The sequence below is a fragment of the Oncorhynchus tshawytscha genome, linkage group LG03, assembly GCF_018296145.1.
Source record: "Oncorhynchus tshawytscha isolate Ot180627B linkage group LG03, Otsh_v2.0, whole genome shotgun sequence".
Taxonomy (NCBI): Eukaryota; Metazoa; Chordata; class Actinopteri; order Salmoniformes; family Salmonidae; genus Oncorhynchus; species Oncorhynchus tshawytscha.
In genome coordinates, this window is record NC_056431.1 from 2,198,167 (window position 1) to 2,270,255 (window position 72,089).

At 46.9% G+C, this 72,089-nt stretch overlaps 2 protein-coding genes and 1 long non-coding RNA gene across 4 annotated transcripts; all 3 read left to right on the forward strand.

Moving 5' to 3' along the window:
• Nucleotides 1–4,252: 4,252 nt before the first annotated feature.
• Nucleotides 4,253–19,474, forward strand: LOC112238647 (ephrin-A1-like). Its single transcript, XM_042307300.1, has 5 exons — nt 4,253–4,542; nt 17,930–18,225; nt 18,385–18,450; nt 18,647–18,772; nt 18,872–19,474. The coding sequence occupies exons 1-5, from the start codon at nt 4,445–4,447 to the stop codon at nt 18,991–18,993; spliced, it is 708 nt and encodes a 235-aa protein (XP_042163234.1). The 5' UTR covers nt 4,253–4,444; the 3' UTR covers nt 18,994–19,474.
• Nucleotides 19,475–30,978: 11,504 nt separating this feature from the next.
• LOC112237692 (sugar transporter SWEET1-like) lies at nt 30,979–37,662 on the forward strand. 2 transcript variants are annotated; one of them, XM_042307303.1, is made up of 6 exons: nt 30,980–31,204; nt 31,619–31,696; nt 31,814–31,937; nt 34,185–34,346; nt 35,330–35,449; nt 37,331–37,662. In XM_042307303.1, the coding sequence occupies exons 1-6, from the start codon at nt 31,137–31,139 to the stop codon at nt 37,436–37,438; spliced, it is 660 nt and encodes a 219-aa protein (XP_042163237.1). In that variant the 5' UTR covers nt 30,980–31,136; the 3' UTR covers nt 37,439–37,662. The 2 variants fall into 2 exon arrangements, with proteins under 2 accessions (XP_042163239.1, XP_042163237.1); XM_042307305.1 differs by lacking the exon at nt 34,185–34,346 and having other exon boundaries at nt 30,979–31,204.
• A 1,712-nt stretch (nt 37,663–39,374) lies between these two features.
• Nucleotides 39,375–40,277, forward strand: LOC112237690. The gene is made up of 2 exons (XR_006080115.1): nt 39,375–39,743; nt 39,796–40,277. It is a non-coding gene; the product is annotated as an uncharacterized LOC112237690 (long non-coding RNA).
• The last annotated feature ends 31,812 nt before the right edge of the window (nt 40,278–72,089 follow it).

Here is a 72,089-nt window from a genome sequence, read left to right on the forward strand (position 1 = left end):
GTGAATACATGGTCTGTTGTACGGTAATTTGGTAAAAAGCCCATTTTCTTTCTCTCTCTCTCCCTTAATTCAAAGGGGCTTCATTGGGAAACATAACAATACAAAGTGAACAGTAACACAAGTTCCAAAATAATAGAGACATTTCAAGTGTCATATTCTGTCTATAAACAGTGTTGTAATGATGTGCAAATAGTTAAAGTACAAATGGAAAATAAATAAACAAAAATACGGGGTGTGTTTACGATGGTGTTTGTTCTTCACTGGTTGCCCTTTTCTCGTGGCAACAGGTCACAAATCTTGCTGCTGTAATTGCACACTGTGCTATTTCACCCAATGGATATGGGAGTTTATCAAAATTGGATTTGTTTTCTAATTCTTTGTGGGTCTGTGTAATCTGAGGGAAATATGTGTATATACACAGGGTAACAGTACTGAGTCAATGATAACTTGGCTATATACACAGGGTAACAGTACTGAGTAAATGATAACTTGGCTATATACACAGGGTAACAGTACTGAGTCAATGATAACTTGGCTATATACACAGGGTAACAGTACTGAGTCAATGATAACTTGGCTATATACACAGGGTAACAGTACTGAGTCAATGATAACTTGGCTATATACACAGGGTAACAGTACTGAGTCAATGATAACTTGGCAATATACACAGGGTAACAGTACTGAGTCAATGATAACTTGGCAATATACACAGGGTAACAGTACTGAGTCAATGATAACTTGGCAATATACACAGGGTAACAGTACTGAGTCAATGATAACTTGGCTTTAAAGATGGCAGGGAACACAACCCCTGTATTGTACTGGGCCATATGCACTACCCTGTTTTAGCACCTTGCAGTTGAATGCCAAGCAGTTGCCATACCAAGCGGTGATGCAGCCAGTCAAAATGCTCTCAATGGTGCAGCTGTGAAACCTTTTGAGGAACTGAGGGCCCATTACAAATCTTTTCAGCCTCCTGAGGGGGAAGAGGCCTTGTCGTGCCTTCTTCATGACTGTGTTGGTGTGTGTAGACCATGTTAATACCTTATTGATGTGTAGGATCCTGAAGCTCTCGACCCGCTCCACTACAGCCCTGTGGATGGCGGCGTGTTCTGCCCTCCGTTTCCTGTAGTCCATGATCAGCTCCTTTGTCTTGCTATAACGTTGAGGGAGAGGTTGTTGTCCTGGCACCATACTGCCAGGTCACTGACTTCCTCCCTACAGGCTGTCTCATCGTCGTCTGTGATCATGCCAACCACCTTCATGTCGTCAGCAATCTTAATGATGGTGTAGGAGTCGTGCCTGGCCACGCAGTCATGGGTAACAGGGAGTACAGGAGGGGACTAAGCACGCCCCCCTGAGGGTCATCGTGGCAGATGTGTTGTTGCCTACCCTCAACACATGGGTGCATCCCGTCAGAAAGTCCAGGGTCCAGTTGAAGAGGAAGTTGTTCAGTCCCAGGGTCCTGAGCTTAGTGATGAGCTTGGATGGCTCTACTGTGTTGAACGCTGCCCTATAGTCAATGAACAGCATTCTCACATAGGTGTTCCTCTTGCCCAGGTAGTAAAGGGCAGTTCAGAGTGCAATAGAGATGGCATCATCTGTGGATCTGTTGGGGTGGAATGTGAATTGGAGAAGGCTCCAGTGTGTCTGGAATGATGTTGTTGATGTGAGCCTTAAACAGCTTTTAAAAGCATTTTGGGGCAACAGATGTGAGTGCCACGGGCGGTAGTCATTTAGACAGGTTACCTTGGCATGCTTGGGCACAGGGACTATGGTGTTCTCCTTGAAACATGTAGGTATTACAGACTGGGTCAGGGAAAGGTTGAAAATGTCCGTGAAGACACCAGCTGGTCAGTGCATGCTCTGAGTTTGCATCCTAGTGATCCATCTGGCCCCATGGCCATGTGAATGTTAACCTGTTTATAGTCCTTACTCAAGTCCTGCCACATCCAACGAGCGCCAGAGCTGGCGTAGTAGGATTCCATCTTAGTCCTGTATTGACGTTTTGACGGCTCATCTGAGGTCGTAGTGAGATTTCTTATAAGCTCCCGGGTTAGTGTCCCGCTCCTTGAAAGCAGCAGTTCTAGATCTCAACTGTTCTGCCTTATTATTATACGACCATGCTGGTCATTTATGAACATTTGAACATCTTGGCCATGTTCTGTTATAATCTCCACCCGGCACAGCCAGAAGAGGACTGGCCACCACACATAGCCTGGTTCCTCTCTAGGTTTCTTCCTAGGTTTTGGCCTTTCTAGGGAGTTTTTCCTAGCCACCGTGCTTCTACACCTACATTGCTTGCTGTTTGGGGTTTTAGGCTGGGTTTCTGTAAAGCACTTTGAGATATCAGCTGATGTACGAAGGGCTATATAAATCAATAAATAAATTTGATTTGAGTTCTAGTCTTTAGCTCAGTGAGGATGTTACCTGTAATCCATGGCTTCTGGTTGGGATATGTACGTTGGGTCATTGTGGGCACGACGTCATTGATGCAATTATTAATGAAGCTGGTGACTGATGTGGTAAACACCACCATTTTATCAGATGAATTCCGGAACATAGTTCAGTCTGTGCTGGCGAAACAGTCCTGTAACTTAGTGTTCGCTTCATCAGACCACTTACGTATTGAACTGGTATTTCCTATTTCAGTTTTTGCTTGTAAGCGGGAATCAGGAGGATAGAGTTCTGGTCCGATATGCCAAACGGAGGGCGAGATAGAGTTTTGAATGTGTTTCTGTCTGTGGAGTAAAGGTGATCTAGAGTTTTGTACAGTGGGGCAAAAAAGTATTTAGTCAGCCACCAATTGTGCAAGTTCTCCCACTTAAAAAGATGAGAGAGGCCTGTAATTTTCATCATAGGTACATTTCAACTATGACAGACAAAATTAGAAAAATCCAGAAAATCACATTGTAGGATTTTTAATGAATTTATTTGCAAATGATGGAGGGTACAGGTGTTTATTTGTCTCCTCAGGGAGCCCACTTGTTTGCCTCTTTTGCAGCGTCTCTTCCTCTTTCGAGTCCAGGGATTAGGGCCTTGTCTGAGCAGTATGTCAACAGCTGCCAACTTGTTGAAGTAGACATCTGAATCAAAATGGAAGTTAGGGATCACTGTTCTGATGTCCAGAAGCTCTTTTTAGTCATAGGAAACTATGTTGAGAACACACACACACACACACACACACACACACACACACACACACACACACACACACACACACACACACACACACACACACACAATGGAGTTCTGAGCCTGCTCACCGGGCCTTGTCCTGGTCCCTGTCCCCTGTTGGTCAGCCCCTGAACCCATGGAGGCCTGGACTAGCAGAGAACACAGTGTGTTTGGCACATTTACTGATATTCTTGCTTGATTTCTGCAACATGCTCATTTTTCTTGTTTTTTAGTGGCACAAAAGAAGTGAATACTAAATGTGGGATAAACAAGGTGGGCTATACTGTATTATAATGCATTCTTTTGAGCAGCTTTGTGTTGCTAATTTACAGTCACTGTGTGCCTGCAGACTATATGGCTACAGGGGACCCAGAAGATTAGCTACACAGATAACATCTTAATGATTCAATAGGATAACATCTTACTGACAGACACAGTCACAGATCAGCTCTCCTACAACCTTTAGGTAGACTTTTACATTACATTAGATTCACTTATTTTCTCAAGTATACCATAGTATTGTTATTTCTCATTTTCATGTCATTGAATATGTGAGTCTATAATTAATCAGGGGGGGGTGGGAATCAGCAAGTTTTGCATTAATGACTAAAATTCTAAGAAAACACTTTTGGTCACAACAAAAGAAACACAAAAACTATTTTGAGTGCGTCATGAATTCATTTCAGTGTCACAAAAATAGCGATAGGCCTATATATTTCTGTCCATGGCTTTGATAATATCATATAGATTGGTTAAAGTGTTCATGGCGTCTCTAGTTGAATAGTCAGAGCAGCGGGGCGTTTTCCCCGCTGCTATAGCGTTTTCCCCGCTGCTATAGCGTTTTCCCCGCTGCTATAGCGTTTTCCCCGCTGCTATAGCGTTTTCCCCGCTGCTATAGCGTTTTCCCCGCTGCTATAGCGTTTTCCCCGCTGCTATAGCGTTTTCACCGCTGCTATAGCGTTTTCCCCGCTGCTATAGCGTTTTCCCCGCTGCTATAGCGTTTTCCCCGCTGCTATTGGCTATACAACCCGGAGAGGCGTGGCTCCGTTAGACAAAACAGTCAACGCGCCTCCGTCTTAACTATACAAACCACCATTAAACTCCATAGAAGGAGGTCTCAACCCTACAGAAAAGCAGGACCTATAGACCAGCACCCTTATCATACATTTCTTTTGACAGTGTGCACATCCTGCACAGACTTATTCTGCAGTAACTGACAGTATTTGTTGGTGTTTCGTTTTGTTCTGGTCCTAAATCCGCAGCTATGGATTTGGTGTGGCTGGTGTGTCTGGCTGTGAGCTTCGGAACGTGGTTCGCCTCCGCAGAGAGACATAGCGTCTTCTGGAATAGCACAAACCCAAAGTAGGTGTTCTTAATCTCTTTCTCACTCTCTGTGTGTGTGTTTTTACGCGCGCGCGTCTTGTGAGTATTTTGGTGTAGCACACATTAAAAGTGTGTGTGGTTTCTGTTTACGCGCACCTAGTGCTCAACTCACTTTGAGAATGATTACCTGACACTACACCAGGCCAACTTAAATACACTTTCTGTCATGGGATAAATACTGTGTGTCTCATCCACTCAATGGATAGCCTACGCGCTGAATTTCCTCGGTTCTTTATCAGACATCCCGCCCCACTGGACACACACGGCCTGGTTGAATCAACGTCGATTGCACGTCATTTCAATGAAATGATGTTGAACCAATGTGGAATAGAAGTTGACATCTGGATTTTGGTATTGCTTTTATCTCTTCCACTTGTATAAATGTAGGTGTAGGCTGTGTGCCTTGTTGTATTAGCTGTCTGCTTGCCCTTTTTAACTAGGCTATGGGAGGCCAATCGCGCAGCAGGGCATAAACAGAGAACAAGTGGAAGATGGACAGACAGAATCAACCATATATGTGATCTCGATACATAGACAGACTTCCTCACACAGCATAAAAATAAAGCCTGACATGAACCAACTCGACCTGAGTGTCTGAATACAGACTGTATGTCTGTGTTTCACTCTAGTGGTGCTGTTGACAGTCTGACACTTCAGCTCTCCAAAGGGGGTGTGAGGTGAGATGTCCCATGCTGATTGATTTGGGGTCAGAAATTGTAATGCTACCCTGCCACTCAGTGGGATCAATGGAGCTTGACAGCGTATGCGAGGCCATGTGATTTATTGAGCTTTTAGCACAGAGCTGAAGGTGGTGAGAAAGAAGGCTGGATTATTTTATAGAGAAAATGGACAAAGACTGAGGGGTCACGGTTTCAGCCGACTGGGTCGACGTTATTGTACCTTCTTATCGGTCTTTTTGTGTTACCTTAATTCGATTTGCACTTTGTCTCTGTAGCCTAAATCTCCTTAGGACAATGATGATGACAGAACACTAAATTAGATTTCCTATGAAATGGGAAAGACATTGGTTTTGTAATTGAATTAATGACGTGAGCACAGGAAAATATTGTTGACGAGTCATACCATGTCATGCGTCGTGACGTAATGGGTTTTGTCGGTGTGAGTCAGTCGTGTACTTTACCTGTTCTGTACGCAGGTCTGACTTCACCTGGGTTTTGTCGGTGTGACCACTGAGACGGTGCCTCGAGCACAAGGAACACGACTTCTGTTGATCAGGTGATATGAGGAAGAGAAGGACATCTGAACTAAACTCTTAGTCCATAATGACAAAGGAAAGCGGTTATAGAGGACAAATCACAGCTTCAGAGTTGTGGGTCAAGTGAGAATTTCTATAAATGCAGAGAAATACAGAAATAGTGTGTGTGTGTGTGTGTGTGTGTGTGTGTGTGTGTGTGTGTGTGTGTGTGTGTGTGTGTGTTTGTGTTTAACTATACTTGTGAGGAACAGAATAGTAAACAAACAAAACATTTGACCAACTGGGGACATTTTGTTGATCCCCACAAGATCAAATGTTATTTCTAGGATTAGGATCTAGGGTTAGGAGCTAGGTTTAGGTTAAGGTTAGGAGCTAGGGTTAGGATCTAGGGTTAGGAGCTAGGATTAGGATCTAGGGTTAGGAGCTAGGTTTAGGTTAAGGTTAGGAGCTAGGGTTAGGATCTAGGGTTAGGAGCTAGGATTAGGATCTAGGGTTAGGAGCTAGGTTTAGGTTAAGGTTAGGAGCTAGGATTAGGATCTAGGGTTAGGAGCTAGGTTTAGGTTAAGGTTAGGAGCTAGGATTAGGATCTAGGGTTAGGAGCTAGGTTTAGGTTAAGAGCTAGGATTAGGATCTAGGGTTAGGAGCTAGGTTTAGGTTAAGGTTAGGATAGGGTATGGGTTGGGGGTTAACCTTGTCCCCACAAGTTTAGCTGCGCAAGACTGTTCTTTAATCCCGCTCTGGACTACACTCCCACTCTAACTTGTGTTGCATAACATCATCATCAACAATCATCATGTACACTAATCCTTTTCGTAGCAGACTAAAGATAGACTGACACATAACCAGACAGAGAAATATGTTCACACATCACACATGTACTGTAGACACAAACAAGCATGTTCAGACACACACACTCTCACATACACATTGACACAGTCTCACATTAACCAAAACAAACTACATGGAAACTCGCTGCGCCAGTTTAATGTGGGAGCAGTGATGCACTCAGTGTCCACTAAAGACCGATAGACTCACACTGATAACTGTTACTCATGATACAAGCTCTACTCACACATTCTCTACTGCATATGTTTCACACACACACACTTTTTTCCCCCAGAAGTCTTTATCTAAAGTCTCTGAAAACCTCCAATTGGAACTCAGTGAATGTGGTTTTCAGAAGGAGAATAATCAGTGTTAAAATTGAAGACCTAATCCTAGTCTGGCCCGTACCCACCTGCTACTGTTACCACATGTTTACTGTATAATCCCTCGTCCTTCTCTTTAATCCCTCCTTCTCAGAGTTTCCCTCTTTCTCTTTCAACTTTCTCTCTGGGCAGTTTTCAGTCTTCTTTCAGCCTGAAAGCCCAATCTGGTCCCTCAACCACCTGATTCACTCCCATGTGATCAATCTGTCAGTCAGACTGACAGCCAGTGAATCACTGAGTCTAATTGATTCCTGGCTGATTGATCTAAGGCGATCAGGTGTACACTGATGTTTACTGACTGACTGACTTCAGATGTTAAAACACAGATTGCTCAGTGTGTGTGTACAGTTGTCAGTCTCCGACTTGACTGGTGTAAAAACTGGTTTTTCGCAGTCTGTTCCAACCGTGTGTGAGTGAGAGAGACTGGGCTTGTTTCGACCTGATCCAACAGCTTAATCATTAGTTCTGGCGCAATACCTTGTTACTGGAGGTGTTTTTTTGTTTTTGACTGAGGGTGAGTGTGTAGTGTTGCCTGAACTCCAATGTCAGAGAAAGGGAGGGGCCCTGCATGTAGGCGATATTACGGAGCACTGGTAAATCAGTGACACACACACACACACTCTCTCTCTCTTGGGGCAGGAGGGAGGAGTTGGGTGTTAATATTAGTAGCAGCCAGCATTCCACACTTCCCCTGTTACTATACTCAACTCTGTCAGCTGTGTTCGACCCCCCCCCTTTCCTTCCTTCTCTCCCTCCCTCTGTACCTGTCTGTTCCTCTCTCCATCGCCACTCCCTCTTCTCCACACCAGCTGTGTCTTCTCCAGCTTGTTATTGCCTGACCACCTCTATCTCACTCTCTCTGTTTCCATGAGTTCATCTCTACCACATATTCAAGTATTCATGTTCTCCTCTCCTATATAGCTATACATTTCCAATCCTCTGTCTTTTGTCTTTCTCTCTCGTGTTGTTGAGGTGTTGGGCTTGTCTGAACAGATATGTCCTAGAGGAAGAGGTTTAGGGTTGTGGTGGCTGGTGGCTGGTGGGGGAAGAGGGTGGTGTGGTTGTAAAGTTAAATGTGTGATTTTCTTCTCTGTTGTAAAGCTCTTCTTTCCTCTGGCTATATTCCCCCTCTCTCTTCTGAAAGCCTCCCCTCTCTCTCTTCTGAAAGCCTCCCCTCTCTCTCTTCTGAAAGCCTCCCTCTCTCTCTTCTGAAAGCCTCCTCTCTCTCTCTGAAACCCTCCCCTCTCTTTCTGAAAGCCTCCTCTCTCTCTTCTGAAAGCCTTCTGAAACCTCCCCTCTCTCTCTTCTGAAACCCTTCTGAAACCTCCCCTCTCTCTCTTCTGAAACCCTCCCCTCTCTCTATTCTGAAACCCTCCCCTCTCTCTCTTCTGATTCTGAAACCCTCCCCTCTCTTCTGAAAGCCTTCTGAAACCCTCCCCTCTCTCTATTCTGAAACCTCCCCTCTCTCTTCTGAAAGCCTCCCTCTCTCTCTTTCTGAAACCCTTCTGAAAGCCTCCCCTCTCTCTCTATTCTGAAAGCCTCCCTCTCTCTTCTGAAAGCCTCCCCTCTCTCTCTTCTGAAAGCCTCCCCTCTGAAACCCTCCTCTCTTCTGAAAGCCTCCCTCTCTCTATTCTGAAACCTCCCCTCTCCTCTCTCTGAAACCCTCCCCTCTCTCTTCTGAAACCCTCCCCTCTCTCTCTTCTGAAACCCTTCTGAAACCCTCCCCTCTCTCTATTCTGAAACCCTCCCCTCTCTCTCTTCTGAAACCCTCCTCTCTTCTGAAAGCCTCCCTCTCTGAAACCCTCCCCTCTCTCTATTCTGAAACCTCCCTCTCTCTTCTGAAACCCTCCCCTCTCTATTCTGAAACCCTCCCCTCTCTCTTCTCTCTCTCTTCTGAAAGCCTCCCCTCTCTCTTCTGAAACCCTCCCCTCTCTCTATTCTGAAACCCTCCTCTCTTCTGAAACCCTCCCCTCTCTCTATTCTGAAACCCTCCCCTCTCTCTATTCTGAAACCCTCCCCTCTCTCTATTCTGAAACCCTCCCCTCTCTCTATTCTGAAACCCTCCCCTCTCTCTATTCTGAAACCCTCCCCTCTCTCTATTCTAAACCCTCCCCTCTCTCTATTCTGAAACCCTCCCTCTCTCTATTCTGAAACCCTCCCTCTCTCTCTTCTGAAACCCTCCCCTCTCTCTCTTCTGAAACCCTCCCTCTCTCTCTTCTGAAACCCTCCCCTCTCTCTCTTCTGAAACCCTCCCCTCTCTCTCTTCTGAAACCCTCCCCTCTCTCTCTTCTGAAACCCTCCCCTCTCTCTCTTTGAAACCCTCCCCTCTCTCTCTTCTGAAACCCTCCCCTCTCTCTCTTCTGAAACCCCCCTCTCCTGAAACCCTCCCTCTCTCTTTCTGAAACCCTCCCCTCTCTCTCTCTTCTGAAACCCCCTCTCTCTTCTGAAACCCTCTCTCTCTCTTCTGAAACCCTCCCCTCTCTCTCTCTGAAACCCTCTCTCTGAAACCCTCCCCTCTCTCTCTCTTCTGAAACCCTCCCCTCTCTCTCTCTTCTGAAACCCTCCCCACTCTCTCTCTTCTGAAACCCTCCCCTCTCTCTCTCTTCTGAAACCCTCCCCTCTCTCTCTCTTCTGAAACCCTCCCCTCTCTCTCTCTTCTGAAACCCTCCCCTCTCTCTCTCTTCTGAAACCCTCCCCTCTCTCTCTCTTCTCACCCCTCTCTCTCTCTCTTCTGAAACCCTCCCCCTCTCTCTCTCTTCTGAAACCCTCCCCTCTCTCTCTCTTCTGAAACCCTCCCCTCTCTCTCTCTTCTGAAACCCTCCCTCTCTCTCTTCTGAAACCCTCCCTCTCTCTCTCTTCTGAAACCCTCCCTCTCTCTCTCTTCTGAAACCCTCCCCTCTCTCTCTCTTCTGAAACCCTCCCCTCTCTCTCTCTTCTGAAACCCTCACCCCTCTCTCTCTCTTCTGAAACCCTCACCCCTCTCTCTTCTGAAACCCTCACCCCTCTCTCTCTCTTCTGAAACCCTCACCCCTCTCTCTCTCTCTGAAACCCTCACCCCTCTCTCTCTTCTGAAACCCTCCCCTCTCTCTCTTCTGAAACCCTCACCCCTCTCTCTCTCTTCTGAAACCCTCACCCCTCTCTCTCTCTCTGAAACCCTCACCCCTCTCTCTCTCTCTTCTGAAACCCTCACCCCTCTCTCTCTCTGAAACCCTCACCCCTCTCACCCCTCTCTCTTTTTCTGAAACCCTCACCCCTCTCTCTCTCTTTTCTGAAACCCTCACCCCTCTCTCTCTCTCTTCTGAAACCCTCACCCCTCTCTCTCTCTTTCTGAAACCCTCACCCCTCTCTCTCTCTTCTGAAACCCTCACCCCTCTCTCTCTCTCTTCTGAAACCCTCCCTCTCTCTCTCTTCTGAAACCCTCCCCTCTCTCTCTCTCTTCTGAAACCCTCACCTCTCTCTCTATGCTGAAACCCTCACCACTCTCTCTATTCTGAAACCCTCACCACTCTCTCTTCTGAAATCAACCTTTCAATTCAAGGGGCTTTATTGGCATGGGAAACATATGTTAACATTGCCAAAGCGAGTCTCTCTCTCTCTCTATCACCTCATCTGTCGCTCTGGGTCTCTAATCCTACAGCAGAATGAGGGGGAAATACACGCACACACAGATTACAGACAATCTGAGCTGTAATCTGACTAGCTGACCCATAGACACTAAAATCGTCATCGTCATTCTGCTGCTTTTTATATTTAGAATAGATTATATCCCTGTTATCTCTCTGGCGTTGTGTGTGTATGTGTGTGTGTGTGTATGTGTGTGTGTGTGTGTGTGTGTGTGTTAGTAAATCTGAAGCTCCTTAAATATGTAGAGGAACATATCCTATATAGAACAATCAGTTAAAGGAGCCAATAGGGTATCTCCAGTTAGTGAGCTACACAGCATATAGTTCTGTCCATTCAATCACATCTAGGCATATAGCCTGTTTCCTGCTGACATAACAGCTGTCTTACCTAACACTCTCACACACACATTATCATGGATGTAACATAAAACAACGTTTTGCCTTGTTTAAAGTAAAAAATCTACTTTAATTAGCACCCCCTGGGCCCCCTTCCATCTCAGCTCTTCCTCTTGTCTCCTTATCTATGGTACAGGGTCCAGACTTCCTCTCTTTCTCACAGACCCTGCTCTGTTTTCCTGAGTAGTTTTCCACACAGATCACAGCAGCTTGCTGTGTCTCCCCACTGTTACGTTGTGTCTCAATTCTACAGTACTGAGGACTGCTTTATCCTCACGTTATCACATTGTGTGTGTGTAGGGTCATATTTGTGTGTCCAGTATAATCTCATGTAGCGTTTCAGAGATGGCTCTCTGTTGCCCCCTAAGGGCCACTTCCAGTCTCCGCTCAGCTCAGGACTGACTGACTTCCTCCTCTGTTTGAAGCAGCCAGGATATTTCCAACAATAATTTTTGCAATTCATGACATTCACTTTGAATGAATGAAAATAGTTTTGACCCCAACCGTGTTATTCTGTATAATCCAGATTGAACCAGGGTTAGTGGGAATATAATCGCCCTGGTTGAGAGACCTGTGAGTCTAGTTCTCCTCATTGACCCAAACCAAGCTGCATATCTAGCAACCTGCCAACATGTAGCCTCTCTATTCATCTGAAAGAGAGAGTTGGGAACAGAAAGCAGAGGATGGGTAAAAGAGGAAGGGATTTGTGTTGAGAAATTAGGCTGTCATGAAGAGCTCTGATATTATGTTACCTTTTTAAGAGCAAGGGAAGAATAGAGGAGGGATGAACGGAGGGGGATGGGTTAGTTTAGAGCGCATAAAGGGGAGACAGACGGAGAGATGGGACATGGATGGATGAATGGCTGGCTGGAGGGAAGGGAGAAAAGGTTGTGTTGACATTTTTAAGGCTCAAACCCTGCAATTCCTTATAAAGAATCACACATACGATGAATAGGTGGTGGTAGTATTAATTGGAGTCTGGATGTGATAATGGGGGTTGGGACAGAATGATTAGACTCCTGTTATTCTGACCTGTTGGAGTGTGACAGACAGAAGAATGACCTCTTTGGAGAAAATGTGGGAGATTAGAGAGAGAGAGATTAGTGTTCTTGAGGTTCTACTAGGGGAGTTGGTGTATTATACTGTATTAGTAGATACAACTAAAACCCAGATTACAACTGACAGGCTTATATCCTCTTGAGTTGAGGTGTGAATGTGGGATACAACAGTGAATTAATAGGGCCTTTTATACACCTGTGTGTGCAGATTTTATAGTTGTATGGTGTGAGAGCATTCTATTCCACAGACTCTCACAAACCCCAGAAGCCCTGTCATGACATTCCTTGTGTGTGTGTTGCTGACTACTTGTGGAGAATATGGTGGGTGTTGTTTTAACAGTGCTGACACTCCTTCAGGCCCTGTGTGTGTGTGTCTAGACTCTCCCTTGCTGAGTCAGTGGGAGTGTGTATGAGGATTCTGACTCTGAACTCTAACCCCTGTGACCTGCCTGACCGTTTGTAACATTCCCCAAAGAATGCGAGCAGGAGGAGATTGGAGAGCATTTTTGTTGTGGGGTTTTATATGGAAAACACAGGAGGGATGGAGGGATGGTAGGGAGAGAAGAGAGATGGGCCTTTAAGTAGAGAAGAGAAGAGAGATGGGCCTTTAAGTAGAGAAGAGAAGAGAGGGGATAGATGTGATAACAGCAAGCGATGAGGAGAAGACTTCAAAGCTGTTGAGAACTTAATGAGGTGTTAAACAACTCACCCAAATCACCCTACTGTCATAACCACCTACCACACACACACACTCAAAGCAAACACACACACATCTGTGACGCAGTAGCTGCAGTGGCAGCTCTGAGAACTGTTCAGTTCAGAGGAGGGGTGAAGGGAGACTACCTTCCACCCTGGCAGTTTACACACACCTCAGTGAGAGACACACACACACACACCTCAGTGAGAGACACACACACACACACACACACACACACACACCTCAGTGAGAGACACACACACACACACCTCAGTGAGAGACACACACACACACCTACCTCAGTGAGAGACACACACACACACACCTACCTCAGTGAGACACACACACACACACACCTACCTCAGTGAGACAGTGAGACACACACACACACACACACACACACACCTACCTCAGTGAGACACACACACACACACACACCTACCTCAGTGAGACAGACACACACACACACACACCACCTACCTCAGTGAGACACACACACACACACACACACTACCTCAGTGAGACACACACACACACACACACACACCCTAGCTCAGTGAGACACACACACACACACACACCTACCTCAGTGAGACACACACACACACACACACACCTACAGTGAGACACACACACACACACACACACCTACCTCAGTGAGACACACACACACACACACACCTACCTCAGTGAGACACACACACACACACACACACACCTACCTCAGTGAGACACACACACACACACACACCTACCTCAGTGAGACACACACACACACACACCTACCTCAGTGAGACACACACACACACACACACACACACACCTACCTCAGTGAGACACACACACACACACACACACCTACCTCAGTGAGACACACACACACACACACACCTACCTCAGTGAGACACACACACACACACACACCTACCTCAGTGAGACACACACACACACACACACACCTACCTCAGTGAGACACACACACACACACACACCTACCTCAGTGAGACACACACACACACACACACCTACCTCAGTGAGACACACACACACACACACACCTACCTCAGTGAGACCACAGTGTGAGACACACACACACACACACACACACACACACACACCTACCTCCTCAGTGAGACACACACACACACACACACCTACCAGTACCACACACACACACACACACACCTCAGTGAGACACACACACACACACACACACACCTACTACCACACACACCTACCTCATTGAGACAGTGACAGACACACACACACACACACCTACCTCAGTGAGACTACACACACACAACACACACCCTGCCTCACGTGAGACACACATTACACACAACACACCCCCTGCCTCATTGAGACAGACAGACAGACACCCCCCTGCTCTCCTCACGGTCTGCACATAAACACAACTCACCCCCTGCCTGGGGTGTGAGGTGGCCATTAACACAACTGACCCCCTGCCTTCCCTCACGAGAAGCATCACATTAACACAACTCTCACCCCCTGCCTCTCCCTCACGCGTAGCTATCACATTAACACAACTCTCACCCCCTGCCTCTCCCTCACGCGTAGCTATCACATTAACACAACTCTCACCCCCTGCCTCTCCTGTGAACTGTCAGACAGAGTAGACAGGACCCCCTGCCTCTCCCTCAGGAGCTAGGGAAACACACTATACCCCCTGCCTCTTCACGGAGGGAGGAAGGGGTGCTATCACATTAACACAACTGCCTTCCAGCTGAACTTAACACAACTCTCCCAGACCCCTAGGCTGAGATTGCACACACACACCCCCTGCCTCTCCCTCACAGCACACACACACACACACACACACACACACCCCCTGCCTCTCCCTCACACACACACACACACACACACACACACACCCCCCTCCCATTGATAAGTATGGCCATCAACATTACTGTAAATCTAGCTTCATCGTGATTATTGTACAGAGTCAATTAACACAACTGGGCAACATGGACCACTGTTCGCAAAATGCTGAGAGCCATAGTACACTACAACACACACACTCACCTCCCATTGATCACAACATTACTGTATCAGCCTCTACTAGTGAGCAGAGGACACTGAGCACAGCCTTGGGGCCTAGAGGGGGACACTGAGAAGCCTTGGGGCTAGAGGGGGTGAAGGTTGGGGGGCAGACTGGAGTCTAGTCAGCTCCAGGGTTTATGTCTTTGGGGGGAGGAGTAATTACACCCTATTCAGAACCCCTCCTCCCTTTGTGGGCAACAGCTTGGCCCCAGACCCCAGATAGCTTTTAATTAACTAGGCTTCAGAAGAGCGACAAAGGGAGATCTGAAAGTGTGATTGTTTGTAGTGACAGAGATTAGCAACAGAATATGTGTTTTGACAGCTTTAGACAGGAACATGTTTTTAAGGAGAAGCTGTGATTAGTGTGGAAATCAGGTGGATTCCATTCAGTTAGGAAAGTCTCTTTACTCTACTGTAGCAGTGCAGTTCTCTCGTGCCGTTCGTCTCAACCCTGTCATTACCAGTCTGAGTCAAAGAAATAAGAAAGGAACACAGATTTGTTTGTCAATGAAGCGCTTGAACCGCAGACCGGTGTGTGTGCATGCGAAGGCTAAGCCAAAGATATCATCCTGTTATGAAGTGGTGTGAGAAAGAGGCTAATCTAGCTATTAGCCCTGGCTAATGATCCTAGGTACGGGCTCTGCTAACAATACATGTTGTGACAGGCAGGTTACTGTCTCTCACACACACACACACACACACACACACACACACGGTGGCAGGGGGATTAAAGGGGGTTAGAGACCCACATGGAGCCAGTGTGTCTGTCACTTAAGAAGGACAACAACAACAGTAGAGAAAGGAGGGATGGAAGGAGGGATGAAAGGAGGGAGGCAGGATACTAGATACCTCCTGCTCCAGGCTTTGATGTTTGGACACACACTAACACAACATAAACATGTATGAACTGGGTTCTTTATACTGTCTCTCTCACACACAAAGCTAGTGTATACATTACTATGAGCCCTTCCTCCCTAATTAAAGTGATGCAGATGCTCTCTCTCTCGTGGCACAGAACAGAGCCACACACCCAGAGTATGTGGCAGGGTGTTTGTGCTGTGGCCTGTGTGGATGTCTGTTCAGACTCTGATGTGCATATTCTACTGATTACATCCTCAGGGATAACAAGCTCTTACCCACAAACTCAACCTCTCTTCCAGAAAAGTGTGTGTGTGTGTGTGTGTGTGTGCGCACCCTGCCAGCACCACTGACTCCACTCGGCAACACAACTCATAGTCCCTGTGTGAGCTGAATCCTAATAGGCCTGGAGGACAGCTGGAAATCACTGTTTTAATTTGAATCCCAGATACAGCACTTTGTTTCTTTCATCTCTCTAACTTTCCTTCCTACCAGAAAAATACGTTCCACTGCTCTACCCAATGTTCTAGGGTTTATTTCATGAGGTGTGTGTGTTAGACATTTGTGTCCTTTCATGTGTATACCTCAGTAGATTGGAGGGGTTGACTGGAGGGAGGGAGGGCGAAACCACCACCACCACAACAGTTAAAATCTAGAACTGAGATGGAGGGAAAGCTTAGAGTCATCAAGTTAAGGGAGGGTGAAAAGGAACAGAAAGAGAGAGACTGTCTCCACCTCCCTCAATATTTATTTTTCATGGAGGGAGGGAGGAAGAAAGAAGTAGGAAGAGACAGAATCAGGGGTGAAGAATCACTAGAGGAGTAAAAACAGTCACCCACTGACACTCCAACAGGTGCAGAGGGAAAGAAAGATGATAACTAACCCACTCAAATGACTTGTGTAGGAAGGGAGAGAGAGATTAAATGACTTGTGCAGACAGCGCATATATATGACAGACAGACAGAGACAGACAGACAGAGAGACCCAAGGAGAAACTGCCACTCAGACTCTTCTCCATGGACACAGCTGGCCAGTGAAACTCTACTCTTAAAACAACATGAGTGGAACGCTCCAGAAAACAGATGAGAGGGAGAGAGTTAAAGAGGGATCGGCAGATAGAGTGTAGTGGTGTGTTCTTGTCTAAATAAAGACATTAAACAAGTTCAGCCAGTGACTCCTGATTGGCTACTCACTAATTCTCATTGTCTGGGTGACAGGTCTACACTAGGACTCACGCAAGCACACGCATGCTGCAGGTGCAAATACACACACACACACACACACACACTGTCTGTTTGGGCTGAGTCTTATGAACAGCTTTTTGTGTTTATGATTGTCCGTGAGTGTTTATTATGAGTGTGTGTTTATGATTGTCCGTGAGTGTTTATTATGAGTGTGTGTTTATGATTGTCCGTGAGTGTTTATTATGAGTGTGTGTTTATGATTGTCCGTGAGTGTTTATTATGAGTGTGTGTTTATGATTGTCCGTGAGTGTTTATTATGAGTGTGTGTTTATGATTGTCCGTGAGTGTTTATTATGAGTGTGTGTTTATGATTGTCCGTGAGTGTTTATTATGAGTGTGTGTTTATGATTGTCCGTGAGTGTTTATTATGAGTGTGTGTTTATGATTGTCCGTGAGTTTATTATGTTGTCCGTGAGTGTTTATTATTGTGTGTTTATGATTGTCCGTGAGTGTTTATTATGTGTGTGTTTATGATTGTCCGTGTGTTTATTATGAGTGTGTGTTTATGATTGTCCGTGAGTGTTTATTATGAGTGTGTGTTTATGATTGTCCGTGAGTGTTTATTATGAGTGTGTGTTTATGATTGTCCGTGAGTGTTTATTATGAGTGTGTGTTTATGATTGTCCGTGAGTGTTTATTATGAGTGTGTGTTTATGATTGTCCGTGAGTGTTTATTATGAGTGTGTGTTTATGATTGTCCGTGAGTGTTTATTATGAGTGTGTGTTTGAGTAAGTCAGTTCTTCCATGCGTGTTTGTTCATGCGAGAGGAACAGCCCACCCAAACATAGGCTCAACTCTGTCACCTGGATGGGAATGGGCTCAACTCTGTCATCTGGATGGGAATGGGCTCAACTCTGTCATCTGGATGGGAATGGGCCGTGATGATATTTCATAATGTTGCGTTTGTTCCTTCGGTCAGTCAGAGACGACTACTAGATGTAAGGTCATCTAAAGATAATAGCCAGCCATGTTACTAACCACCTTTCTCTTCTCTCGCTCCCTAGTTTCCTATGGGATGAGTTCACAGTGGAGGTGAAAATCAACGACTACCTGGACATCATCTGTCCTCACTACACGCGCGGGGAGCTGCCGTCCCAGGAGGCCGAGCGGTACGTGCTGTACATGGTGGAGAAGGAGGACTATGAGGTGTGTAAGCCCCACTCCTTCGACCAGCTGCGTTGGGAATGTTCCCGGCCCTTCGCTGCCCACGCCCCCGAGAGGTTCTCCGAGAAGTTCCAGCGCTTCACCCCCTTCACCCTGGGCAAGGAGTTCAGACATGGAGAGAGCTACTACTATATCTGTAAGTATATCAATACTGTAGTAGTACTACACATGAACTAATACCACTACTATTGATGTGCAGTACTTCTGAATGAATACTACCACTTAACTGTACAAAAGACTACTCTAACACAATGCTTGGGTATTTGTACTAAACCTCCCTCTTCTCCCTCTTCAGCCAAGCCACTGCATCACCACGGCCAGGAGTGTCTGAGACTGAAGGTGGATGTGGTTGGACCTCATGGTGAGCTCCATTCCCCTGTCTCCGTCAACATGCTAGCATTAGCCTCTGTTAGCTTTAGCCTTTAGAGGGTTTTCCTACGGTAGCATTAGCTTCCGTTAGCATCAATGGCTAAGCTTAGTGTTCCCCATATTCAGTGGTGTTCCCGTTGGGTGTTCATACAATCAAGTTCTTACCAATGACTTCTTGTCTTCTACAGGTTCTGGGAAGGCCAAGGCTGACAAAGGCAAGGATGGAGCGATGGAGGAAGCGATGGATGGAGGAAAGGGAAAGATGGGAGGAGGAGGAGGAGGAGTGCACAACCCCTCCAACAGGCTTCCAGCCGGTACGTCTCCCATCTGTCCATCCAGTGAGACAGTCAGATGTACAGTAGAATTGTTCCACTTGTTTCTGATAATAACATGTTCTCTCTCTCTCTCTACAGATGACCCTACTGTGTTGGAGCCTAAGGTTCAGAAGAGTGTGGGTAGTTCAGGTGTTCAGCTGGTCTCCCTGTCGGTCTTCTTCACCCTGTTCCCCGTCCTACTATCCCTGTTACTATATTGACTGAGTTAAAGACCTAGCTACAACAGAGACACTGTCAACCCAATGCTGGACATTGGCACAGAGAAGATTTTTTTATAGATATTTTTATATTTGCAACTGGACTGAGCTGCTCTGTGTGTGATTGGAACGTGGATCGTTCCAGAGACCATGATCTTCAAGAGTATTTTCTGAAGGATGTGTTTCTACATGTTTTTGTAAATGAAATAGGATGGATGCTATTCCCCCTTCTCCTTTTCACTCCATTTGATCTGTATGGACACTTGGAAACCCCACTGACTCTGGAACAGATCTAACTGGAAACGTGATGTACTAATCATCATTATTAGAAAACTGACAAAAGCAGAACTGTTTTCATGATTACCCTGAATTGAAGTTTAACAGTGATATACACTGAGTGTAAAAACACATGATCAGCACCTTCTTAATATTGAGTTGCACCCCCTTTTGCCCTCAGAAAAGCCTCAATTTGTCAGGTCCTGGACTCTACAAGGTGTCGAAAGCATTCCACAGGGATGCTGGCCCATGTTGACTCCAATGCTTCCTACAGTTGTCAGGTTGGCCGGATGTCCTTTGGGTGGTGAAAGATTATTGATATACACAGGAAACTGTTGAGGGTGAAAAACACAGGAGTGTTCGTTCTTGACACTCAAACCGGTGTGCCTTGTACCTATTACCATACCACATTCAAAGGCACTTCAATCTTTTGTCTTGCCCATTCACCCTCTGGATGGCACACATAAACAATCCATGTCTCAATTGTCTCAAGGCTTAAAAATCCTTATTTAACCTGTCTCCTCCCCTTCATCTACACTGATTGAAGTGGATTTAGCAAGTGACATCATAGCTTTCACCTGGTCAGTCTAACATGGAAAGAGCAGGTTCTCCTAATGTTTTGTCCACTCAGTGTATAATGTGGGTACATATTCTTGGTTCAATCTGAAATAGTTTAGCCAAAGCCTACAGTAGTCCTCTGAAACGGCCTCATGTTTCCTCCTCTACATGTAGAGACTATAGATGTATATGTATTAACTGACCTTCCTCTAAGAACGGTTCATGTCTTGTTTAGTGTAGTAGATACTCAGGTCAATGGGGATGTTTCTTCTTGACATGTCACTAAAATCAAACTAAAGTGTATTTGTCACGTCCACAGGATACAGCAGGTGTGAACAGTACAGTAAAATGCTTAATTGCAAGCCCTTTCTCAACAATGCAGTATTCAATTATAATTCACTGTACAAAACCCAATGATGTGATAATCTGTGCTTTAGAGTATGCATCTATCACACACTAGAACAAAACACACATTCTATGTTGTAGATATACACATATCTACATAACCAGATCCTCTGTCATTGAGATGGTACAACAGCTTCTTGTGAACAAATGGGGATTGTTTTAGTCATTGCTGGTTTGCTTTTGTATGTCTTTATGGTTTAGTGTTGAACAGATGTGTGTGTGTGTGTGTGTATAGGAACGAGATGGAGGGAATGGGAGTTGAGGGGAAGGAGGAGAGCAAAGCGCTAATGACAGGATTCTGAGTGGGTGTTGTGATTGCATGACGGCTGGGAGCTGTGCTTCCTTCCTTTACTGATGGTCATTCATCGCATACTCTGATATACTGTAAACAACGTCACACAAACAACATAACCGGTACACTGGACATTATGGTGTGTGCACAGCACAGTAGGTTGGTGGCACCCTAATTGGGGAGAACTGACTCGTGGTAATGACTGGAGTGGAATGGTGGAATGGTATCTCATACATAAACACCTTTGTAGGGGAGAACTGACTCGTGGTAATGACTGGAGTGGAATGGTGGAATGGTATCTCATACATAAACACCTTTGTAGGGGAGAACTGACTCGTGGTAATGAATGTGGAATGGTGGAATGGTGGAATAGTATCTCATACATAAACACCTTTGTAGGGGAGAACTGACTCGTGGTAATGACTGGAGTGGAATGGTGGAATAGTATCTCATACATAAACACCTTTTGTAGGGGAGAACTGACTCGTGGTAATGACTGGAGTGGAATGGTGGAATAGTATCTCATACATAAACACCTTTGTAGGGGAGAACTGACTCGTGGTAATGACTGGAGTGGAATGGTGGAATGGTATCTCATACATAAACACACGGTTTCCAGGCGTTTGATGCCATTCCATTTCTCCGTTCCAGACATTATTATGAGCCGTCCTCCCCTAAGCAGCCTCCTGTGGTTTACAGGTGTTACACAAAATGCAAAGGAAATCCCTACATACAGACACTGTATTGTAATTTTGTTTTTGTAAATGTTTGTATGGAAAATTTGTACATTGAAAAATATGGAAATAACAGCATTTGTTTAAAATGTGAAAACTTTAATGTAATTAAAAAACTGTGATATGATAAATCTGACTTGAGTGCTTTCAATTCTCACATTTTATAGCCAAAGGTAAAGACCTTGATGGTCACACTTTCAAAGTTGTTACTTTTGACACAATTCACAGCTGGAGTTTAAAACTTTCACTGCAACATTCTGACATGTGTTTTGATGGTTGACAAAGGTGACTCTCCAAGCCCCTCCCTCTGCCCTCTGAAGAAATCTCACCCTTTCGCCAACTCCCCTCATGTCTTTCCTGTGCTCTTCTCGCTTTTGCCATTTCTGTCTTTCACCCTGGGCTGGTTTTCTCTGGCTATAACATCACAGTCCTCTGGCCAAATGTCAGTGTGGAGAGGGATGAGAGAGCTACTATTTGGCCCTAAACAGAGAGTACACAGTGGCAGAATACCTGACCCAGACTTAAGGAAAGCCTTGTGTGGAGGGACATATATATATGTACAGTGAGGGATAAAATTATTTGATCCCCTGCTGATTTTGTACATTTGCCCACTGACAAAGAAATTATCTGTCTATAATTTTAATGGTAGGTTTATTAGAACAGTGAGAGACAGAATAACAACAACATCCGGAAAAACGGATGTCAAAAATGTTATAAATTGATTTGCATTTTAATGAGGGAAATAAGTATTTGACCCCTGTGCAAAACATGACTTAGTACTTGGTGGCAAAACCCTTGTTGGCAATCACAGAGGTCAGACGTTTCTTGTAGTTGGCCACCAGGTTTGAACACATCTCAGGAGGGATTTTGTCCCACTCCTCTTTGCAGATCTTCTCCAACTCCTTAAGGTTTCGAGGCTGACGTTTGGCAACTCGAACCTTCAGCTCCCTCCACAGACTTTCTATGGGATTAAAGTCTGGAGACTGGCTGGGCAACTTCGGGACCTTAATGTGCTTCTTCTTGAGCCACTCCTTTGTTGCCTTGGCCGTGTGTTTTGGGTCATTGTCATGCTGGAATACCCATCCACGACCCATTTTCAATGCCCTGGCTGAGGGAAGGAGATTCTCACGCAAGATTTGACGGTACATGGCCCCGTCCATTGTCCCTTTGATGTGAAGTTGTCCTGTCCCCTTAGCAGAAAAACACCCCCAAAGCATAATGTTTCAACCTCCATGGTTGACGGTGGGGATGGTGTTCTTGGGGTCATAGGCAGCATTCCTCCTCCTCCAAACACGGCGAGTTGAGTTGATGCCAAAGAGCTCCATTTTGGTCTCATCTGACCACAACACTTTCCCCCAGTTGTCCTCTGAATCATTCAGATGTTCATTGGCAAACTTCAGATGGGCATGTATATGTGCTTTCTTGAGCAGGTGGACCTTACGGGCGCTGCAGGACATCAGTCCTTCACGGCGTAGTGTGTTACCAATTGTTTTCTTGGTGACTATGGTCCCAGCTGCCTTGAGATCATTGACAAGATCCTCCCGTGTAGTTCTGGGCTGATTCCTCACCGTTCTCATGATCATTGCAACTCCGCAAGGTGAGATCTTGCATGGAGCCCCAGGCCGAGGGAGATTGACAGTTCTTTTGTGTTTCTTCCATTTGCAAATAATCGCAACAACTATTGTCACCTCACCAAGCTGCTTGGCGATGGTCTTGTAGCCCATTCCAGCCTTGTGTAGGTCTACAATCTTGTCCCTGACATCCTTGGAGAGCTCTTTGGTCTTGGCCATGGTGGAGAGTTTGGAATCTGATTGATTGATTGCTTCTGTGGACAGGTGTGTTTTATACAGGTAACAAACTGAGATTAGGAGCACTTCCTTTAAGAGTGTGCTCCTAATCTCTGCTCGTTACCTATATAAAAGACACTTGGGAGCCAGAAATCTTTCTGATTGAGAGGGGGTCAAATACTTATTTCCCTCATTAAAATACAAATCAATTTATAACATTTTTGACATGCGTTTTTCTGGAATGTTTTGTTGTTATTCTGTCTCTCACTGTTCATATAAACCTACTATTAAAATTATAGACTGATCATTTCTTTGTCAGTGGGCAAATGTACAAAATCAGCAGGGGATCAAATAGTTTTTTCCCCTTACTGTATATACTCAGGGAGTGATGGAATCCAGGTGAGTCTGATGATGCTCAGGAGCGCGTCACAATGGTGACAGGTGTGTGCCATAACGAGCAGCCTGGTGACCTAGAGGCCGGAGAGGGCGCACACGTGACACTTTAACTACGTACAGACTCAGTGAGAATAGCCTTGCTATTGAGGAAAGCTGCCGTAGTCAGACCTGGCTCTTGAGAAGACAGGCTATGTGCACACTGCCCACAAAATGAGGTGGAAACTGAGATGCACTTCCTAGCCCAATGTATGAGCATATTAGAGACACATATTTCCCTCCGATTACACAGATCCACAAAGAATTCGAAAACAAATCCAATTTTGATAAACTCCCATATCTACTGGGTGTAATTCCACAGTCTGCAATCACAGCAGCAAGATTTGTGACCTGTTGCCACGAGAAAAGGGCAACCAGTGAAGAACAAACACCATTGTAAATACAACCCATATTTATGTTTATTTATTTTCCCTTTTGTACTTTAACCATTTGCACATCATTACAACATTGTATATATACATAATATGACATTTGTAATGTCTTTATTCTTTTGGAACTTCTGTGAGTGTAATGTTAACTGTTCATTTTTATTGTTTATTTCACTTTTGTGTATTATCTACTTCACTTGCTTTGGCAATGTTGTTAACATATGTTTCCCATGCCAAAAAAAACCCTGAATTGAAAATAATAATAATATTTTGAGAGAGAGGGGGGGAGGAGAGAGGGGTGACAGGAGACCATGAGCAAACTGACACCTGGGTATGAAAGTGCTACTCTCGCTCTCTCCCTCATACTCTCCCTTGTCCTTTTGTTTGCTATCTTGTCCCTCCCTCCCTCCCTTTCTCAATCCAATTCAAAAGGCTTTATTGGCATGGGAAACATGTTGACATTGCCAAAGCAAGTGAAATAGATAAACAAAATTAAAAGAAAGAAGTAAAAGAAATAGACATTTTGTCAATTAGGGTATGCAGAGTGAATACGTGGTCTGTCGTACGGTAATTTGGTAAAAAGCCAATTTGCTCCGTACATTGTTTTCACTGAATACATTTATGAGTCTGCTGTTAAGGATAATGCAAGAGGATTTTCCCAAGGTTGCTGTTGATGCATATCCAACGGTAGTTATTGGGGTCATTTGTCTCCACTTTGTGGTTTGCAGTGATCAGTCCTTGGATCCAAATGTTGGGGAAGATACCAGAGCTGTGGAGGATGTTAAAGAGTTTAAGTATAGCCGATTGGAATTTGTTGTCTGTATATTTTATCATTTTATTTAGGATTATAACGCCACATGCCTTTCTGGGTTGGAGTGTTTGTATTTTGTCCTGTAGTTAATTCAATGTAATTGGAGAATCCAGTGGGTTCTGGTAGTCTTTAATAGCTGATTCTAAGATTTGAATTTGTGCATGTTTATGTTTTTGATGTTTGTTCTTAGTTATAGAGTCAAAAAGATTGGAGAAGTGGTTTCTCCATACATCTCCGTTTTGGATAGATTACTCTTCGTGTTGTTGTTTGTTTAGTGTGTTCCAGTTTCCCCAGATGTGGTTAGATTCTATGGATTATTCAATTACATTAAGCTGTTTTCCTACATGCTGTTCCTTCTTTTTCCGTAGTGTATTTCTGTATTGATTTAGTGATTTACAATAGCGAAGGCGTAGTCTCATGTTTCTGGGTCTCTGTGTATTTGGTTGGTTAGGTTTCTCATTTTCTTTCTTTGTTTTTTGCATATATATCAATTTTCAGAAATGTTGGTAAATTTGCTTTTATTGCTTAAAGAAATTATGAAAGAGTTTGTGTTTTTCACTATCTGGTCATGGCCTGGGGTTGTTCAATGTCAACAGTGAAGAGGCGACTCCGGGATGCTGGCCTTCTAGGCAGAGTTCCTCTGTCCAGTGTCTGTGTTCTTTTGCCCATCTTAATATTTTCTTTAAATTGGCCAGTCTGAGATATGGCATTTTCTTCTTCTTTTCCTTTTTTTCTCTGCCAAAAAGGCCAGCATCCCAGAGTCGCCTCTTCACTGTTGTATTTATAATTAAATACAGTAATATGAGATCTGTATTTAAAACATTTACATTTTAATTTGAGTCATTTAGCAGATGCTCTTATCCAGAGCGACTTACAGTAAGTGCATTTATCTTAAGATAGCTAGGTGAGACAACCACATATACAGTATACAGATATACAGGATAGATATACAGGATATCTGTACCACAATATACAGGATGCTAACATTCCATTCCAGCTAAACAATGCATATATAGCATTTTCAAACACATCTAAAATCTATTAATTAAAAATCTGAGAACAGTTATATTTTACACAGAGATGAAGGTACCCATAAGCAATCATATGTGATGAAAAGACACTGGTGGAAGAGTTGGTGGATATAGCATTTTGGAAATAAACTATTCCTTTGTTAAAGAAGACTGTAATGGGGTAATTTATGATACAGAAACAGTCCTTGACTTTTTCCACATTTTGCTGGGTTACAAAGTGGGATTAAAGTGGATTTAATTGTAATTTTTGGTCAACAATCTACACAGCATACTCTGTAATGTCAAAGTGGAAGAAAAATTCTAACATTTATTACAATGTTGAAAAATAAAACACTAATACCTTGATTACATAAGTATTCAACCCCCTGAGACAATACATGTTAGAAACACAATTGGCAGCGATTACAGCTGTGAGTCTTTCTGGGTAAGTCTCTAAGAGCTTCGCACACCTGGATTGTGCAATATTTACCCATTATTATTAAAAAATTATTCAAGCTATGTCAAGTTGGTTGTTGATCTTGCCATAGATTTTCAAGCCAATTTATGTCAAAACTGTAACTAGGCCACTCAGGAAAATTCAATGTTGTCTTAGCAACTCCAGTGTATATTTGTCCTAGTGTTTTAATTTATTGTCCTGCTGAAAGGTGAATTTGTCTCCCAGTTTCTGTTGCAAGGAAGACTGAACCAGGTTTTCCTCTAGGATTTTGTCTGTGCTTAGCCGAATTATGTTTATTTTTTATTTTTTTAAAATCCCTAGTCCTTACCAATGACAAGCATGCCCATAACATGATGCAGCCACCACCATGCTTGAAAATATGAAGAGTGGTACTCAGTGATGTGATGTGTTGGATTTTCCCCAAACATAATGCGTTGTATTCAGGACAAAAAGTTAATTTATTTGCAAAAATGTTTTACAGTATTACTTTAGAGCCTTGTTGAAAAAAGGATGCATGTTTTGGAATATTGTTTATTCTGTGCAAGCTTCCTTATTTTCACTCTGTCAATTAGGTTAGTTTTGCGGAGTAACTACAATGTTGTTTATCCATCCTCAGTTTTCTCCTATCACAGCCATTAAACTTTGTAACTGTTTTAAAATCACCATTGGCCTCATGGTGAAATTCCTGAGCAGTTTCCTTCCTCTCTGGCAAATGAGTTAGGAAGGACGCCTATATCTTTGTAGTGACTGGGTGTATTGATACACCATTCAAAACCTAATTAATAACTTCACCATGCTCAAAGGGATATTCAGCGTCTTCTTACCAATCGGTGCCCTTATTTGCGAGGCATTGAAAAAACTCCCTGGTCTTTGTGGTTGAATCTGTGCATGAAATTCACTACTCGATTGAGGGACCTTACAGATAATTGATTGTGTGGAGTACAGAGATAGGTTAGTCATAAAAAATAGATATTAACCACTATTATTGAACACAGAATCAGTCAATGCAACTGATTATGTGATTTGTTAAGCACATTTTTACTCCTGAATTTATTTAGGCTTGCCATAAAAAAGGGGTTGAATATTTATTGACTAAAGACATTTTTACTTCTGAACTTATTTCGGCTTTCCATAACAAAGGGGTTGAATACTTATTGACTCAAGACATTTCAGCTTTTCATTTTGTATTAATTTTCACATTTTTCTACAAACAAAATACATTTTTGGCATGGGGTATTGTGTGTAGATCAGTGACACAAAATCTCATAACAACATGTAGAAAAAGTCAAGTGGTGTGAATACTTTCTGAAGGTACTGTAACTAAAGTTCATATTCAGTTTAGACACAATGTTTAGCATATTTGGAGTTTCTTTATAACACTTCATTTCCATTGTTCTGCTTGTGAAACTCAAGGTGTGAGTTGATGGTCACTAGTGTGGGTTGATGGTCACTAGTGCGAGTTGATGGTCACTAGTGTGGGTTGATGGTCACTAGTGTGGGTTGATGGTCACTAGTGTGGGTTGATGGTCAGTAGTGTGGGTTGATGGTCACTAGTGTGAGTTGATGGTCACTAGTGTGAGTTGATGGTCACTAGTGTGGGTTGACGGTCACTAGTGTGAGTTGACGGTCACTAGTGTGAGTTGACGGTCACTAGTGCGGGTTGATGGTCACTAGTGTGGGTTGATGGTCACTAGTGCGAGTTGATGGTCACTAGTGCGGGTTGGTGGTCACTAGTGTGGGTTGATGGTCACTAGTGCGAGTTGATGGTCTCTAGTGCGGGTTGGTGGTCACTAGTGTGGGTTGATGGTCACTAGTGTGGGTTGATGGTCACTTGTGTGGGTTGATGGTCACTAGTGTGGGCTGATGGTCACTAGTGCGGGTTGATGGTTACTAGTGTGAGTTGATGGTCACTAGTGCGGGTTGATGGTTACTAGTGCGGGTTGATGGTCACTAGTGTGGGTTGGTGGTCACTAGTGTGGGTTGATGGTTACTAGTGTGAGTTGATGGTCACTAGTGTGGGTTGATGGTCACTAGTGTGGGCTGATGGTCACTAGTGCAGGTTGATGGTCACTAGTGTGAGTTGATGGTTACTAGTGCGGGTTGATGGTCACTAGTGTGAGTTGATGGTCACTAGTGCGGGTTGATGGTTACTAGTGCGGGTTGATGGTCACTAGTGTGAGTTGATGGTTACTAGTGCGGGTTGATAGTCACTAGTGCGGGTTGATGGTCACTAGTGCGGGTTGATGGTCACTAGTGCGGGTTGATGGTCACTAGTGTGAGTTGACGGTCACTAGTGTGGGTTGGTGGTCACTAGTGTGGGTTGACGGTCACTAGTGTGGGTTGACGGTCACTAGTGTGGGTTGATGGTTACTAGTGTGAGTTGATGGTCACTAGTGTGGGTTGATGGTCACTAGTGTGGGCTGATGGTCACTAGTGCGGGTTGATGGTCACTAGTGTGAGTTGATGGTTACTAGTGCGGGTTGATGGTCACTAGTGTGAGTTGATGGTTACTAGTGCGGGTTGATAGTCACTAGTGCGGGTTGATGGTCACTAGTGCGGGTTGATGGTCACTAGTGTGAGTTGACGGTCACTAGTGTGGGTTGGTGGTCACTAGTGTGGGTTGACGGTCACTAGTGTGGGTTGGTGGTCACTAGTGTGAGTTGATGGTCACTAGTGTGGGTTGACGGTCACTAGTGTGGGCTGATGGTCACTAGTGCGGGTTGATGGTCACTAGTGCGGGTTGACTGTCATTAGTGTGGGTTGATTAAATCCAATTTTATTGGTCACATACACATATTTAGCAGATGTTTTTGCAGGTGTAGCGAACTGCTAGTGCGGGTTGATGGTCATCAGACTTGATAATGAATGTTATGGATTATTCCCGTATCTGTTGACAGTGATTGACGCAAGGATGGGGGTCCAAGTACAAGGACTGAGGACACACTGATTATTCACTGTTGTATTGTATTGATATCATTCTGAACACTGTGTGATTCTGTAGCAGCTGACAAAGTCATTGTCTTTTGTTTTGACTTCCTACAAGCCTCTTGGCTGCTGTTTACAGAACATTTGGTGCTGTTTGATTAAGATATTATTATATTTTTTTTATTACCGTTATTTTACTAGGCAAGTCAGTTAAGAACAAATTCTTATTTTCAATGACGGCCTAGGAACAGTGGGTTAACTGCCTGTTCAGGGGCAGAACGACAGATTTGTACCTTGTCAGCTCGGGGATCCAAGATGCCAGTTAGACCTTTTCTCTGCTTCATGCTGGGTGGTGTCTCCCTGTTGCAACTTGTAATAAACTGAGTTGATGTTTGATTGACTTCATCTACAACTTCTCTCCTTTTGGTTCACCTGGAAATGTTTATTATACAGGCAAAACATGAATTAGGAGCCGTTCCACTTCACACTGTAGTGACTGAGATGAGTTCCCCCTCGCAATGTACAAAACCCTATTGCTCATTGTTATCCTATATAGCATAAAGGTGGATATTGTGAAGAGGGTGTATGTGGTATAAAGTTACACTGTTTAGAACATTCCAGGCTATATTTGGGTATTTATATTGGATCCCAGTGATGATACAGCAGAGGAGGTCATTCATTCCAACCCAGCAGGCCTCCAAGGTGAAAACTTCACACTGTGCCCAGACTACACTACTACACATCCCAGTATTCTGACTGTCATCTTGTTGTCTGTCCCATAGATGAATATGCCATTAGGATATTATTTGCTAAGGATGGGAGTTATATACAGCTATTATGGAGCACAGATATAGTATCCGACCTGACCAGGTAAAAATCTGTGGTTCTGCCCCTGAACAAGGCAGTTAACCCAGTGTTCCTAGGCCATCATTGTAAATAAGAATTTGTTCTTAACTGAATTGCCTAGTTAAATAAAGGTTAAATAAAAAATAAATAGACAGGCAACTGCTGTTGTAAAATGACTTTATCAAATACATTTGATTAATTGATTGTTTGAGCCATATATTTCTAAATAATCCGATGGCAAGTAATCAAACAAAGGTGGGGGGTACCTGCTAGCAGTAGGAGTAGTAGGTTTTTGCAGCAGTAGCCTACCTACCCCAAAACAGACTGTGGTTTTACACTATTTGATCAGAGTATCATGATCTCCCCCTCCTGCACATTTGACATAGACTATATTCTGCTGCGTTCATCTAAATGAGTGCTGCACATTTGACATAGACTATATTCTGCTGTGTTCATCTAAATGAGTGCTGCACATTTGACATAGACTATATTCTGCTGCGTTCATCTAAATGAGTGCTGCACATTTGACATAGACTATATTCTGCTGCGTTCATCTAAATGAGTGCATTTAGTGACCTTATAATATGTCCCTGGACACTGATGTAGCGGTGCACTCGGCAACATCTAAATCCCATTATTGGTGATCACAGATGCAACTTCATGTCTCTAGGGAGAGGAGGAGGATAGCGTTGCCCGTGGACACTGATCTAAGGTCAGTGTATCATTATTCCCCTTAATTGTTAAGGTTAATGTTTTGGGAGAAAAGACCGATCCAAGATCTGTACCTAAAGTCCTTGCTGGATTACGAGCGAAATCATCCATCCATCATATCATTGGTGGAAACCTATCCATCCTCTCATCCATATCTGCCAATCAGAGTGCAGAATTATTTCAGAATACTGTGGTTTATTCATTAGGGAAACCGTTTACCGTTAAAGAACCAAACTAAAGCAAACGAGAGTTTCTATTGGACACGTGAAGTTAGGAGTCTCTCGTTACGTTCTGTTTGCTTCCGTATACGAAACGTTTTGCAACAGAATTGGCGAAATGAATACGCCCTTGATTACAAACACGGAAATACAGTGTCGTTAGAACGTTGAGTCGCTGATGCAGATGTCAACTATTTGCACTATAGCTGATTTGATATTCATAGCGAAATTACTCACAATTTAGACACATACCTAGCTATCTAGGTAGTGCGCCACACATTCCCTTTTCCTATCTATGGAGTTTTTGCAGTTTCTATCATGGGCGTGCATCGTATTTACAGTCGGGATGTTCTCGACTGGACTGTAAGTTTGACAGTTTTCTGCTCTTCAGATAAACAATCTGGCTAACGTTAGCTAAATACCTGTTCTTTAGTGCCAACATCGCAAACTTTGGCAGAGACCAAATTCAGCTCTAATTTGCTTGTTTGTATTGCATTAAACTTTGGAAACATAGCTAGCTAGGTGTTGGTTAGCTAGCTAGCTAGTCCACCCTTATCTCACAGATATGAGTTAATCAAATATTTGCTTAGTTATTCGTTCAATGCCTGAGGCTTGTGTAAATAGAATTCTCAGGACAGGTGATAATAAAACAATGTTTTAGTTCAGTTGCATCCTTTTTCTTGTGCTAGATTTGCAAGCAGGTCTTATAAAAGTGTGTGTGTGTGTGTGTGTGTGTGTGTGTGTGTGTGTGTGTGTGTGTGTGTGTGTGTGTGTCAGGACGGACCTGAAGAAGATGAGAGCTTCCAAAAGTGCAGATAACGTCCAGTTCCTCCCCTTCCTCACCACATGCCTCAAGTAAGCTGTGTGTGTGGTGCTTAGGCAACGTGCCAGTGACCACTGATTAAACCCGGGTTGTCTGCACAAGTCATACTGTGTTAGCCCACTGAGCTAAAGTCTTGTCTGTCTCTATAGTAACCTGGGCTGGCTGTATTATGGGATACTGAAGACGGATGGGACTCTGGTCCTGGTTAACACCATAGGAGCCTGTCTACAGTCCCTCTACATCTTCTCCTACTGCCACTACACCAATGACAAGGTGAGTTGACCACAGTGTTTTATAGTCTCTCCTACTGCCACTACACCAATGACAAGGTTAGTTGACCACAGTGTTTTATAGTCTCACCTACTGCCACTACACCAACGACAAGGTGAGTTGACCACAGTGTTTTATAGTCTCCTACTGCCACTACACCAATGACAAGGTGAGTTGACCACAGTGTTTTATAGTCTCTCCTACTGCCACTACACCAATGACAAGGTGAGTTGACCACAGTGTTTTATAGTCTCTCCTACTGCCACTACACCGATGACAAGGTGAGCTGACCACAGTGTTTTATGGTCACTTATCACATAGATACGGCCAGACCTGAATCCCCCAGAAGTGCATTCATTTGTCTTAGAGATGGTCTGGTGTTCATTTCTGTAGATATTATAATCATGATTTTTCTGTAGAAATTCAAGGTTTGTTTGCTTTAGTTCCTTGTTTGTATTTTTCCGTTAGGGTTTGAAGTACACTTTTAGTATATCTGCCCACTGGTTCCCTGCTTGAAGTAGAGGTCGACCGAGTATGATTTTTCAACGCCGATACCGATTATTGGAAGACCAAAAAAAGCTGATACCGATTTATTATTATTATTATTATTATTTTTTGTTTTGTTTGTTTGTTTTATATATATATATATTTTTTTAAATATTTTTTTATGTATTCGTAATAATGACAATTACAACAATACTGAATTAAGTGTTGGAGAAGAAAGTAAAAGTGCAATATGTGCCATGTAAGAAAGCTAACCATTAAGTTCCTTGCTCAGAACATATGAAAGCTGGTGGTTCCTTTTAACATGAGTCTTCAATATTCCTAGGTAAGAAGGTTTAGGTTGTAGTTGTTATAGGACTTAGGACTATTTCTCTCTATACCATTTGTATTTCATTAACCTTTGACTATTGGATGTTCTTATAGACACTTTAGTATTACCAGTGTAACAGTATAGCTTCCGCCCCTCTCCTCGCTCCTACCTGGGCTCGAACCAGGAACACAACGACAACAGCCACCCTCGAAGCAGCGTTACCCATGCAGAGCAAGGGGAACAACTACTCCAAGTCTCAGAGCGAGTGACGTTTGAAATGCTATTAGCGCGCACCCCACTAACTAGCTAGCCATTTCACATCGGTTACCCCAGCCTAATCTCAGGAGATGATAGGCTTGAAGTCATAAACAGTAGAGCTGCTGGCAAAACGCATGAAAGTGCTTACGAGCCTGCTGGTGCCTACCATCGCTCAATCAGACTGCTCTATCAAATCATAGACTTAGTTATAACATGATAACACACAGAAATACGAGCCTTCGGTCATTAATATGGTCGAATCTGGAAACTATCATCTCAAAAACAAGACGTTTATTCTTTCAGTGAAATACGGAACTGTTACGTGTTTTATCTAACGGGTGGCATCCACAAGTCTAAATATTGTTACATTGCACAACCTTTAATGGTATGTCATAATTACATAAAATTCTGGCAAATTAGTTTGCAATGAGCCAGGCTTCCCAAACTGTTGCATATACCCTGACTCTGCGTGCAATGAACGCAAGGGAAGTGACACAATTTCACCTGGTTAATATTGCCTGCTAACCTGGATTTCTTTTAGCTAAATATGCAGGTTTAAAAATATATACTTCTGTGTATTGATTTTAAGAAAGGCATTGATGTTCATGGTTAGGTACACATTGGAGCAACGATACGCACCACATCGATTATATGCAAAGCAGGACACGCTAGATAAACATCAACCATGAGTAGTTAACTAGTGATTATGATTGATTGATTGTTTTTTATAAGATAAGTTTAATGCTAGCTAGCAACTTACCTTGGCTTACTGCATTCGCGTAACAGGCAGCCTCAGGTGGAGTGCAATGTAATCAGGTGGTTAGAGCGTTGGACTAGTAAACTGTAAGGTTGCAAGATTGAATCCCCCGAGCTGACAAGGTACAAATCTGTCGTTCTGCCCCTGAACGAGGCAGTTAACCCACTGTTCCTAGGCCGTCATTGAAAATAAGAATGTGTTCTTTACTGACTTTCCTAGTTAAATAAGATTAAATAAAGGTGTAAAAAAAAATAATCAAAAAATACCAATTTCTGATTGTTATGGAAACTTGAAATCTGCCCTAATTAATCGGCCATTCAGATTATTCGGGCCACCTCTAGCTTGAAGTCTAGTTTTAGGGTGTGTGCCAAAATGGTTAAAACTAGTATGGGGTCAGTAAACTTGTGTGTGTTCGTTCCAGAGGCGAGTGACCTCTCAGACATTACTAGCAGGAGGAGTGGTCTGTGGAGGCTGGCTGTACTTCAGTGTTGTCCTGCCTCAGGGAGAGTCTCAGCTGGCCCAGCTAGGTCTCACCTGCAGCCTGTTCACTATCAGCATGTACCTGAGTCCACTCGCTGACCTGGTAAATATGCAAACCCTTTCTTACACAGTGTTTATACAATATGCACCCTATGTCCACGCATTGGACACATTCTTCCACGCACTGGTGAAGAAACTTTACACAACTTTAATACAGAGTTCAGATAACATACACTCACTAGCCTGGCAAACAGACCTATTTTTCCAATGTTCTGGTACCTACCACCCTGATACCCACACTTCTCTGATTCCTCACATACTATAATAAATATGTAAGGTAGACCAACAACAGGACAATTAGATTCCATCTTCAGAACATGACCACCTCTCTCATCACGCTCTCTCCCCTTGCCCTTTGCCTCCTCTCGTTGCCTCTGTGTTCCTGTTTATTCCTCCGCCCGGGCTGCACGATATGGGCAAAAAGTCAAATTGTGATTATCTTTTGGGAGGTGCAAATATTGCGATATATACTGAACAAAAATCTAAACTCAACATGCAACAACTGAGTTACAGTTCATATGAGGAAATCAGCCAATTGAGACACATTCATTAGGCCCTAATCTATGGATTTCACATGACTGGGCAGGGGCGCAGCCACGGGTAGGCCTGGGAGGGAATAGGAAGTGTGCTGCTTGAGTGACAGGGGGTGGGGCTTGGTGTGTGGGAAGCAGCTGCAAGAAGAGAGAGGAAGAGAGACAAACTGAGTAAACTATAAAAACGGATGTTACACGTGGCGTTTCAAATTATTGCATGCGATATGGATCTCTTCCTATATGGATATTGCACATGTCAATATTGCGATTTTGATGTGAATTCAATTAATTGTGCAGCCCTGCCCTCCACCTTCCTGTTTGTCTCATTCTCCCTCTGTCTGTCTCATATGATCCTGTGTCCATTTCCTGCCATTCATCTGTGTCTTCCTGTTCTGGGTTTGTGTCTTATCCCATCTGCTGTCTTTTTGGATACATTGGAATTGTGTCAATTCATCACCCCCTCCTCTCTCTCCCCCTCTCTTCTCTCTGTCAGATGGAGATGGTGCGTACTGGTAGTGTGGAGCGTTTGTCCTACTCTTTGACTGTAGCTACCTTCCTCACCTCAACATCCTGGACGCTCTATGGACTACAGCTGCAAGACTACTATATCATGGTGTGTGTGTTTACAGTGCATTTGGAAAGTATTCAGACCCCTTGACTTTTTCCACGTTACAGCCTTATTTTGAAATGTATTATTTTTTTCCCTCTACATACAATACCTCATTGACAAAGCAAAAACAAGTTTTATAGACATTTTTGCAACTGTATTAATTTATTAAAAATAACACAACTAAAATATCACATTTACATAAGTATTCAGACCCTTTACTCAGTACTTTGTTGAAGCACCATTGGCAGCGATTACAGCCTCAAGTCTTCTTGGGTATGACACTACAAGCTTGGCATCTCTCTATTTGAGGAGTTTCTCTCATTCTTCTCTGCAGATCAGCTCTGTCAGTTTGGATGGGGAGCGTCGCTGCACAGCTATTTCCAGGTCTCTCCAGAGATGTTTGATTGGATTCAAGTCTGGGCTCAGGCTGGTCCACTCAAGGACATTCAGTGACTTGTCCCGAAGCCACTTCTGCGTTGTCTTGGCATGGTTGTTGTCCTGTTAGAAGGTGAACCATCGCCTCAGTCTGAGTGCTCTGGTGCAGGTTTTCATCAAGGATCTCTCTGTACTTTGCTCCATTCATCTTTCCCTCGAACCTGACTAGTCTCCCAGTCCCTGCCGCTGAAAAACATCCCCACAAATGATGCTGCCACCACCATGCTTCACTGTAGGGATGGTGCCAGGTTTCCAACAGACGTGATGCTTGGCATTCAGGCCAAAGAGTTCCAACTTGGTTTCATCAGAGTAGAGAGTCTTGTTTCTCATGGTCTGAGTCTTTAGGTGCATTTTGGCAAACTCCAAGCAGGCTTTCATGTGCCTTTTTACTGAGGAGTGGCTTCCATCTGGCCACGATACCATAAAATCCTGATTTGGTGGAGTGCTGCAGAGATGGTTATCTTTCTGGAAGATTCTCCCATCTCCACAGAGGAACTCTGGAGCTTTGTCAGAGTTTTCTTGGTCACCTCCCTGACCAAGGCCCTTCTCCCCCGATTGCTCATTTTGGCCGGGTGGCCAACTCTTGGAAGAGTCTTGTTGGTTCCAAACTTCTTCCATTTAAGAATGATGGAGGTCACTGTGTTCTTGGAGACCTTCAATGCTGCATAAATGTTTTGGTACCCTTCCCCAGATTTGTGCCTTGACACAGTCCTGTCTCGGACCTCTACGGATAATTCCTTCGACCTCACGGCTTGGGTTTTGCTCTGACAACTGTGGGACCTTATATAGACAGGTGTGTGCCTTTCCAAATCATGTCCAATCAATTGAATTTACCACAGGTGGACTCCAATCAAGTTGTAGAAACATCTCAAGGATGATCAATGGAAACAGGATGCACCTGCACTCAATTTCTTTCTGTCTCATAGCAAAGGGTCTGAATACTTATGTAAATAAGGTATTTAAAAAATATCTATATCTTTTTTTTATCTAGTTCTTGCTTTGTTGTTATTGGATATTGTGTGTAGATTGAAGAGAAAAAAAAGCATTTAATACATTTTAGAATGAGGCTGTAAAGTAACAAAATGTGGAAAAAGTCCAGGGGTCTGAATAGACTGTATGTGAGACATGGTAGGGGCTAGATGGAAGGGGACTGTTAAATGATTGTAAATTACCTTTAGGGAAAGGGGATACCTAGTCAGTTGTACAACTTAAATGTGTCTTCCGCATTGAAGCCAACCCCTCTGAGGCAGAGCGGTGCGGAGAACTGCCTTAATCGACATCCAGGTCTTTGGCGCCCGGGGAACAGTGGGTTAACTGCCTGCCTTAGGAACAGAACGACAGATTTTTACCTTGTCAGCTCGGGGATTCGATCCAGCAACCTTTCCGTTACTGGCCCAACGCTCCTACCCACCAGGCTTTACCTTCTTTGTGTTTGTTTGTGTGTTCCAGGTTCCAAACACGCCAGGCATTGTGACCAGTCTCATCCGGTTCTTCCTGTTCTGGAGATTTGCATCTGTCAATCAAGGCGTGCCATCCTATAAGCTCATCGAAATCTAAGTGGCTGGAGACTCACACCAATGGTTACAAGGGAGAGAGATAACAGGCTTCTAGACCCTATCATGGTCAGGCTGTCAATCACTGATATTGTTACTCATATTGTAAATGATTCATGATCACTCCTACCCACCAAGGGTTTAAGAAGACTTTCTCCTCTCAAGGCAGAAGCTGTCCCTAATCACAGATCTAGGATCAGAGTACCCTAGCAATGGGGGATGAAAAATGATGAATAAATATCTGACCCTGTATCAGTGGTTAGGGGCATCTTCCTCATCTTTCTCCCTCCACCACTTCCTTTTTGTGCCTTCTGTACTAGTCTGGGACATCATTACTGAGAACTCAACCATGGGCGGGACAGTCCTGCCCTGTCAATCACAGCAGTCTGTTACCCAGTGGAAGGTTTTTTGCTCAGCATCAATGCGCTGCTATTGGTTGAATCGCTCTAACTAACGGCAGGATGATCCCGCCTCTAGTGGGGTTTGAGACCCCCTCACCTTTATAGTTGACTTGTCTGTCCTCATCACTATGGTACCCTGTGAACTAGGGGTGAACAACTCTGTTCCTGGTAGCCACAGTATCTGCTGGGTTGTTATCCTTCTCTTTTAACTAGACTGATGTACAGTGCATTTGGAAAGTTTTCAGACTCCTCAAGTTTTTCCACATTTTGTTACGTTACAGCCTTATTCTAAAATGTATTAAATTGTTTATTTTCCTCATCAATCTACACACAATATCCCATAATGACAAAGCAAAGAGAGGTTTAATTGTTTTTATTTTGTACATTTATAAAATGGAAATATCAGATTTACATAAGTATTCAGACCCTTTACTCAGTACTTTGTTGAAGCACCTTTAGTAGCGATTACAGCCTCGAGTCTTCTTGGGTATGACACTACGAGCTTGGCACACCTGTATTTGGGGAGTTTCTCCCATTCTTCTCTGCAGATCTTCTCACAACTATTTTCAGGTCTCCGGAGATGTTAGATCGGGTTCAAGTCCAGAGACTTGTCCTGAAGCCACTCCTGCCTTGTCTTGGCTGTGTGCTTAGGGTCATTATCCTGTTGGAAGGTGAACCTTTGCCTCAGACTGAGGTCCTGAGCGCTCTGGTGCAGGTTTTCATCAAGGATTTCTCTGTACTTGCTCTGTTCATCTCTCCCTCAATCCTGACTAGTCTCCCAGTCCCTGCCGCTGTAAAACATCTCCACAGCCTGATGCTGCCACCACCATGCTTCACCGTAGGGATGGTGCCAGGTTTCATCCAGATATGATGCTTGGCATTCAGGCCAAAGAGGTCAATCTTGGTTACATCAGACCAGAGAATCTTGTTTCTCATGGTCTGAGAGTCATTTAGGTGCCTTTTGGAAAATGCCAAGCAGGCTGTCATGAGCCTTCTACTGAGGAGTGGCTTCTGTCTAGCCACTCTAACATAAAGGCCTGATTGGTGGAGTTCTGCAAACAAGGTTGTTCTTCTGGAAGGTTCTCCCATCTCCCTGACCAAGGCCTTTCTCCCCTGATTGCTCAGTTTGGCCTGTCGGCCAGACCTAGGAAGAGTCTTGGTGGTTCCAAACTTCTTCCCTTTAAGAATGATCGAGGCCACTGTGTTCTTGGACCTTCAATACTGCAGAAATGTTTTTGTACCTTTCCCCAGATCTGTTCCTCGATACAATCCTCTCTCTGAGCTCTATGGACAATTCCTTCGACCTCATGTCTTGGTTTTTGCTCTGACATGCACTGTCAACTGTGGGACCTTATATAGACAGGTGTGTACCTTTCCAAATCATGTCCAATCAATTGAATTTACCGCAGATGGACTCCAAGTTGTAGAAACATCTCAAGGATGGAAACCGGATCAATGGAAACAGGATGCACCTGAGCTCAATTTCGAGTCTCATCGCAAAGGGTCTGAATACTTATGGAAATAAAGGTATTTCTGTTTTTTTTAATAGATTTGTAAATAAAGGTATTTCTGTTTTTTTTAATAGATTTGTAAATAAAGGTATTTCTGTTTTTTTAATAGATTTGCAGAAATGTATCTAAACCTGTTTTCACTCTGTCATCATGGGCTATTGTTTAAGCGTTGTGAGGATTATTATTTTATTTTTAAAATCCATTTTAGAATGAGGCTGAATAATACTTTCTGAAAGCACTGAATACCTGGATAACCAGACGTCTAAGGTCACCTGGATAACCAGACGTCTAAGGTCACCTGGATAACCAGACGTCTAAGGTCACCTGGATAACCAGACGTCTAAGGTCACCTGGATAACCAGACGTCTAAGGTCACCTGGATAACCAGACGTCTAAGGTCACCTGGATAACCAGACGTCTAAGGTCACCTGGATAACCAGACGTCTAAGGTCTCGACTCGCTAGTTAATCAGTTATATGAATGGATCAGTTAAGTACCACGGAGAGATGAAGTGGCAGGACTGTGTAGTACTAGTTGTAGCTGGGGTGTAGAGCCCTCAGTTGTCCATCCCTACTAGGGTTGCAAAACTCCAGGAACTTGTTTTTCCAGACATCCTGGTTGGAGGATTCACAGAATCTGAAGGGATGAAGAAGGACATCTGGACCCCTCAACCAGGATGTCTGGAAAACCAGGGAATTTATTGAAAGTTCCTGGAGTTTTGCAACCCTTTCCCTTCTCTAAGTAGACATGGCATGTACTCTACATCATCGGTATTTGGTCTCTAAATCCATGAACTGAGGGAATACTAAGAATTCCATTCTTATTGTGTTTCATACACAGTTTTTATTTGTTGTATTTGGGTCGTATGTCTTCATGTGCACAATGTGGTTTTTTGTTTTTATTGGTCCAAACTAAATATACTGTAAGTCTATTGTCTGTGCTATTTTTGTTGTTGATGCATTGGATTGTGTATAGGGTATTCTACATATGCTATTTTAATGGGATATTATCACTCTGGAAATAAGGGAGTTGGGGCTTTGCTGCTTCTTCAGACTGAGTGAATACATGTTTTATACTGTTTTTCCTTGTGTGGATAAAGAGTATCCACATAGGCCTACTGCTAACATGAATAGGTACAATTTGATTGGCTGAATATGCAGATATATTGAACGAGGTGAGAGCACTGCACTTGACCATGTGGAACACCAGAGGTGTATTCATTAGTCAGTTGCAAAACGTTTAGCAACAGAAACCGTTTACTCTAAAAGTATGTTTCTATTGGACAAATTCAGGTACGTCCCTCCCCGTTTGGTTCTGTTTGCTTCCTAGAGTAAACAGTTTCCGTTGCAGAACTGTTTTGCAACGGAATCCGACTAATGAATACACTCCTGCTCTTGTAGTTATGTGGGGTTTGTTTGTGTTTTAAGGTTAGTGAGGTTACCCTTAGGTTTGTTTGTGTGGAAAGCAGTGTGTGAGACATTGGGTGATACTGGGAATGAGTTTGTGTGAGTGAGACAAGGCAGTGTGTTTGTTCTGCAATGAGAATGTGTTGATGTGTGTGAGCATGAGTAAGTGTCTTTTAGCCAACACTGCCTGATTGGGCAGCTGTGGGGAAAGGCTGTGTTTCGGGTTTCTCAGCGTGCGTGTATATGTGTGCCAGCTTCTCTTCCTATAATCAAAAGATCCAGCCTCCCTACTGAGAACACAGACACAACATAGCTATACACAGGGAGAGAGAGAGACCTAGCTATGCCACAGGGAGAAAGACATAGCCATGCCACAGGGAGAGAGACCTAGCTATGCAACAGGGAGAGAGACCTAGCTATGCCACAGGGAGAGAGACCTAGCTATGCAACAGGGAGAGAGACATAGCCATGCCACAGGGAGAGAGACCTAGCTATACACAGGAAGAGAGACATAGCTATACACAGGAAGAGAGAGAGACCTAGCTATGCCACAGGGAGGGGGAGAGACATAGCTATGCCACAGGGAGGGGAGAGACATAGCTATGCCACAGGGAGGGGAGAGACATAGCTATGCCACAGGGAGGGGAGAGCCATAGCTATGCCACAGGGAGGGGAGAGACATAGCTATGCCACAGGGAGGGGAGAGACATAGCTATGCCACAGGGAGGGGGAGAGACATAGCTATGCCACAGGGCGGGGGAGAGACCTAGCTATGCCACAGGGAGGGGGAGAGACCTAGCTATGCCACAGGGAGGGGGAAAGACTTAGCTATGCCACAGGGAGAGGGAAAGACTTAGCTATGCCACAGGGAGAGGGAGAGACCTAGCTATTCCACAGGGAGAGAGACATAGCCATGCCACAGGGAGAGAGAGAGACCTAGCTATACACAGGGAGAGAGACATAGCTATACACAGGGAGAGAGACATAGCTATGCCACAGGGAGAGAGAGAGACCTAGCTATACACAGGGAGAGAGAGAGACATACCCATGCCACAGGGAGAGAGAGAGACATAGCTATTCCACAGGGAGAGAGACATAGCTATACACAGGGAGAGAGAGAGACCTAGCTATGCCACAGGGAGAGAGAGAGACCTAGCTATTCCACAGGGAGAGAGAGAGAGACCTAGCTATTCCACAGGGAGAGCGAGACCTAGCTATTCCACAGGGAGAGAGACATAGCTATACACAGGGAGAGAGAGAGACCTAGCTATACACAGGGAGAGAGAAAGACCTAGCTATGCCACAGGGACGGGGAGAGACATAGCTATGCCACAGGGAGGGGAGAGACATAGCCATGTCACAGGGAGGGGGAGAGACATAGCCATGCCACAGGGAGAGGGAGAGACATAGCCATGCCATAGGGAGAGGGAGAGACCTAGCTATGCCACAGGGAGAGAGACCTAGCTATACCATAGGGAGAAAAATATAGCCATGCCACAGGGAGAGAGACCTAGCTATGCCACAGGGAGGGGGAGAGACATAGCTATGCCACAGGGAGGGGGAGAGCCCTAGCTATGCCACAGGGAAAGAGAGAGACATACCTATGCCACAGGGAGAGAGACCTAGCTATGCCACAGGGAGAGAGACCTAGCTATGCCACAGGGAGAGAGACATAGCCATGCCACAGGGAGAGAGACCTAGCTATGCCACAGGGAGAGAGACATAGCTATGCCACAGGGAGAGAGAGAGACCTAGCTATTCTACAGGGAGAAAGACATAGCCATGCCACAGGGAGAGAGATCTAGCTATGCCACAGGGAGAGAGAGAGACATAGCTATACACAGGGAGAGAGAGAGACCTAGCTATGCCACAGGGAGGGGGAGAGACATAGCTATGCCACAGGGAGGGGAGAGACATAGCTATGCCACAGGGAGGGGAGAGACATAGCTATGCCACAGGGAGGGGGAGAGCCATAGCTATGCCACAGGGAGGGGAGAGACATAGCTATGCCACAGGGAGGGGGAGAGACATAGCTATGCCACAGGGAGGGGAGAGACATAGCTATGCCACAGGGCGGGGAGAGACCTAGCTATGCCACAGGGAGGGGGAGAGACCTAGCTATGCCACAGGGAGGGGGAAAGACTTAGCTATGCCACAGGGAGAGGGAAAGACTTAGCTATGCCACAGGGAGAGGGAGAGACCTAGCTATTCCACAGGGAGAGAGACATAGCCATGCCACAGGGAGAGAGAGAGACCTAGCTATACACAGGGAGAGAGACATAGCTATACACAGGGAGAGAGACATAGCTATGCCACAGGGAGAGAGAGAGACCTAGCTATACACAGGGAGAGAGACATAGCTATACACAGCGAGAGAGAGAGACATACCCATGCCACAGGGAGAGAGAGAGACATAGCTATTCCACAGGGAGAGAGACATAGCTATACACAGGGAGAGAGAGAGAGACCTAGCTATGCCACAGGGAGAGAGAGAGACCTAGCTATTCCACAGGGAGAGAGAGAGAGACCTAGCTATTCCACAGGGAGAGCGAGACCTAGCTATTCCACAGGGAGAGAGACATAGCTATACACAGGGAGAGAGAGAGACCTAGCTATACACAGGGAGAGAGAAAGACCTAGCTATGCCACAGGGACGGGAGAGACATAGCCATGTCACAGGGAGGGGGAGAGACATAGCCATGCCACAGGGAGAGGGAGAGACATAGCCATGCCACAGGGAGAGGGAGAGACCTAGCTATGCCACAGGGAGAGGGAGAGACCTAGCTATGCCACAGGGAGAGAGACCTAGCTATACCATAGGGAGAAAAATATAGCCATGCCACAGGGAGAGAGACCTAGCTATGCCACAGGGAGGGGGAGAGACATAGCTATGCCACAGGGAGGGGGAGAGACATAGCTATGCCACAGGGAGGGGGAGAGACCTAGCTATGCCACAGGGAAAGAGAGAGACATACCTATGCCACAGGGAGAGAGACCTAGCTATGCCACAGGGAGAGAGACCTAGCTATGCCACAGGGAGAGAGACATAGCCATGCCACAGGGAGAGAGACCTAGCTATGCCACAGGGAGAGAGACATAGCTATGCCACAGGGAGAGAGAGAGACCTAGCTATTCTACAGGGAGAAAGACATAGCCATGCCACAGGGAGAGAGATCTAGCTATGCCACAGGGAGAGAGAGAGACCTAGCTATTCCACAGGGAGAGAGACATAGCTATACACAGGGAGAGAGAGAGACCTAGCTATACCATCGGGAGTGATAGAGACCTAGCTATTCCACAGGGAGAGAGAGAGACCTAGCCATTCCACAGGGAGAGAGAGAGACATGGCTAGCTATTCCACAGGGAGAGAGACATGGCTAGTTATTCCACAGGGAGAGAGACATAGCTATACACAGGGAGAGAGAGAGAGACCTAGCTATGCCACAGGGAGAGAGACATAGCTATGCCACAGGGAGAGAGAGACCTAGCAATTCCACAGGGAGAGAGACATAGCCATGCCACAGGGAGAGAGACCTAGCTATGCCACAGGGAGAGAGAGAGACCTAGCTATTCCACAGGGAGAGAGAGAGACCTAGCTATTCCACAGGGAGAGAGACATAGCTATACACAGGGAGAGAGAGAGACCTAGCTATGCCACAGGGAGACAGACATAGCCATGCCACAGGGAGAGAGATCTAGCTATGCCACAGGGAGAGAGAGAGACCTAGCTATTCCACAGGGAGAGAGAGAGACCTAGCTATTCCACAGGGAGAGAGAGAGAGACCTAGCTATTCCACAGGGAGAGTGAGAGACCTAGCTATGCCACAGGGAGAGAGAGACCTAGCTATTCCACAGGGAGAGAGACATAGCTATACACAGGGAGAGAGAGACATAGCTATACACCGGGAGAGAGAGAGACCTAGCTATACACAGGGAGAGAGAGAGACCTAGCTATGCCACACGGACGGGGAGAGACATAGCTATGCCACAGGGAGGGGGAGAGACTTAGCCATGTCACAGGGAGGGGGAGAGACATAGCCATGCCACAGGGAGAGGGAGAGACATAGCCATGCCACAGGGAGAGGGAGAGACCTAGCTATGCCACAGGGAGAGGGAGAGACCTAGCTATGCCAAAGGGAGAGAGAGAGAGATCTATCTATGCCACAGGGAGAGAGAGAGACCTAGCTATGCCACAGGGAGAGAGACATAGCTATACACAGGGAGAGAGAGAGACAGCTATACACAGGGAGAGAGAGAGACCTAGCTATTCCACAGGGAGAGAGACATAGCTATACACAGGGAGAGAGAGAGACCTAGCTATACCATCGGGAGTGATAGAGACCTAGCTATTCCACAGGGAGAGAGAGAGACCTAGCCATTCCACAGGGAGAGAGAGAGACATGGCTAGCTATTCCACAGGGAGAGAGACATGGCTAGTTATTCCACAGGGAGAGAGACATAGCTATACACAGGGAGAGAGAGAGAGACCTAGCTATGCCACAGGGAGAGAGACATAGCTATGCCACAGGGAGAGAGAGACCTAGCAATTCCACAGGGAGAGAGACATAGCCATGCCACAGGGAGAGAGACCTAGCTATGCCACAGGGGAGAGAGAGACCTAGCTATTCCACAGGGAGAGAGAGAGACCTAGCTATGCCACAGGGAGAGAGACCTAGCTATACCATAGGGAGAAAAATATAGCCATGCCACAGGGAGAGAGACCTAGCTATGCCACAGGGAGGGGAGAGACATAGCTATGCCACAGGGAGGGGGAGAGACCTAGCTATGCCACAGGGAAAGAGAGAGACATACCTATGCCACAGGGAGAGAGACCTAGCTATGCCACAGGGAGAGAGACCTAGCTATGCCACAGGGAGAGAGACATAGCCATGCCACAGGGAGAGAGACCTAGCTATGCCACAGGGAGAGAGACATAGCTATGCCACAGGGAGAGAGAGAGACCTAGCTATTCTACAGGGAGAAAGACATAGCCATGCCACAGGGAGAGAGATCTAGCTATGCCACAGGGAGAGAGAGAGACATAGCTATACACAGGGAGAGAGAGAGACCTAGCTATGCCACAGGGAGGGGAGAGACATAGCTATGCCACAGGGAGGGGGAGAGACATAGCTATGCCACAGGGAGGGGGAGAGACATAGCTATGCCACAGGGAGGGGGAGAGCCATAGCTATGCCACAGGGAGGGGGAGAGACATAGCTATGCCACAGGGAGGGGGAGAGACATAGCTATGCCACAGGGAGGGGGAGAGACATAGCTATGCCACAGGGCGGGGGAGAGACCTAGCTATGCCACAGGGAGGGGAGAGACCTAGCTATGCCACAGGGAGGGGGAAAGACTTAGCTATGCCACAGGGAGAGGGAAAGACTTAGCTATGCCACAGGGAGAGGGAGAGACCTAGCTATTCCACAGGGAGAGAGACATAGCCATGCCACAGGGAGAGAGAGAAACCTAGCTATACACAGGGAGAGAGACATAGCTATACACAGGGAGAGAGACATAGCTATGCCACAGGGAGAGAGAGACCTAGCTATACACAGGGAGAGAGACATAGCTATACACAGGGAGAGAGAGAGACATACCCATGCCACAGGGAGAGAGAGAGACATAGCTATTCCACAGGGAGAGAGACATAGCTATACACAGGGAGAGAGAGAGAGACCTAGCTATGCCACAGGGAGAGAGAGAGACCTAGCTATTCCACAGGGAGAGAGAGAGAGACCTAGCTATTCCACAGGGAGAGCGAGACCTAGCTATTCCACAGGGAGAGAGACATAGCTATACACAGGGAGAGAGAGAGACCTAGCTATACACAGGGAGAGAGAAAGACCTAGCTATGCCACAGGGACGGGGAGAGACATAGCCATGTCACAGGGAGGGGAGAGACATAGCCATGCCACAGGGAGAGGGAGAGACATAGCCATGCCACAGGGAGAGGGAGAGACCTAGCTATGCCACAGGGAGAGGGAGAGACCTAGCTATGCCACAGGGAGAGAGACCTAGCTATACCATAGGGAGAAAAATATAGCCATGCCACAGGGAGAGAGACCTAGCTATGCCACAGGGAGGGGGAGAGACATAGCTATGCCACAGGGAGGGGGAGAGACATAGCTATGCCACAGGGAGGGGGAGAGACCTAGCTATGCCACAGGGAAAGAGAGAGAGACATACCTATGCCACAGGGAGAGAGACCTAGCTATGCCACAGGGAGAGAGACCTAGCTATGCCACAGGGAGAGAGACATAGCCATGCCACAGGGAGAGAGACCTAGCTATGCCACAGGGAGAGAGACATAGCTATGCCACAGGGAGAGAGAGAGACCTAGCTATTCTACAGGGAGAAAGACATAGCCATGCCACAGGGAGAGAGATCTAGCTATGCCACAGGGAGAGAGAGAGACCTAGCTATTCCACAGGGAGAGAGACATAGCTATACACAGGGAGAGAGAGAGACCTAGCTATACCATCGGGAGTGATAGAGACCTAGCTATTCCACAGGGAGAGAGAGAGACCTAGCCATTCCACAGGGAGAGAGAGAGACATGGCTAGCTATTCCACAGGGAGAGAGACATGGCTAGTTATTCCACAGGGAGAGAGACATAGCTATACACAGGGAGAGAGAGAGACCTAGCTATGCCACAGGGAGAGAGACATAGCTATGCCACAGGGAGAGAGAGACCTAGCAATTCCACAGGGAGAGAGACATAGCCATGCCACAGGGAGAGAGACCTAGCTATGCCACAGGGGGAGAGAGAGACCTAGCTATTCCACAGGGAGAGAGAGACCTAGCTATTCCACAGGGAGAGAGACATAGCTATACACAGGGAGAGAGAGAGAGACCTAGCTATGCCACAGGGAGACAGACATATCCATGCCACAGGGAGAGAGATCTAGCTATGCCACAGGGAGAGAGAGAGACCTAGCTATTCCACAGGGAGAGAGAGAGACCTAGCTATTCCACAGGGAGAGAGAGAGAGACCTAGCTATTCCACAGGGAGAGTGAGAGACCTAGCTATGCCACAGGGAGAGAGAGACCTAGCTATTCCACAGGGAGAGAGACATAGCTATACACAGGGAGAGAGAGAGACATAGCTATACACCGGGAGAGAGAGACCCTAGCTATACACAGGGAGAGAGAGAGACCTAGCTATGCCACACGGACGGGGAGAGACATAGCTATGCCACAGGGAGGGGAGAGACTTAGCCATGACACAGGGAGGGGAGAGACATAGCCATGCCACAGGGAGAGGGAGAGACATAGCCATGCCACAGGGAGAGGGAGAGACCTAGCTATGCCACAGGGAGAGGGAGAGACCTAGCTATGCCAAAGGGAGAGAGAGAGAGAGAGATCTATCTATGCCACAGGGAGAGAGAGAGACCTAGCTATGCCACAGGGAGAGAGACATAGCTATACACAGGGAGAGAGAGAGACAGCTATACACAGGGAGAGAGAGAGACCTAGCTATTCCACAGGGAGAGAGACATAGCTATACACAGGGAGAGAGAGAGACCTAGCTATACCATCGGGAGTGATAGAGACCTAGCTATTCCACAGGGAGAGAGAGAGACCTAGCCATTCCACAGGGAGAGAGAGACATGGCTAGCTATTCCACAGGGAGAGAGACATGGCTAGTTATTCCACAGGGAGAGAGACATAGCTATACACAGGGAGAGAGAGAGACCTAGCTATGCCACAGGGAGAGAGACATAGCTATGCCACAGGGAGAGAGACCTAGCAATTCCACAGGGAGAGAGACATAGCCATGCCACAGGGAGAGAGACCTAGCTATGCCACAGGGGGAGAGAGAGACCTAGCTATTCCACAGGGAGAGAGAGAGACCTAGCTATTCCACAGGGAGAGAGACATAGCTATACACAGGGAGAGAGAGAGAGACCTAGCTATGCCACAGGGAGACAGACATATCCATGCCACAGGGAGAGAGATCTAGCTATGCCACAGGGAGAGAGAGAGACCTAGCTATTCCACAGGGAGAGAGAGAGACCTAGCTATTCCACAGGGAGAGAGAGAGAGACCTAGCTATTCCACAGGGAGAGTGAGAGACCTAGCTATGCCACAGGGAGAGAGAGACCTAGCTATTCCACAGGGAGAGAGACATAGCTATACACAGGGAGAGAGAGAGACATAGCTATACACCGGGAGAGAGAGAGACCTAGCTATACACAGGGAGAGAGAGAGACCTAGCTATGCCACACGGACGGGGAGAGACATAGCTATGCCACAGGGAGGGGAGAGACTTAGCCATGACACAGGGAGGGGGAGAGACATAGCCATGCCACAGGGAGAGGGAGAGACATAGCCATGCCACAGGGAGAGGGAGAGACCTAGCTATGCCACAGGGAGAGGGAGAGACCTAGCTATGCCAAAGGGAGAGAGAGAGAGATCTATCTATGCCACAGGGAGAGAGAGAGACCTAGCTATGCCACAGGGAGAGACATAGCTATACACAGGGAGAGAGAGAGACAGCTATACACAGGGAGAGAGAGAGACCTAGCTATGCCACAGGGAGAGAGACCTAGCTATACCACAGGGAGAAAAATATAGCCATGCCACAGGGAGAGAGACCTAGCTATGCCACAGGGAGAGAGACATAGCCATGCCACAGGGAGGGGGAGAGACATAGCTATGCCACAGGGAGGGGGAGAGACCTAGCTATGCCACAGGGAGAGAGAGAGACCTAGCTATTCCACAGGGAGAGAGAGAGACCTAGCTATTCCACAGGGAGAGAGAGAGACCTAGCTATGCCACAGGGAGGGGAGAGACCTAGCTATCCACAGGGAGAGAGAGAGACCTAGCTATTCCACAGGGAGAGAGAGAGACCTAGCTATTCCACAGGGAGGAGAGAGAGACCTAGCTATGCCACAGGGAGAGAGAGACCTAGCTATGCCACAGGGAGAGAGAGACCTAGCTATTCCACAGGGAGAGAGAGAGACCTAGCTATTCCACAGGGAGAGAGACATAGTTATTCCACAGGGAGAGAGACATAGCTATGCCACAGGGAGAGAGAGAGACCTAGCTATTCCACAGGGAGAGAGACATAGCTATACACAGGGAGAGAGAGACCTAGCTATGCCACAGGGAGACAGACATAGCCATGCCACAGGGGAGAGAGACCTAGCTATGCACAGGGAGAGAGACATAGCCATGCCACAGGGAGAGAGACATAGCTATGCCACAGGGAGAGAGAGAGACCTAGCTATACACATGGAGAGAGAGAGACCTAGCTATGCCACAGGGAGAGAGACCTAGCTATGCCACAGGGAGAGAGACCTAGCTATGCCACAGGGAGAGAGACATAGCCATGCCACAGGGAGAGAGACCTAGCTATGCCACAGGGAGAGAGACATAGCTATGCCACAGGGAGAGAGAGAGACCTAGCTATTCTACAGGGAGAAAGACATAGCCATGCCACAGGAGAGAGACCTAGCTATGCCACAGGGAGAGAGACATAGCCATGCCACAGGGAGGGGGAGAGACATAGCTATGCCACAGGGAGGGGGAGAGACCTAGCTATGCCACAGGGAGAGAGAGAGACCTAGCTATTCCACAGGGAGAGAGAGAGACCTAGCTATTCCACAGGGAGAGAGAGAGACCTAGCTATGCCACAGGGAGAGAGAGACCTAGCTATCCACAGGGAGAGAGAGAGACCTAGCTATTCCACAGGGAGAGAGACATAGTTATTCCACAGGGAGAGAGACATAGCTATGCCACAGGGAGAGAGACCTAGCTATACACAGGGAGAGAGACATAGCCATGCCACAGGGAGAGAGAGAGACCTAGCTATTCTACAGGGAGAGAGAGAGAGACCTAGCTATTCCACAGGGAGAGAGACCTAGCTATGCCACAGGGAGAGAGAGATCTAGCTATTCCACAGGGAGAGAGACATAGCTATACACAGGGAGAGAGAGAGACCTAGCTATCCACAGGGAGAGAGAGAGACCTAGCTATTCCACAGGGAGAGAGACATAGCTATTCCACAGGGAGAGAGACATAGCTATGCCACAGGGAGAGAGACCTAGCTATACACAGGGAGAGAGACATAGCCATGCCACAGGGAGAGAGAGAGACCCATGCCACAGGGAGAGAGAGACCTAGCCATGCCACAGGGAGAGAGACATAGCCATGCCACAGGGAGAGAGAGACCTAGCTATGCCACAGGGAGAGAGAGAGACCTAGCTATTCCACAGGGAGAGAGACATAGCTATACACAGGGGGAGAGAGAGACCTAGCTATGCCACAGGGAGAGAGATCTAGCTATGCCACAGGGAGAGAGAGAGACCTAGCTATTCCACAGGGAGAGAGAGAGACCTAGCCATTCCACAGGGAGAGAGACATGGCTAGTTATTCCACAGGGAGAGAGACATGGCTAGCTATTCCACAGGGAGAGAGACATAGCTATACACAGGGAGAGGGAGAGAGACCTAGCTATGCCACAGGGAGAGAGAGACATAGCTATGCCACAGGGAGAGAGAGACCTAGCTATGCCACAGGGAGGGAGAGAGACCTAGCTATTCCACAGGGAGAGAAAGACCTAGCTATTCCACAGGGAGAAAAACCTAGCCATGCCACAGGGAGAGAGACCTAGCTATGCCACAGGGAGAGACATAGCCATGCCACAGGGAGGGGGAGAGACATAGCTATGCCACAGGGAGGGGGAGAGACCTAGCTATGCCACAGGGAGAGAGAGAGACCTAGCTATTCCACAGGGAGAGAGAGAGACCTAGCTATTCCACAGGGAGAGAGAGAGACCTAGCTATGCCACAGGGAGAGAGAGACCTAGCTATCCACAGGGAGAGAGAGACCTAGCTATCCACAGGGAGAGAGAGAGACCTAGCTATTCCACAGGGAGAGAGACATAGTTATTCCACAGGGAGAGAGACATAGCTATGCCACAGGGAGAGAGACCTAGCTATTCCACAGGGAGAGAGACATAGCTATACACAGGGAGAGAGAGAGACCTAGCTATGCCACAGGGAGACAGACATAGCCATGCCACAGGGAGAGAGACCTAGCTATACACAGGGAGAGAGACATAGCCATGCCACAGGGAGAGAGACATAGCTATGCCACAGGGAGAGAGAGAGACCTAGCTATACACAGGGAGAGAGAGAGACCTAGCTATGCCACAGGGAGAGAGACCTAGCTATGCCACAGGGAGAGAGACCTAGCTATGCCACAGGGAGAGAGACATGGCCATGCCACAGGGAGAGAGACCTAGCTATGCCACAGGGAGAGAGACATAGCTATGCCACAGGGAGAGAGAGAGACCTAGCTATTCTACAGGGAGAAAGACATAGCCATGCCACAGGGAGAGAGACATAGCTATACACAGGGAGAGAGAGAGAGACAGCTATACACAGGGAGAGAGAGACCTAGCTATGCCACAGGGAGAGAGACCTAGCTATACCACAGGGAGAAAAATATAGCCATGCCACAGGGAGAGAGACCTAGCTATGCCACAGGGAGAGAGACATAGCCATGCCACAGGGAGGGGAGAGACATAGCTATGCCACAGGGAGGGGGAGAGAGACCTAGCTATGCCACAGGGAGAGAGAGAGACCTAGCTATTCCACAGGGAGAGAGAGAGACCTAGCTATTCCACAGGGAGAGAGAGAGACCTAGCTATGCCACAGGGAGAGAGAGACCTAGCTATCCACAGGGAGAGAGACATAGTTATTCCACAGGGAGATAGACATAGCTATGCCACAGGGAGAGAGAGACCTAGCTATTCCACAGGGAGAGAGACATAGTTATTCCACAGGGAGATAGACATAGCTATGCCACAGGGAGAGAGACCTAGCTATACACAGGGAGAGAGACATAGCCATGCCACAGGGAGAGAGAGAGACCTAGCTATTCTACAGGGAGAAAGACATAGCCATGCCACAGGGAGAGGGACCTAGCTATGCCACAGGGAGAGAGAGACCTAGCTATTCCACAGGGAGAGAGACATAGCTATACACAGGGAGAGAGAGAGACCTAGCTATGCCACAGGGAGACAGACATAGCCATGCCACAGGGAGAGAGATCTAGCTATGCCACAGGGAGAGAGAGAGACCTAGCTATACCATCGGGAGTGATAGAGACCTAGCTATTCCACAGGGAGAGAGAGAGACCTAGCCATTCCACAGGGAGAGAGAGAGACATGGCTAGTTATTCCACAGGGAGAGAGACATAGCTATACACAGGGAGAGAGAGAGAGACCTAGCTATGCCACAGGGAGACAGACATAGCCATGCCACAGGGAGAGAGATATAGCTATGCCACAGGGAGAGAGAGACCTAGCTATTCCACAGGGAGAGAGACATAGCCATGCCACAGGGAGAGAGACCTAGCTATGCCACAGGGAGAGAGAGAGACCTAGCTATTCCACAGGGAGAGAGAGACCTAGCTATTCCACAGGGAGAGAGACATAGCTATACACAGGGAGAGAGAGAGACCTAGCTATGCCACAGGGAGACAGACATAGCCATGCCACAGGGAGAGAGATCTAGCTATGCCACAGGGAGAGAGAGAGACCTAGCTATTCCACAGGGAGAGAGAGAGAGACCTAGCTATTCCACAGGGAGAGTGAGAGACCTAGCTATGCCACAGGAGAGAGAGACCTAGCTATTCCACAGGGAGACAGACATAGCTATACACAGGGAGGGGGAGAGACATAGCCATGTCACAGGGAGGGGGAGAGACATAGCCATGTCACAGGGAGGGGGAGAGACATAGCCATGTCACAGGGAGGGGGAGAGACATAGCCATGCCACAGGGAGAGGGAGAGACATAGCTATTCCACAGGGAGAGAGACATAGCTATACACAGGGAGAGGGAGAGACCTAGCTATGCCACAGGGAGAGACCTAGCTATGCCAAAGGGAGAGAGAGAGAGACCTAGCTATGCCACAGGGAGAAAGACCTAGCTATACCACAGGGAGAAAAATATAGCCATGCCACAGGGAGAGAGACCTAGCTATGCCACAGGGAGAGAGACATAGCCATGCCACAGGGAGGGGGAGAGACATAGCTATGCCACAGGGAGGGGGAGAGACCTAGCTATGCCACAGGGAGAGAGAGAGACCTAGCTATTCCACAGGGAGAAAAATATAGCCATGCCACAGGGAGAGAGACCTAGCTATGCCACAGGGAGAGAGACATAGCCATGCCACAGGGAGGGGGAGAGACATAGCTATGCCACAGGGAGGGGGAGAGACATAGCTATGCCACAGGGAGGGGAGAGACCTAGCTATGCCACAGGGAGAGAGAGAGACCTAGCTATTCCACAGGGAGAGAGAGAGACCTAGCTATTCCACAGGGAGAGAGAGAGACCTAGCTATGCCACAGGGAGAGAGAGACCTAGCTATGCCACAGGGAGAGAGAGACCTAGCTATTCCACAGGGAGAGAGAGAGACCTAGCTATTCCACAGGGAGAGAGACATAGTTATTCCACAGGGAGAGAGACATAGCTATGCCACAGGGAGAGAGAGAGACCTAGCTATTCCACAGGGAGAGAGACATAGCTATACACAGGGAGAGAGAGAGACCTAGCTATGCCACAGGGAGACAGACATAGCCATGCCACAGGGAGAGAGACCTAGCTATACACAGGGAGAGATGACAGGGAGAGAGACATAGCCATGCCACAGGGAGAGAGACATAGCTATGCCACAGGGAGAGAGAGAGACCTAGCTATACACAGGGAGAGAGAGAGACCTAGCTATGCCACAGGGAGAGAGACCTAGCTATGCCACAGGGAGAGAGACCTAGCTATGCCACAGGGAGAGAGACATAGCCATGCCACAGGGAGAGAGACCTAGCTATGCCACAGGGAGAGAGACATAGCTATGCCACAGGGAGAGAGAGACCTAGCTATTCTACAGGGAGAAAGACATAGCCATGCCACAGGGAGAGAGACATAGCTATACACAGGGAGAGAGAGAGACAGCTATACACAGGGAGAGAGAGAGACCTAGCTATGCCACAGGGAGAGAGACCTAGCTATACCACAGGGAGAAAAATATAGCCATGCCACAGGGAGAGAGACCTAGCTATGCCACAGGGAGAGAGACATAGCCATGCCACAGGGAGGGGGAGAGACATAGCTATGCCACAGGGGGAGAGACCTAGCTATGCCACAGGGAGAGAGAGAGACCTAGCTATTCCACAGGGAGAGAGAGAGACCTAGCTATTCCACAGGGAGAGAGAGAGACCTAGCTATGCCACAGGGAGAGAGAGACCTAGCTATCCACAGGGAGAGAGACATAGTTATTCCACAGGGAGATAGACATAGCTATCCACAGGGAGAGAGAGACCTAGCTATTCCACAGGGAGAGAGACATAGCTATTCCACAGGGAGATAGACATAGCTATGCCACAGGGAGAGAGACCTAGCTATTCACAGGGAGAAAGACATAGCCATGCCACAGGGAGAGAGAGACCTAGCTATTCTACAGGGAGAAAGACCCATGCCACAGGGAGAGAGACCTAGCTATGCCACAGGGAGAGAGAGAGACCTAGCTATTCCACAGGGAGAGAGACATAGCTATGCACAGGGAGAGAGAAAGACCTAGCTATGCCACAGGGAGACAGACATAGCCATGCCACAGGGAGAGAGATCTAGCTATTCCACAGGGAGAGAGAGAGACCTAGCCATTCCACAGGGAGAGAGAGAGACATGGCTAGCTATTCCACAGGGAGAGAGACATGGCTAGTTATTCCACAGGGAGAGAGACATAGCTATACACAGGGAGAGAGAGAGAGACCTAGCTATGCCACAGGGAGAGAGACCTAGCTATGCCACAGGGAGAGAGACATAGCTATTCCACAGGGAGAGAGAGACCTAGCTATTCCACAGGGAGAGAGACATAGCCATGCCACAGGGAGGAGAGAGACCTAGCTATTCCACAGGGAGAGAGAGAGACCTAGCTATTCCACAGGGAGAGAGAGAGACCTAGTTATTCCACAGGGAGAGAGACATAGCTATACACAGGGAGAGAGAGAGAGACCTAGCTATGCCACAGGGAGACAGACATAGCCATGCCACAGGGAGAGAGATCTAGCTATGCCACAGGGAGAGAGAGAGACCTAGCTATTCCACAGGGAGAGAGAGAGACCTAGCTATTCCACAGGGAGAGAGAGAGAGACCTAGCTATTCCACAGGGAGAGTGAGAGACCTAGCTATGCCACAGGGAGAGAGACATAGCTATACACAGGGAGGGGGAGAGACATAGCCATGTCACAGGGAGGGGGAGAGACATAGCCATGTCACAGGGAGGGGGAGAGACATAGCCATGTCACAGGGAGGGGGAGAGACATAGCCATGCCACAGGGAGAGGGAGAGACATAGCTATTCCACAGGGAGAGAGACATAGCTATACACAGGGAGAGGGAGAGACCTAGCTATGCCACAGGGAGAGACCTAGCTATGCCAAAGGGAGAGAGAGAGACCTAGCTATGCCACAGGGAGAGAGACCTAGCTATACCACAGGGAGAAAAATATAGCCATGCCACAGGGAGAGAGACCTAGCTATGCCACAGGGAGAGAGACATAGCCATGCCACAGGGAGGGGAGAGACATAGCTATGCCACAGGGAGGGGGAGAGACCTAGCTATGCCACAGGGAGAGAGAGAGACCTAGCTATTCCACAGGGAGAAAAATATAGCCATGCCACAGGGAGAGAGACCTAGCTATGCCACAGGGAGAGAGACATAGCCATGCCACAGGGAGGGGACATAGCTATGCCACAGGGAGAGACATAGCTATGCCACAGGGAGAGAGAGAGACCTAGCTATTCCACAGGGAGAGAGAGAGACCTAGCTATTCCACAGGGAGAGAGAGACATAGCTATTCCACAGGGAGAGAGACATAGCTATGCCACAGGGAGAGAGAGAGACCTAGCTATGCCACAGGGAGAGAGAGACCTAGCTATTCCACAGGGAGAGAGACCTAGCTATTCCACAGGGAGAGAGACAGTTATTCCACAGGGAGAGAGACATAGCTATGCCACAGGGAGAGAGAGAGACCTAGCTATTCCACAGGGAGAGAGACATAGCTATACACAGGGAGAGAGAGAAACCTAGCTATGCCACAGGGAGACAGACATAGCCATGCCACAGGGAGAGAGACCTAGCTATACACAGGGAGAGAGACATAGCCATGCCACAGGGAGAGAGACATAGCTATGCCACAGGGAGAGAGAGAGACCTAGCTATACACAGGGAGAGAGAGAGACCTAGCTATGCCACAGGGAGAGAGACCTAGCTATGCCACAGGGAGAGAGACATAGCTATGCCACAGGGAGAGAGACATAGCCATGCCACAGGGAGAGAGACCTAGCTATGCCACAGGGAGAGAGACATAGCTATGCCACAGGGAGAGAGAGAGACCTAGCTATTCTACAGGGAGAGAGACATAGCTATGCCACAGGGAGAGAGACATAGCTATACACCGGGAGAGAGAGAGACCTAGCTATACACAGGGAGAGAGAGAGACCTAGCTATGCCACAGGGAGAGAGAGAGACCTAGCTATTCCACAGGGAGAGAGAGAGACCTAGCTATTCCACAGGGAGAGAGACCTAGCTATGCCACAGGGAGAGAGAGACCTAGCTATCCACAGGGAGAGAGAGAGACCTAGCTATTCCACAGGGAGAGAGACATAGTTATTCCACAGGGAGAGAAACATAGCTATGCCACAGGGAGAGAAGAGAGACCTAGCTATACACAGGGAGAGAGACATAGCCATGCCACAGGGAGAGAGAGAGACCTAGCTATTCTACAGGGAGAAAGACATAGCCATGCCACAGGGAGAGAGACCTAGCTATGCCACAGGGAGAGAGAGAGACCTAGCTATTCCACAGGGAGAGAGACATAGCTATACACAGGGAGAGAGAGAGACCTAGCTATGCCACAGGGAGACAGACATAGCCATGCCACAGGGAGAGAGATCTAGCTATGCCACAGGGAGAGAGAGAGACCTAGCTATACCACAGGGAGTGATAGAGACCTAGCTATTCCACAGGGAGAGAGAGAGACCTAGCCATTCCACAGGGAGAGAGAGAGACATGGCTAGCTATTCCACAGGGAGAGAGACATGGCTAGTTATTCCACAGGGAGAGAGACTAGAGGGAGAGAGACATAGCTATACACAGGGAGAGAGAGAGCTATGCCACAGGGAGAGAGACCTAGCTATGCCACAGGGAGAGAGACATAGCTATGCCACAGGGAGAGAGAGACCTAGCTATTCCACAGGGAGAGAGACATAGCCATGCCACAGGGAGAGAGACCTAGCTATGCCACAGGGAGAGAGAGAGACCTAGCTATTCCACAGGGAGAGAGAGAGACCTAGCTATTCCACAGGGAGAGAGAGAGACCTAGCTATTCCACAGGGAGAGAGATGCCAGGGAGAGACCTAGCTATGCCACAGGGAGAGAGAGAGACCATTCCACAGGGAGAGAGAGAGACCTAGCTATTCCACAGGGAGAGAGAGACCTAGCTATTCCACAGGGAGAGTGAGAGACCTAGCTATGCCACAGGGAGAGAGAGACCTAGCTATTCCACAGGGAGACAGACATAGCTATACACAGGGAGGGGAGAGACATAGCCATGTCACAGGGAGGGGAGAGACATAGCCATGTCACAGGGAGGGGAGACATAGCCATGTCACAGGGAGGGGGAGAGACATAGCCATGCCACAGGGAGAGGGAGAGACATAGCTATTCCACAGGGAGAGAGACATAGCTATACACAGGGAGAGGGAGAGACCTAGCTATGCCACAGGGAGAGACCTAGCTATGCCAAAGGGAGAGAGAGAGAGACCTAGCTATGCCACAGGGAGAGAGACCTAGCTATACCACAGGGAGAAAAATATAGCCATGCCACAGGGAGAGAGACCTAGCTATGCCACAGGGAGAGAGACATAGCCATGCCACAGGGAGGGGGAGAGACATAGCTATGCCACAGGGAGGGGGAGAGACCTAGCTATGCCACAGGGAGAGAGAGAGACCTAGCTATTCCACAGGGAGAAAAAGAGATAGCCATGCCACAGGGAGAGAGACCTAGCTATTCCACAGGGAGAGAGAGAGATAGCCATTCCACAGGGAGAGGGAGAGACATAGCTATTCCACAGGGAGAGAGAGAGACATAGCTATTCCACAGGGAGAGAGAGAGACCTAGCTATTCCACAGGGAGAGAGACATAGCTATTCCACAGGGAGAGAGAGAGACCTAGCTATGCCACAGGGAGAGAGAGACCTAGCTATGCCACAGGGAGAGAGACCTAGCTATTCCACAGGGAGAGAGACATAGCCATGCCACAGGGAGAGAGACATAGCTATGCCACAGGGAGAGAGAGAGACCTAGCTATTCCACAGGGAGAGAGACAGACCTAGCTATGCCAGGGAGAGAGAGAGACCTAGCTATGCCACAGGGAGAGACATAGCTATGCCACAGGGAGAGAGACCTAGCTATGCCACAGGGAGAGAGACATAGCCATGCCACAGGGAGAGAGACATAGCTATGCCACAGGGAGAGAGAGAGACCTAGCTATTCCACAGGGAGAGAGAGAGACCTAGCTATGCCACAGGGAGAGAGACCTAGCTATGCCACAGGGAGAGAGACCTAGCTATTCCACAGGGAGAGAGACATAGCTATGCCACAGGGAGAGAGACCTAGCTATGCCACAGGGAGAGAGACATAGCCATGCCACAGGGAGAGGAGAGACCTAGCTATGCCACAGGGAGAGAGAGACATAGCCATGCCACAGGGAGAGAGACCTAGCTATTCCACAGGGAGAGAGAGAGACCTAGCCATTCCACAGGGAGAGAGAGAGACCTAGCTATTCCACAGGGAGAGAGAGATAGCTATTCCACAGGGAGAGAGAGAGACCTAGCTATTCCACAGGGAGAGAGAGACCTAGCTATGCCACAGGGAGAGAGAGACCTAGCTATTCCACAGGGAGAGAGACCTAGCTATGCCACAGGGAGAGAGACATAGCTTATTCCACAGGGAGAGAGACAGACCTAGCTATGCCACAGGGAGAGAGACCTAGCTATTCCACAGGGAGAGAGACATAGCCATGCCACAGGGAGAGAGAGAGACCTAGCTATGCCACAGGGAGAAAGACATAGCTATGCCACAGGGAGAGAGACATAGCTATACACAGGGAGAGAGAGAGACCTAGCTATTCCACAGGGAGACAGACATAGCCATGCCACAGGGAGAGAGAGACCTAGCTATACCACAGGGAGACAGACATAGCCATGCCACAGGGAGAGAGATCTAGCTATGCCACAGGGAGAGAGAGAGACCTAGCTATACCACAGGGAGTGATAGAGACCTAGCTATTCCACAGGGAGAGAGAGAGACCTAGCCATTCCACAGGGAGAGAGAGAGACATGGCTAGCTATTCCACAGGGAGAGAGACATGGCTAGTTATTCCACAGGGAGAGAGACATAGCTATACACAGGGAGAGAGAGAGAGACCTAGCTATGCCACAGGGAGAGAGACATAGCTATGCCACAGGGAGAGAGAGACCTAGCTATTCCACAGGGAGAGAGACATAGCCATGCCACAGGGAGAGAGACCTAGCTATGCCACAGGGAGAGAGAGAGACCTAGCTATTCCACAGGGAGAGAGAGAGACCTAGCTATTCCACAGGGAGAGAGAGAGACCTAGCTATTCCACAGGGAGAGAGAGAGACCTAGCTATTCCACAGGGAGAGAGAGAGAGACCTAGCTATTCCACAGGGAGAGTGAGAGACCTAGCTATGCCACAGGGAGAGAGACCTAGCTATTCCACAGGGAGACAGACATAGCTATGTACACAGGGAGGGGGAGAGACATAGCCATGTCACAGGGAGGGGGAGAGACATAGCCATGTCACAGGGAGGGGGAGAGACATAGCCATGTCACAGGGAGGGGGAGAGACATAGCCATGCCACAGGGAGAGGGAGAGACATAGCTATTCCACAGGGAGAGAGACATAGCTATACACAGGGAGAGGAGAGACCTAGCTATGCCACAGGGAGAGACCTAGCTATACCACAGGGAGAAAGACCTAGCTATGCCACAGGGAGAGAGACCTAGCTATACCACAGGGAGAAAAATATAGCCATGCCACAGGGAGAGAGACCTAGATGCCACAGAGAGAGACATAGCTATGCCACAGGGAGGGGGAGAGACCTAGCTATGCCACAGGGAGGGGAGAGACCTAGCTATTCCACAGGGAGAGAGAGAGACCTAGCTATTCCACAGGGAGAGAGAGAGACCTAGCTATGCCACAGGGAGAGAGACATAGCCATGCCACAGGGAGAGAGAGACCTAGCTATGCCACAGGGAGAGAGACCTAGCTATTCCACAGGGAGAGAGAGACCTAGCTATATCCACAGGGAGAGAGAGAGAGACCTAGCTATGCCACAGGGAGACAGACATAGCCATGCCACAGGGAGAGAGATCTAGCTATGCCACAGGGAGAGAGAGACCTAGCTATTCCACAGGGAGAGATAGAGACCTAGCTATTCCACAGGGAGAGAGACATAGCCATTCCACAGGGAGAGAGAGAGACATGGCTAGCTATTCCACAGGGAGAGAGAGAGACATGGCTAGCTATTCCACAGGGAGAGAGACATAGCTATACACAGGGAGAGAGAGAGACCTAGCTATGCCACAGGGAGACAGACATAGCCATGCCACAGGGAGAGAGACCTAGCTATTCCACAGGGAGAGAGACATAGCCATGCCACAGGGAGAGAGACCTAGCTATGCCACAGGGAGAGAGAGAGACCTAGCTATTCCACAGGGAGAGAGAGAGACCTAGCTATTCCACAGGGAGAGAGACATAGCTATTCCACAGGGAGAGAGACATAGCTATGCCACAGGGAGAGAGAGAGACCTAGCTATTCCACAGGGAGAGAGACATAGCTATGCCACAGGGAGAGAGAGAGACCTAGCTATGCCACAGGGAGAGACATAGCCATGCCACAGGGAGAGAGACCTAGCTATACACAGGGAGAGAGACATAGCCATGCCACAGGGAGAGAGACATAGCTATGCCACAGGGAGAGAGAGAGACCTAGCTATACCACAGGGAGAGAGAGAGACCTAGCTATGCCACAGGGAGAGAGACCTAGCTATTCCACAGGAGAGAGACATAGCCATGCCACAGGGAGAGAGACCTAGCTATGCCACAGGGAGAGAGACATAGCTATGCCACAGGGAGAGAGAGAGACCTAGCTATTCCACAGGGAGAAAGACATAGCCATGCCACAGGGAGAGAGACCTAGCTATGCCACAGGGAGAGAGAGAGACCTAGCTATTCCACAGGGAGAGAGACATAGCTATACACAGGGAGAGAGAGAGACCTAGCTATGCCACAGGGAGACAGACATAGCCATGCCACAGGGAGAGAGATCTAGCTATGCCACAGGGAGAGGGAGAGACCTAGCTATACCACAGGGAGTGATAGAGACCTAGCTATTCCACAGGGAGAGAGAGAGACCTAGCCATTCCACAGGGAGAGAGAGAGACATGGCTAGCTATTCCACAGGGAGAGAGACATGGCTAGCTATTCCACAGGGAGAGAGACATGGCTAGTTATTCCACAGGGAGAGAGACATAGCTATGCCACAGGGAGAGAGAGACCTAGCTATTCCACAGGGAGAGAGACATCCATGTCACAGGGAGAGAGACCTAGCTATGCCACAGGGAGAGAGAGAGACCTAGCTATTCCACAGGGAGAGAGAGAGACCTAGCTATTCCACAGGGAGAGAGACATAGCTATACACAGGGAGAGAGAGAGAGACATAGCCATGCCACAGGGAGAGAGATCTAGCTATGCCACAGGGAGAGAGAGAGACCTAGCTATTCCACAGGGAGAGAGAGAGACATAGCTATGCCACAGGGAGAGAGAGACCTAGCTATTCCACAGGGATAGAGACATAGCTATACACGGGGAGAGAGAGAGACCTAGCTATACACAGGGAGAGAGAGAGACCTAGCTATGCCACACGGACGGGGAGAGACATAGCTATGCCACAGGGAGGGGGAGAGACATAGCCATGCCACAGGGAGAGGGAGAGACATAGCCATGCCACAGTGAGAGGGAGAGACCTAGCTATGCCACAGGGAGAGGGAGAGACCTAGCTATGCCAAAGGGAGAGAGAGAGAGATCTATCTATGCCACAGGGAGAGAGAGAGACCTAGCTATGCCACAGGGAGTGAGACATAGCTATACACAGGAGAGAGAGACAGCTATACACAGGGAGAGAGAGAGACCTAGCTATGCCACAGGGAGAGAGAGAGACCTAGCTATGCCACAGGGAGAGAGAGACCTAGCTATTCCACAGGGAGAGAGACCTAGCTATTCCACAGGGAGAGAGACATAGTTATTCCACAGGGAGAGAGACATAGCTATGCCACAGGGAGAGAGACCTAGCTATGCCACAGGGAGAGAGACCTAGCTATGCCACAGGGAGAGAGACATAGCTATGCCACAGGGAGAGAGAGAGACCTAGCTATGCCACAGGGAGAAAGACATAGCCATGCTACAGGGAGAGAGACCTAACTATGCCACAGGGAGAGAGAGAGACCTAGCTATGCCACAGGGAGAAAGACATAGCCATGCTACAGGGAGAGAGACCTAACTATGCCACAGGGAGAGAGAGAGACCTAGCTATTCCACAGGGAGAGAGAGAGAGAGACCTAGCTATTCCACAGGGAGAGAGCCATAGCTATACACAGGGAGAGAGAGAGACCTAGCTATGCCACAGGGAGAGAGACATACCTATGCCACAGGGAGAGAGAGAGACCTAGCTATGCCACAGGGAGAGAGAGACCTAGCTATGCCACAGGGATAGTAAGACCTAGCTATGCCACAGGGAGAGAGAGAGAAAACCTAGCTATGCCACAGGGAGAGAGAGAAACCTAGCTATGCCACAGGGAGAGAGAGAGACCTAGCTATGCCACAGGGAGAGAGAGAGAGAGACCTAGCTATGCCACAGGGAGAGAGAGAGAGACCTAGCTATGCCACAGGGAGAGAGAAATTATGGATCTAAAGGCGTCCACATGCTTCTTGTGCGGAACAGTTTGTTCGTATATTATGTCTTTCCTCGTTTTGGTCTTCCAAGGTTTTTTTGGGTTGTTTGCACAAAAATTTTTCTCGAGTCAAACTGAAGATCTGGAGCCGAAGTCTGCTCCCCTTCATCATCATTGGTCAACAGTAGGGATTCTTCAATGATGTGTTGTCATTCAACAATAGACCACTCGTTTTATGCACATTTTTACACTTGAGTTATACTGCACCAAACACCTTAGTTAGATGTCAAAATGCTCGGCGAAAGTGAAAAACTCACCAGAAGTGGGCGGGCAGAAAGGACGTGCAGAAAAGTGACTATTCTAGCAAGATAGACCGTCTCCAATCATCTTTGCTGATAGCAATGTTGTGATTCCAGTGGGTGAATTGATCTAATGTAGAATGTATGGTAAAGCCTCAACCCTTAGCTATCTCTTCCATTTCAAATGAGCTAAAAAAGAAGTGAACATTGACAAAATATGTGTTTTGTGTGACTACAGCACCAGCAATAGAAGGCAACAATAGAGACATGTTCTTACATTCGACCATATCACCTCCACCCTACCTGACACCCTTGACCCACTCCAATTTGCTTACCGCCCAAATAGGTCCACAGACGATGCAATCTCAACTACACTGCACACTGCCCTAACCCATCTGGACAAGAGGAATACCTATGTGAGAATGCTGTTCATCGACTACAGCTCGGCATTCAACACCATAGTACCCTCCAAGCTTGTCATCAAGCTCGAGACCCTGGGTCTCGACCCCGCCCTGTGCAACTGGGTACTGGACTTCCTGACGGGCCGCCCCCAGGTGGTGAGGGTAGGCAACAACATCTCCTCCCCGCTGATCCTCAACACTGGGGCCCCACAAGGGTGCGTTCTGAGCCCTCTCCTGTACTCCCTGTTCACCCACGACTGCGTGGCCATGCACGCCTCCAACTCAATCATCAAGTTTGCGGACGACACAACAGTGGTAGGCTTGATTACCAATAACGACGAGACGGCCTACAGGGAGGAGGTGAGGGCCCTCGGAGTGTGGTGTCAGGAAAATAACCTCACACTCAACGTCAACAAAACTAAGGAGATGATTGTGGACTTCAGGAAACAGCAGAGGGAACACCCCCATCCACATTGATGGAACAGTAGTGGAGAGGGTAGCAAGTTTTAAGTTCCTCGGCATACACATCACAGACAAACTGAATTGGTCCACTCACACAGACAGCATCGTGAGGAAGGCGCAGCAGCGCCTCTTCAACCTCAGGAGGCTGAAGAAATTTGGCTTGTCACCAAAAGCACTCACAAACTTCTACAGATGCACAATCGAGAGCATCCTGGCGGGCTGTATCACCGCCTGGTATGGCAACTGCACCGCCCTCAACCGTAAGGCTCTCCAGAGGGTAGTGAGGTCTGCACAACGCATCACCGGGGCAAACTACCTGCCCTCCAGGACACCTACACCACCCGATGCTACAGGAAGGCCATAAAGATCATCAAGGACATCAACCACCCGAGCCACTGCCTGTTCACCCCGCTGTCATCCAGAAGGCGAGGTCAGTACAGGTGCATCAAAGCTGGGACCGAGAGACTGAAAAACAGCTTCTATCTCAAGGCCATCAGACTGTTAAACAGCCACCACTAACATTGAGTGGCTACTGCCAACACACTGTCAATGACACTGACTCTACTCCAGCCACTTTAATCATGGGAATTGACGGGAAATGATGTAAATATATCACTAGCCACTTTAAACAATGCTACCTTATATAATGTTACTTACCCTACATTATTCATCTCATATGCATACGTAGATACTGTACTCTATATCATCGACTGCATCCTTATGTAATACATGTATCACTAGCCACTTTAACTACGCCACTTGGTTTACATACTCATCTCATATGTATATACTGTACTCGATATCATCTACTGTATCTTGCCTATGCTGCTCTGTACCATCACTCATTCATATATCCTTATGTACATATTCTTTATCCCCTTACACTGTGTATAAGACAGTAGTTTTTTTTAAAAATTGTTAGTTAGATTACTTGTTCGTTATTACTGCATTGTCGGAACTAGAAGCACAAGCATTTCGCTACACTCGCATTAACATCTGCTAACCATGTGTATGTGACAAATAAAATTTGATTTGATTTGATTTTATTGAGCGAGGCACTGGCTTCGGTTGGGTCATTATAATTGAAAACAATACATTCTAAAATAAATCACACACGCCTCGCACGGTCGCCTTTGGTGAGTTTAGGCCATTAGATCTCCTCTGCAAAAACGTCTCAATTAATGACAGGTTTCTTGAGTTATCTTCATTTAATTCTGACAATTTTGAGGGAGTGTATATTGTTGTGGGTGTAGTGAAATGCTTGTGTTCCCAGCTCCAACAGGGAAGTATATATTGTTGCGGGTGTAGTGAAATGCTTGTGTTCCCAGCTCCAACAGGGAAGTAGTGTCTAACAATTCACAACAATACACACATCTGAAAGTAAAAGAATGGAATTAAAAAATATATAAATATTAGGACGAGTGGCATTGTCTAAAATACAGTAGAAGAGAACACAGTATATACATACGAGATGAGTAAAGCATTACCTTTAAGGGAGTATGCGAGCGAACTTGTTTGGCTTGGCGCCTTTAGGGGGGAGGGTGTAAGGAGCGCAGGGGGGGTTCTCTGATAAAAACTAGGAATAATACAGAGAGATGAAGGGAATAGTTGAGGAGAGAAGGAGGGGCTGATTGGAGGGGTGTAGTCCCAATGTAAGGAGAGAGATGGGGACAATAGAAGGATCTACTGTATGGAGACACACAGACTAGACAATGCTACAATGGGTTAATACACACCCATATGATCATTGTGTACGTGTCTTGGGGAGAGAGTTAGGGTATGGTTGTCTGGGGCGTAGGGGCTACAGGGGGACAAGATGTTGTGTGTGTTTAATCACTGGAACAATGGCAGTCTGCTCACAAACAGGATCCCTCTCTTTCCTGAGTCTCTCTCGCTCTTACACACACACACACACACACGCACACATTGACACAGTCAGCATGTGCACTCTCTCCAATCAGTAAAAACACACCTGTCCCAGCTGTTGTTTTGAAGAGCGAAAGAGGGCGAAAGAAGGAGGGAGGAATGTGCTTCTCTCTCATTTTTTTCTGTCACCCCCTCCTCTCTCTCTCTCCTCACACCCCCTCCTCTCTATCTATCTCTCTCTCTCCTCACACCCCTCCTCTCTATCTATCTCTCTCTCTCTTTCTCTCTCCCTCACCCCTCCTCTCTCTCTCTGTCTCCTCACACCCCTCCTCTCTATCTATCTCTCTCTCTCTCTCACCCCTCCTCTCTCTCTCTCTCTCTCTCTCTCCTCACACCCCTCCTCTCTATCTATCTCTCTCTCTCTTTCTCTCTCCTCACCCCTCCTCTCTATCTATCTCTCTCTCTCTCCTCACCCCTCCTCTCTCTCTCTCTCTCTCTCTCTCTCTCTCCTCACACCCCTCCTCTCTATCTATCTCTCTCTCTCTTTCTCTCTCCTCACCCCTCCTCTCTCTCTCTCTCTCTCCTCACACCCCTCCTCTCTATCTATCTCTCTCTCTCTCCTCACCCCTCTCCTCTCTCTCTCTCCTCCACCCCTCCTCTCTATCTATCTCTCTCTCTTTCTCTCTCTCACCTCCTCCTCTCTCTCTCTCTCTCTCTCTCCTCACACCCCTCCTCTCTATCTATCTCTCTCTCCTCACCCCCCCTCCTCTCTCTCTCTCTCTCTCTCTCTCCTCACCCCCTCCTCTCTCTCTCTCTCTCTCTCCTCACCCCCCTCCTCTCTCTCTCTCTCTCTCCTCCCCCTCCTCACACCCCTCTCTCTCTCCTCTCCTCTCTCTCCTCTCACCCCCTCCTCTCTATCTATCTCTTTCTCTTTCTCTCTCTCTCACCCCTCCTCTCTATCTATCTCTCTCTCTCCCTCACCCCTCCTCTCTCTCTCTCTCTCTCTCCTCACCCCTCCTCTCTCTCTCTCTCTCTCTCTCTCTCCTCACCTCCCTCTCTCTATCTCTCTCTCTCTCTCTCTCTCTCCTCCCCTCCCCCTCTCTCTCTCTCTCTCTCTCTCCTCACACCCCTCCTCTCTATCTATCTCTCTCTCTCTTTCTCACTCCTCAGTTTCCTTCTTTATGTTTTTACTTCTCGATGTTAGTTCTGTCTTTCTCTTCATTGTTGTTACCCCTGACTTTCCCTTATCTTGATCATCTGTGTGTGTGTGTGTGTCTGTCTGTGCACATGTGTGTGCGTGTGCATGCGCGCCTCCCTGTCTGCATGCCTGCATGTGTTCCTGCAGGTAAAAGAGTGCGATAGCAGAGGGGTGCTGTGATTGACTTCTACAACACACACACACACACACACACAGAGATAGATAAGAGATGTGGTAGAAAAAGATACCTTAAAACAAAATGACTAAAGTAAAAGTGAAATCCCCCAGTAAAATACAACTTGAGTAAAAGTCTAAAAGTATTTGGTTTTAAATGTACTTAAGCATCAAAAGTAAAAGTATATATCCTTTTTTATTCCTTATATTAAGCAAACCAGACGACATGATTTTATTGTTTTTTCTTCATTTAGGGATAGCTAGGGGCACAGTTCAGTACTCAGACATCATTTATAAACTAAGCATTTGTGTTTAGTGAGTCTGCCAGATGAGAGGCAGTAGGGATGATCAGGGATGTTCTCTTGATGAGTGTGTGAAATAGACCATTTTCCTGTCCTGAAAAGCATTCAAAATGTAACGAGTGCCTTTGGGTGAACAGTAAACATTTTGTTTTTATAACCTATCTGTTTGTGAGAAAATATAAATGGGATCAAATTTGGTTTATATTCAAACTTTGGGTGAACTAGACTACCTAGACTTTTTCAATTCCAAATGATTAACTGGAATGAATCAATAACACAGTAGCTGACATAGACTGTGAGTACATGTTTAATTAGGCCTACAGTTGCATAGGGCAGGACTACACAATGCAAACCTGCATAAAGCAAGCTAAACCCAGTGTGTTTTACTGTCCAATCATGCTGCTTTCTCTGTGTAGGAAACCCCCCTAGTCCTTCTTTAAAACAGAATTCATATGAACAAGTACAAGTGTTAGGAGTGTGTATAGGAGGTGAAGTCAGGTGCAGGAGAGCAGAGTGTAGTGAACAGGCACAGTTTTTATTCCGGTCAAAATGACAGCACAAAGTAACATATAATGTGCCCAAAACACGGAACATAGACAAAAAGTAATGCGCGTAACAATATCCACCATATCAAAATACACGTAACACAAACAATCCTACACAAAGACATGATGGGGAACAGAGGAATAAATACATATGAATTGATTGAGGAATGAAAACCAGGTGTGCAGGGAACAAGACAAAACAAATGGATACATGAAAATGGAGCGGCGATGGCTAGAAAGCCGGTGACATCGACCGTCGGACGAGGAGAGGAGCCGACTTCGGCAGAAGTCGTTACAACAAGGTAGCTGCAGTTTGACAGATTTTTCATCCTCTACAATGCCAGGAGTTTTTCCAGGAGTTTTTTAAAAACTATATAGAAAAACTCTGTCCCATCATAGCCCATATTAAACAGATTAATGACATCATACCGTGTAAGGTCTGGAGTTTCACCTGGTTAGGTCACCAGATCAGGAAAAACTAAGGGCCTCAGAATACATTTTTCACCACACTACTCTGGGACCTGTGGTGCCACTTCTGGAATCACACAGACTGAGAGACACATAGTTAAAGCTGCAATATGTAACTTTTTGGGAGACCTGAACAAATTCACATACGTTATAGATTCTCATGTAAAGCAAGTCTAAGAAGCTGTAGATCTGTTCTATCTGTTCTATTTCTATGCTTCCCGTTCTTAAGTGTCGTTTTTGCATCTTTTACTTTCAGTTTTGTACAGCAGTTTCAAACAGTAGAAAATACAATATGGTTGGTTATTTATCTATATTCCACAGCGGTTTAGATGGTACAATGATTCTCTACACTCTACGGTGCTTGTTTTTGTCACAAACTGAAATTAGGCAAACTATCAGAATTTTAGCAACCAGGAAATATTGCAACTTTAGTTAAATCATGTTGTTGTCGTAGATCCCATTCAACCAATTATGATCCACTTGGTCTGTCTTCAACAGTACTGATGATTGTGTCTGTGGACATTTGGCAAATTTTGATTGATTACTCATTCTGGGTGGGAATCTGACTGATACCTAGTTTTTGATAGAGAGATTTTTGTGAGATTTCAGATTCTGTTAATGTATTTATAGGCTAATGTCTTCTCTTAATCAGACAGCTAATAGTCTTGTCTTGTCCTCCCTCTGTTGTCTGTTGGTAGTGATGGACAAGGCTAGCTGTGCTGCTCCCCTCTTTGCACATCAGATATTTAATAGGTCATTTAAAGCTGGGATTGACACCTGCCAGCCTATGACCTCAGGGAGAGGGGTAGGGGTCAGACCGATGCTCCTGTAACAGTGGAGGTCAGACGTCACAGAGTCTAAAGAGGCTGCTGTCAGTGTCCAACTGTCTCCCTCTTCCTTGTTATTACCACTGACTTTCCCTTATCTTGATCATCTCTCTCTCTCTCCGTGTGTGTGTGTGCGTATCTATGTGTGCGTACATGCTTGCCTGCCTGCATTCCTGCATGCCTGTCTGCCTGCCTGCATGCCTGTCTGCATGCCTGTCTGTGTTCCTGCATGTAAAATAGAGAGATAGCAGAGGGGTGCTGTGATTGACTTAAACAGCACACACACACACAGCAGACACACACAGCACACACACACACACAGCAGACACACACAGCACACACACACACAGCACACACAGCACACACACACAGCACACACAGCACACACACACACACACACACACACAGCACACACAACACACACACACAGCACACACAGCACACACACACACAGCACACACAGCACACACACACACAGCACACACACACACAACACACACACACAGCACACACACAAAGGAATGCCTTTATTGTTTTGGAACTTTTGTGAGTGTGATGTTTCCTGTAAAGTTTTTATTGTTTATTTCACTTTAGTTAATTATATATTTGACTTGCTTTGGCAATGTAAACATGTTTCACATGCCAATAAAGCCCTTTGAATTGAACATTGAAAGTGAAATAAACAATAGAGAGAGATAAGAGACAGTAGACACAACACAGATCATCTTAAACAACACACATGTAAGGGAGTGAAGCCCCAACCTCAGACACCTGCAGGCTCATAGAGAGGTAGGTGTGAGATGCTGTAGGAGCAGGGCAGACAGATAGAGAGGTAGGTGTGAGATGCTGTAGGAGCAGGGCAGACAGATAGAGAGGTAGGTGTGAGATGCTGTTGAAGCAGGGCAGACAGATAGAGAGGTAGGTGTGAGATGCTGTTGAAGCAGGGCAGACAGATAGAGAGATGCTGTAGGTGTGAGATGCTGTAGGAGCAGGGCAGACAGATAGAGAGGTAGGTGTGAGATGCTGTTGAAGCAGGGCAGACAGATAGAGAGGTAGGTGTGAGATGCTGTAGGAGCAGGGCAGACAGATAGAGAGGTAGGTGTGAGATGCTGTTGAAGCAGGGCAGACAGATAGAGAGGTAGGTGTGAGATGCTGTTGAAGCAGGGCAGACTGATCGAGAGGTAGGTATGAGATGCTGTTGAAGCAGGGCAGACAGATAGAGAGGTAGGTGTGAGATGCTGTTGAAGCAGGGCAGACAGATAGAGAGGTAGGTGTGAGATGCTGTTGAAGCAGGGCAGACTGATCGAGAGGTAGGTGTGAGATGCTGTTGAAGCAGGGCAGACTGATAGAGAGGTAGGTGTGAGATGCTGTAGGAGCAGGGCAGATTGATCGAGAGGTAGGTGTGAGATGCTGTAGGAGCAGGGCAGACTGATCGAGAGGTAGGTGTGAGATGCTGTAGGAGCAGGGCAGACTGATAGAGAGGTAGGTGTGAGATGCTGTAGGAGCAGGGCAGACTGATCGAGAGGTAGGTGTGAGATGCTGTAGGAGCAGGGCAGACTGATCGAGAGGTAGGTGTGAGATGCTGTAGGAGCAGGGCAGACTGATCGAGAGGTAGGTGTGAGATGCTGTAGGAGCAGGGCAGACTGATAGAGAGGTAGGTGTGAGATGCTGTAGGAGCAGGGCAGACTGATAGAGAGCTAGGTGTGAGATGCTGTAGGAGCAGGGCAGACTGATAGAGAGGTAG

Coding starts and splice junctions, on each gene's coding strand:
- LOC112238647 (XM_042307300.1), top strand. CDS start 4,445: ATGGATTTGGTGTGGCTGGTGTGTCTGGCTGTGAGCTTCGGAACGTGG. Junction 18,226..18,384: donor AGAGAGCTACTACTATATCT/GTAAGTATATCA, acceptor CTCCCTCTTCAG/CCAAGCCACTGCATCACCAC. Junction 18,451..18,646: donor GGATGTGGTTGGACCTCATG/GTGAGCTCCATT, acceptor TGTCTTCTACAG/GTTCTGGGAAGGCCAAGGCT.
- LOC112237692 (XM_042307303.1), top strand. CDS start 31,137: ATGGAGTTTTTGCAGTTTCTATCATGGGCGTGCATCGTATTTACAGTC. Junction 31,205..31,618: donor GGGATGTTCTCGACTGGACT/GTAAGTTTGACA, acceptor TGTGTGTGTCAG/GACGGACCTGAAGAAGATGA. Junction 31,697..31,813: donor TTCCTCACCACATGCCTCAA/GTAAGCTGTGTG, acceptor CTGTCTCTATAG/TAACCTGGGCTGGCTGTATT.